The sequence below is a fragment of the Rhyacophila brunnea genome, unplaced genomic scaffold, assembly GCF_057557595.1.
Source record: "Rhyacophila brunnea isolate RB1 unplaced genomic scaffold, BYU_Rbru_1.0 scaffold_2, whole genome shotgun sequence".
Lineage (NCBI taxonomy): Eukaryota > Metazoa > Arthropoda > Insecta > Trichoptera > Rhyacophilidae > Rhyacophila > Rhyacophila brunnea.
Genome location: NW_028232859.1, coordinates 43,917,598 through 43,985,945, shown reverse-complemented (window position 1 = coordinate 43,985,945; position 68,348 = coordinate 43,917,598). Strand labels below are relative to the sequence as shown.

The following is a 68,348-nucleotide window of genomic DNA, read 5'->3' as shown; positions in this document are numbered from 1 at the left end:
ATATAAGTCTGTGTTTTAAATATAGAAGTATTTTAAAATGTCTAGTTTTACAGGTTAAATTATAAATCGTTATGGAACAGATACACAACAATGGATTTTTTCAAAGATGACAATATATTTTGAGCGTATCTTGCGTTTATAAATGTTTAGGAAAATGCATAATTCAAATTAAATTTTAAACCATCAGTGAGCTTTTAAAATTCCATTGATTTTTGTGTACCTATTCATCAGTAGTAATGTCGGATTATCATCTTATTTTCCGTAAATATATCTAACAAGTGTGCTTTCTCCACAGCCTACCTCTTCCCAAAAGTCATCCTTCGCCACTGATAAACCCATTAAAAATATGAAATCTCTTGTATGTCTTTTTATATAATGCAGTATAATTTTTTTATTAATTCTTTTTGTCAAAATGCAGGATCCTCGGATTGAAAAAATACTGATTCTGAAACTGTGATCCCTAATGGCTTGAAAGATTACATGAAAAGTTGTAGGTATATTGAAAAACAAATATGTAACTTAAATAAAATACGTAAATTAACTGACCTGAGTAAATTGAGGGGAGAGCAACGTTGTCTTGATGTCATCCTGGGGTTGATCAGGTGCAGGTGGGGGTAAATGTTCCATTAATCCCGCAGCATGTGGGTCGGCGGTAGCTATTACGTCTGCACTGGAAATAACGGAAGCTAAGTCCACCATCTCTCCTTGACTCGATCTGTCTGCGGATGACCCTTCTTCACCAGGCGGACTAGCCAATCCTGATAAGTACTTTTGCAGATCAGATAAGTGCACAGCTAAAAAAAAAATCAAAAACACTGTTATAATCATGCTTTTTTTGAATAAGTTGTTAATGGATGTAACACGTAAAATCAATGTATGTAAGTGTAAAGGCTGAAATTGTGTCACAACCACCAGAGACATTGATTATAACTAGCAAAGCCAGCTGGCGGTCACCAGTCTGTCTCGCTAAGTCTTGCAGACAGCTTGGCGTCCTAATGACATGTTGTTGGGTTTTAATATATTTGTGAAGTATGCATAGACGGCGCCATTTCCTTTCGGGGTGGATTTTCATTCACCTCAGACAGTTTGACATTTCGCTGATGTTTTACGATTTGCATGTCGACACTGCCAATATATTTCTTTTTTTTTTTGTTAACTGTCAATTCATGGTGGAACTGCATTGTATTGTTGTTTTTATTTAATAAAACGCAATTTTTATGTAGTACTTACTCCACTTTTAATTAAATAAAAATTGCGTTTTATTAAATACTGCCAATATAAATTTGGGGTCATATGCATAGTCTATCTGGAGTCTGGCCTTCAGAACATCGTCTGATGCCTTCTCAGGCTGCTAGGCCTAGCAGAACAGCTGGCAATCGTCGATTGCTACCACTGACATTTTAATACAGTATGACTGTAGGTATACAGTAAAACCTTGTTAGTAAGAAAAAAAAGTTCCTTGACCATTATTTTCATATAAAACCATATCTTTAATTCGAATTTCGTAATTCGAAATGATTTCAGAGTCCCTGGCATACAAAAATATTCAATAAATCGTAATAAAGTACACTACTTCATGAGCCAGTCATAGGAAATTGTGACAGACTTTTCTTAAAACATCATAAATTTAAACATATTTTAACCCTTTCAAAGCGTCAAGAATACCGCTTTAATACAATAGAGCGCGTCATGATTTCAAGTTGTGATAAATCACAATAAATGTCAGTCAAACATGTACAAATACAGTCATCAAAAATATTTTAAGTGTTCAACGGTGATTATGAATAGTCGTAATATTTTTAACGATCTTAAAAATAAACATTTGTGCCCTGATTATGATAAAGAATGACGAACAAGCCGCGTTATACAAAAAGCGTGTGACTTACGTTTCAGTCGCCATTTTGTTGACGTGTCGGCTCCGGACAAGTGCGTCGATGACAGAATTATGTTCAAAACTTCAGAGTTAATGCAACCGTAATCCAAGACCACTTAATAAATTATGAGAAATCCTTTTTTACACCCCACTTGATAATATTAATGGTTTATTTTGATAACATGACAATACACTATTCACTAAACAGAACACATAATCCACATAGTTTCAAATGTTATTAATTTATAAATTTCAACATCGTCTGATATGTAGGTAGGTCATTTTAGTATTTTTGAAACACTTAAATATTTTAATAGTTCACCTTTTCATGGTATTCTCTAAAGCACGGATACACGCATAATGGCACGTTACACTCGGAACACATGTATCTGGAATATTTTTTGGTTTTCGGCTTTTTTTTTGTATTCGCACAAAGATGACAAACTCTGCAAGGATTTATCCGTTTATTTGCGGGAGGAATTATGTCCGGCATATGCTTTGCCATCGCTCTAGCTGATAAGCGCAGTGGATGGTCGACGGGTTGCTGTGCGCGGGATGTGGCTGGAACTTGATATTTTTCAAATATTTGCCTGATTACTTTTAACTGAAAATTAGCTAGACCTGTTTTTTTGCCTGTGATAGTACTAAACAGAATATATGAATTTAATAAAAACAGATCTATGATATGGAAAGCCACCTTTTTGTACCATTTTATTGATTTTCGCATACAACTTAGTGTACTTAACATCATATCAGCTTTATCTACAGATCCCATACATTTATTATATTGGATAACACATGTAGGTTTCAGTATAGGCTCTCCGGTCTGCCTATTGAATTTTCCTGTGGGTGTAAATGAATCATTGTGCAATGTAGTCAACATATGGACTTCGCGCCGGTCGTGCCATTTTATAGCCAATAGCGAGCTACTATTTTTTGACTCCACTTCTCCTTTCTTGAGCTTCCTAAATGTTGGCATATTTCTTCGATTTTTTCGGACTGTTCCGCAAGCATTTGTTTTTTTTTCGTGAAGATGTTTAAATAAGTCTGGGCTTGAATACCAGTTGTCAGTCCACATAGTATGACCTTTACCGAAATATTCGTTCATTAATGTCGTTACCACAGCTCCCGAAATGCCAAGTCCCTGCTCATCGACAATATCTGTTCCTTCCCCGCAATATATTATGAAATCTAATATATAACCAGTCATCACATCGCAAAGAACGAACATTTTTATGCCGAAACGGTGGCGTTTTGAAGGAATGTACTGTTTAAACAGCAATCTACCTTTGAAAACAATTATGCTTTCGTCGATACATAAGTTCTCGTGCGGCATCATTGTTTTTTTGAATATTTCTCGGCAATGGTCGATCAGAATTTTAATTTTATGTAATTTATCTCCAGGAATTTGAGTATTGGGATCCGAAAAGTGCAACATCCTCAAAAGCAAAGTATATCTGTCTCTTGGCATTACTTTCCCGAACATTTGGCTGGATAAGAGTGGATCGGTTGACCAATGTTCCTCTATTGTGATGTGACGATTTCTAGTCATCAACATACTTACAGCAAAAAAAATGTACATTTCTGGGACGTCTGTGTTGACCCACTTATTCATTCGTGATTTCGGCGATGGTTCTTGTCTTCTAATGTCTTCTGTATAATAGTTATTTGTTTCGATTACGATTCTGTCCATTATATTTGAATTCAAAAAATGCTCAAAAAATTCTATTTCTTTAGAGCTATCTGATAAATTTGTGTGCGGGCTGACTCCAGAAAAGAAATCATCAAATTCGTGAACAACTGGTATGAAAGGTCCAGTAGTCCACGAAGACAGATCGTCAACATTACGATTTACATTTAAATTAGAGGCGGCGGCAGCAGCACTTTCTGATGGGGCACTGGAAGTATCTGAATCATCGTAGTACTCATTTTCACTCAATTCATAATCTGAATCAGGATCATGAATTGCTTCTCCCATTTCATCGCTCAAATTACCAGGGATATCCATTTTAAAATAATGACAAAATATCGACCACACACAATATGCTATCACAAAATGTTTTTAATTTTTCCGATACAGAAATTTTCAATTGTGTGAAAATGTTTATTTACTTAACATATCTTTTCTTTATAAATGACTGATAACTAAGGTAAATAAACAACTTTTGTCCGTTTTACCTATTAGTATAATCAGAAAATAGTATTTAAAAATGTTAATCAACAATAAACAAAGAGAAATATTGAATCGCGGACTCTTATATTTAAATTACACCTTGTTCAAATTATTTTCCGAAACTATTAACTCGCGGATAATATACTAGCAGGTAGACGAATGAATGCAATCTCAAAAAGCATTCCTTTTGTAAAATGTTTTGTAAATTCACTTTGATCAATGTAACTTTCTCATATTCTATATAACAGTTTATGCACCAAATAGTTTTTCAATCACTAAAAAACAATATAACATATTATATCGCGAATTCGTATCGCTACAAACGCGTCAGTCAAATATCTTCGGCGCACATGCACTAAGAAGCGATAAGACACTAATATACCCGGCAAGTTTGAATTGGCCCGATGACTGATATTTTTTTATCCAAGACACGCTCCCGAAAAATATTTATTTAAATTAGATAGAACAAAAGTTTAGGCTATTCATTGACAGATGTCAAGAGAAGGATGATTTCTGAATAAATTAAATCAATATTAGATTTTTTCGCGCCTGGCCGAAAGCAGTACTAGGCAAACGAAAATCGAAATGACTTTAGTCAGCTGACGCGCGGATGACTTGCGCGTATAGGCTGACTAAAGTCAGTTGCCGCGTTAGAAAGGTTAAGGTAATAAAAATAATCCTGACATTTTTGATCCATTAACACACACGGAACCGGAAATTTGGTAGGCACAGCTCTGATCGTAAACAATATTAATGAAAATGAAAATTTTTATTTTTTCAAAATTTTTATATTTTCCCCCACACATGTCATAATTCGTAGATTCGAATTTTTTTTCGATTTTCGGTCCCGTGAAATTTGTATTAAGGAGGTTTTACTGTAATTGGTGTTTTCGCCGACAAGATTGAAAAAGTATCTACGCGTACGGATGAAATTTCATGTAAAAAATCCAAGCTGAAGTCAGTAGGTACCTACCAGCGTTCATTACAATAAACAACTTCTACTGTAGTTTATAAATGCTAGGCTTGTTTCGGGGAAAAATTCTAATTGTGTATTTTTGTTTGAATTGCGACTTTTTGTGTTATGTGACCGCTCATTTAAAAATACCTATTCTCTGATTTAACGAATAATGGTTATAAAGATCAAATTCAGTCGGTCCCATCTTCCTCATAATAACCTAGTTCGACTGTATTATAATATTCTCTTTATAATGAAAGTAAAAGTGTTCACCAGCTCTAGTGGTGGATGGTTGCGTCTGAGCGGTAGGAGCAGAAGGGGTGGCGGCAGGGGCAGGGGCAGCAGGTGTGGTGGGCGTGGCGGTGGCAGTGTCGGTAGCGGCGCGTGGTGGGCGAGCTGGCGCCCGCGGAGCCTCTGACGGTGGCCGACTAGATGTTGGTGTCCCGCTGCTCGAGCGAGAACTTTGACTCGTTGATGATCGGCTGGAATTTAATGGATTACTGATTAACCTGGTAAAAAAATTAATCAGATGGTGGGAAGACAATGAGAGCTGTATTGGCAGTGACGGGAAACTTTCATGCGTGAGTTATAGACATTTTTGACACCAAAAATAACGCCGAATAGATCTCTTAGCTGGCTCTCACATCAAATCTCGTCTCGCATATGTCGATGTGACTATTTCGTTTGAAAAAAAACATCTGCTGCAGCAATCGACAAGTTGCACCCTTCTTAGGCTCCGAGTCGAAGTAGCATACAAACACCTACGAATTGTTCATTCCTATACCGGCTCGCCGATCACCGGATTCAAATATCTATAGGTTTCAAAGGCTACGCGCGACTTTCGCTGGGTAGTTGTGCGCGATCTTCACAAGCAACACTGGATCTCAGTTCTCGGAAGTTTGTTTTATGGCTGTGCGACACAGTGCGAGACGAGTTTTGATGTGAGAGCCGGCTTAACCACCGGCCGCCACTCAGTCTGGCATCATTAATTGTTCTATTTATTACTAGATTCGCATGTATATCACTACACATCTAATTTTGTCTGTTTTTGTGTCCAATGGTTACAATATATTATTATGAAAATTGATGTTCCAACAGTCAGAGAGTGTAATGTGAGCATATTCATTTCTGGGGTATATTTGCATAACCTGTGATATGACAATATTTTATAATAACAGACTATGATAATATTATGAATAATAATGGAAAAATATAGATTCAAATGAGGCGCTGAGTCGCTAAACTAGCTCCTGGTGATTTTTCGATAAACTTAGTTTTGAATGTACATAATATGTGCTCTATTGATAGATTTATTATTAATATATTATTTACTATAATTAATATCGATATCGATCTATAATAACGATATTTATTAACTTTTCCAGTTGAGTTTCAAATTCCTTCCAATTTCATCAAAAAATCAAAATGAATATTGAAGAGTCGCCAAGCGTGCTCTTTGAAAAAATAATGAGTCGCTAAATTGTCTATTCATAAACCGCCAATCAGACGCCGCCATTCAAATACTGATTTGAAACTTACTTTAAATTCTCTATACAATCGTGTCAAACTGGTCACGAGTGTGCAGTGAGAATGTCGTGATTTTGCTTTGTCTATTTGATTGTTTTTATCTATTAATAATGGATGTTTCATTAGTTAGTGTAAGGGAATCTCAACCAGGAGAATCAAGGAAGCGTTTGAGAAATCCAGCAGGCTGGAAATGTATTGGAAATATAAAAGCATTCCAAACATCAATTTTTGCTATAGTTGTTTGAATAATGCAGTGGTGTCCATATTAATTTTTAGTTTCGGACGTAAGTATGTTGTAAATATTGAATATGACTTTTAAGTACAAGTTTTTAAAATAATTTAGTTTGGTTAAAAAAATATTATTATTGGGACCCTTCTTAATTGAACATTATTTTTGAATCACTTGACGACTTTCTAAGCGAATCCATAATTCTGATAAATTAATCAACATAACTGCCTTAAAGTTCTTTATATATATTTACATATCTATATTAAATGCTGATAACCCATGCATTGGCGGCTTAATCCGGAATAAACTAGCAGGTCAATTTTGAATATATTATTTTAATTTGCCTTTTCGTTGTATACTGAAAAGACGTATTGCAAATTGACTTTTTATACATTATAGAATAAGTGCTAGAAATTGTTATAGGTAGGTACCTACTTACCCTTCAAAAAATGTCCGTTTTTCATAACGCCAACCCATCGTTAACCGAAATTGCACACAACGCGTTATAATTTTTTGTAAATTAGGTCCACTTTTCTTTCTTTGCTTTTTGAAAAATCATCAATCACACGATTATAAAAATTGTCTATTTTTCCCACATATTTTTTTTCAATACTGAGCATTGCAAGAGCGGTCAGTCTATCCTGGCCCTATTGCGTAGAAAGGTTTTTATTCTTTTGAGAGTGGAAAAACATCTTTCACTTTCAACTGTTGTCATTGGTATGACGCAAATAAATTGGAGAACTTTGATCGACTCGGAAAATGTTTCGTTGAAATTATTGCTGAGTAAAAAATGTAGAAGAGAAACTGCACTATTAGCGCCATGCAAATCATCTCGTTGATAAAACACCAATAATTCATTTTTTAACTTGATTATGTTTATTTCTTCTAACAGTTTTACCAAATTTACTTGACGTGTGGGAAAATTATTTTTAAAATCAGTGTAATTTTCTTTATTGAACAAATCGGATATAATGGAATGATCGTTGGATGCGAATCGTGCTTCCATTTCCATTATAATTGTATCACAGACTTCAATTGCTACTGCGTGCGTACTAACTGCTTCACAAAAATGTTATAAATCACTAAAAACCAAACGTTGTGTGTATATGCAATAACTGCACCAAAAACTCCTTACATATGATTAAAATAACCAAAGGCATTCATCAAAACCTGTCAACGAATCCGAACCGCATACACAGTTGCGTCTTGAGACCAATTATCTAGTCAGTGTTATCATTCTGTTTCATTTAATTAGGTGAAAAAATCTTTTGTCTCACACTCGGGCATTGCCGATATTACAGTAATTCACGCACCGTTACAAGCTTCAATCTCGTATTTTGTGTTATATCGATCTCTGTCTTATGTATGAGAAACGAGAGAGAAAATTTTATAAAAATATTCAATTTGGGTCAATTTTCAGACTGCCGGCGAACACAATATTTTTGTTCGGGGAATTATCGCCCAAACAAAAAAAAGCCCAATAGACTGGGTCGACACAATATCGCGCGCCCTATAATTTCAAATCCACCGATTATTATTAATATTATTATATATGACATTGCACATATTATTAATATTATTATGTCGATTGTAAGGTATTTATTTTGGCAGGTCAATGACCGAATGACCTAAGCAAGGAGCCGCCAGTGAACCCATGTATAGGTTTGATTGGGCACCCTAATATTGGTTTATGACATAGCATAGACTAACTCAGATAATTTCGATAAGTCATGGGAAATGACTTACATGTTGATATGATTACTCAAAGAAATGCGTTTGGTTTAAAAACATACTTTTGGGATGTATTTATTTAGTTAAAAGTAGACACATGTTTCGGCTTACAACATCATTAAATTCGTTTTTTGGCTTTACTCAATTAAACACCGATTAAAATTATTTTTAGTTACCTACTTAATACTAAATAGTCCCCATACAAGTTATGAAAATATTCTTTTTCGAAATATGACGATTATCGTTTATTCGAAATCAAATTTTTAGGACCCCTGTATAATGGTCTACTAATTTATTTAATCAACTAATTTCCAATCATGCCCAGAAATCACTTATTCTTTTATTTTGTATACTTCTGTAATTTCTTTCTCGCCGCTCAACGATTCATTATTCCGAAAAAATGCTTTTTTATGTGTGTATGTATACCACTTAAAAAGCTAAATAGATGCAATGTAAGAAAAGAAAAAGATCTACAAGCTAGTAGGTAAGTATGGCTACAAAATATTTGTTTGGCAAAATAAATTCTAAAATATCTATATTAATTGACATAAATACGGGCTGCTACTGAGGTGTCATTTCCGGCCGACCATATTCCCGCAAGTACCAAATTCGACTCTATTGACATGGAATGTCAAAATGTGAGTATGTAACAAACTTTGCTCTTTACGACAGCGAGCGCCTCAAGTCCGCTCTCCGGACAATTTAAATGTATTTATTTGGAATATTGCCCCATATAAATTGAATTTGAGGTTTTATTTTACTTTTAATATTAACCTGGAAGATACAAAATGACTTAACCTTTACCACTCAAATTTTTTTTATAGGTACATACCACCCACTCGAGACTTTTTTCCGTAAAAAGCATAATTTCAATATAAAACATTTAATAGGTGAAAAAAATGTAAATTTTTTTTTTTTTATTTCTATAAAATAGATTTATAATGAATATACTGTACTTATTTTTAGTTTATTTATAATTCTTCATTGTGTGGTATTTCACAAAGCAATCTCCAATATGTAATCCTGGTTTATCACAGAATCGTAATGAAATAGCGGTATGTAGAGAAGTGGCTATAAAGTGTAAATCGTCCACACATATAGATATGACTGTAAATATGATCCAAATGATTTGCCTTCAAATACACTTGTAATATAAGCAGCCGTCTCGTAAATTTTCTAAATTAATTTCGGGCTCATAACAACTTATTCCCAGTGCGGTACACATTATCAAAAGATTTCTCAAAAAATAATAAATCGATACGTAATAATTTTCATTTGACTCATTAGAGTATTTCACATTATATTTGTAAGGTTCTGAATCGGCATAATATAATAGTAAGTATTGTCATCAAAAACAGTCTATTCAAATATAAAACTGTAAACTATACGAGACGCCCCTGCGCAAGCGAGAACCAATAAAAATAAATAAACACACTTCAAAATCATGCGTGACAAACAACTTCAGTTCACTCTAGTCTGGGAACGTTCAATAAATAAAATTTATGTGACAAAAAAACATTGCTTGCAAGCAAGCGACCTACGAATAAAAAAAGAGAAGATTTAGATAAAAATACTATGTAGAAATTACGCACGCAGTATTCTTTTGCCGACTTCTTTCCCAGATAAATGTAATAACCTATTATTATTCATTCTAACTTGATTGAAATCGCATTATAAAAATTGCTGAAAATATTACAAAAAATTATTTTATTGGCGTGCCGCCGCTACGGCGGCACTCGAGTAATACGGGAAACTTCTAATGCCGCCGATATGGCGGCACTCGAGTGTTAAGGGTTAAATTACACATAAAGTTAAAACACTGCTCATAACAGTTTTTCGTGATTCACTCAAAACTCGAAAAACCCTCAGGAGCTACTTTAACGACTCAAATGATAAATTGTTACTCATGGGTACCTCATACTCCCAAGTAGCGACGAGAGACCACCGATCTGACCGACGCCCCCAAACAATTGCATCAGCTGTTGCTGAGACATGTTGTTTAAAATATTTTGAAGTTCACCATCCGGAGCTCCTCCACTGCCACTGCGGCCGCCACCCAGTGCTGGTGGATTGTTTAACACTTCATTTATACGTCTACACCACTCCTCGTCTTTGTCTAGTTTTGGCTCCTGAAATATAATAAGTATGTCACTGTTACATAATAGAATTTCATGTTTTTTGATTGACATTACAATAATAAATCTAATGCTCTGAAGATGTTAGCTAGTTGGAGCTGAAATCTAAGATTTATTTAACGTTTGGCTCATTTCTCACTTAAAATATCTTCTTCATGTTGGTAATGAAATGGGATGCTTTATGAAAAATTTCAAATTGTGTATATATTTGTGCTTTCTTCACAATAGGCTGTTTGAGACTTTCCCGGTTAGTTGTCGATTGTAACCAGAGATTCCGGATCGGATATTGAATTATGCTGAAAGGACAAGAAGCCATAACATTTTTAAATGCAACTCATCGTCCTTATTATTTTCAGGGTTCCAGTTTTTTTCGTTTTAGATAAAAACACGTTTCCCTATCTTTAAAATATCCAAAATGATGCCATTAAATCAAACATAAGTTTAAATATTTTATAGATTGAAGAATATTTATTCTATTATGCTAAGGCCACATAGGTAGGTGTTTCGCTAGTGCTGAGCTAAAAAACACTACTGCCACATTGCACGCTACGTGCTTAGGTACAAATTCATTTGACATTTGGGAGCGCTCAAGTCAACAATGATGTCACTCTCAAAACTAACCAGAAAGCTACTTCTCATAGAGAATGTAAGTTTAAAATTTCGAAAGTCTCAAATTCGAACTTGTTGGGTGCATAATATCAATTCATCCCATACGTCATTATTCATAACCTCAAAATATACGGTGTTTGACATTTGTCATATTGAAGAAACATCCGCCATCTTGCAAAATCACTAGGTGACACAATAAAAATAACCAACACATTTGTTCGCCGGGAGACTCACTAGATGACTAATAATCACGTAGCAAGGCGTAATGCGTGCAGTGTGGCCATTGTGATAGTATAGTGTGCGTCTGTTCGCTAGGATATGTCACCTAGCACATAGCCACCAAGCAAGGCACCTGCCTATGTGGCATTAGCCTTATGGTTTGGTTATGCAGGGTGTAATCGAATTTTAAAAACCATATGCAATTTGTATTCTTAGTTCAATGTAAACAAATGAGTATGATTGACAAAGTGTGCGTCGGATCTCCACAGTCTACCTCCACCCTTCGCCGATGACATTTCAATTACAGTGAATGTAATTTTGGCATAAGTATAGGATTTTATGAATCAATTACTTGATGTACATTTTGTGAAGGTCTGGTATGAATTTGTTTTTTTTATGCAATAAAACCAGTGGTTTACGAACTGTATGGCATGTGGTTAAGTTTCAAAAAACCACTACCACAAAAAAGATACTATCGTATTAATTATAATCCCCTTACCGCCATTGACCATTGCTTCTGTCATCGACTGGTTGAATCATGTTTTTTATTCATGAAATACAAATACAATTTTTAATTGCATTACATTGCATAAATTGGTCTGACATACGTTCATTCTGATTTCTACATTTAACAATGTGAATTCTGGGCCGTTTTTTAATTATGACAATGTCAAGTACCTACTTTATCTTTACCATTACGTCTTAAGCCGCGTTGACACGGTCTAAGTACGATCCAAGTACACTTGTATCGAGTGCCATCCAAGTGACAGCTTCATACTATTTATTCCTATCCAAGTTAACTTGGATGGCACTCGTATGAGACATCTTCATACTAATTATTCTTATCCAAGCTACTTGGACCGCGTCCTACTCATCCAAGTTAACTTGGATAGGAATAAATAGTATGAAGCTGTCACTTGGATGAGACATCTTCATACTAATTATTCTCATCCAAGTCTACTTGGATCGTACTTGGACCGTGTCAACGCGGCTTTAGTATAAGTTCTGATGTAATCGAATTAATGCAATTTAAATGCTACCAAGCTCTCTCGCAGATAAAAACGATTAAGTTATCCAATGACGCTGCTCGTTCATTAAATAATGGACCTTATCAGTACATACTCCAAAGATTTTAGCTTCACTTCTTTAACCTTTAAATATTTCGTTTGACGGGTGACGAACGAGTTACAGATTAATATGACAGACGAAAGGACAGTCAACTATTTGAATAGTGATGTCAGGCAACTGAGATAGATTCGTAGTAGGTAGATACTGAAGATGTTCACCTGCATCCAGAAGAAAAATTTCCTTGTAGATGATTTAAATTTGAGGACGAAAACTCTGCCCGTCGTGCATTGTGCGACTCTGAGAAATTCACAATCGTCGGGGAAAATGATTAAGTCGTCTTCAATAACACTAGTTGTGCGATCCTTCCAACAGAAATGCATAAGAGAGTCGTCACTTTGATACACGTAAATGAATCCTTTTCTCTTATCGGGGTTCATCATTCCATCTTTTAATATCATTCGGCCGGCACGGAACTCGACCAAGTGTTTGGATCCCCCTGATCCACCTCCGAGAGCACTACTGCTACCGAATAAAGCCCCAGAAGGCATATTTCCTAAAAAACGTACAAGGGAAGACATGGTTACAGTCATGCATGATAAGTAATTTTTACGCATAATTTATGACATTTCAGAAAACATTTTTGTATTCAAATTAAGTAGGATATTTATACAATGACTAAAAGCTCGCTTTATATTCCTAAATAATTGTATTACCTGAGTAATTGTAAATCCAAAACAATCTAAAACTCGCGAGCCGCAAACGATGATTTTGCCAAAGTGAAAACTACAAGTTCATGGCAATACAGTGTTGCTAGTAAAATCAATGTAAAGTCATTCAAAGTTTATTTAAAGTGTTTATCTGACAGCTGGCTGTACTTCATATATATTTTAAACTATTACTCAAATGTCAAATTCAAGTTAAATAATATAAATCCCAAGTCATTTGGTATCATAAAATAAAATTGTGGAATTATTAATAAAATGGTATTGTCTATGGAAGCATAGCGTGTCGCAGATCACAGAATATTGCCATATTGGCCCCGATCATGTATAAATTTGCCAATGTCATAAATCGGGATTTCGATTTCATCATCTGGCAACTCTGCGCATAGATATCGAAACGATTGAATATTTTTTGTGAGACGAAACACGTCACAATATTTTGTGTATTTATATCAAAAAGGCTAGACTCCAGCTAGACTGTGATTTTGAGAAAATACTGTACCCATTTAATAGATTATTGTTAATGTGCTGTAATTCACATAGTTAATTAAAAACAACAAAATTATAACATGAGTTCTCCCACCACTTGGTCTCCTGGAAGTAAGTGACATCCTCTATTATTAAATTTCATGGTATTGCATCCCTTTGCACTTTAATGCAATTAGGTACTTACACTTTTTCAAAGAGCCTCGGACTTTCAAGACATCCTCTTAAGCGTTTACAACTGAAAATCATTATTCGGTATAATTGATTTAAATACTTTTTATTTACTTAATACATTTATTATAATATATTGGTAAGTACTGTACTTTTATTCTGCAGTCTTCTGTATTTTATTTACCCACATAATTGTAGGATAGTTTATAATTTGTTTGTTATGATACGCCTTTATATAACATTCTGTATTGACACAATTGTTTAGTATGACCAAAGTCCTCTTATTTGAGAATAATAATTGATGGCAATTTATGTATGTCGTTGACTGACTATTGAGAGAGATTTTTAGTAAATGACATTAGTACTTACCAGAGAAAATCCTCTTCTATTTAACTACCCACTTGGATTAGAGTGATTAGACAATGACTCATATTATTTATGTAGAGTATACCTACATCTTCAAAAATCATATTTATTTGGGTAGATTACTAAACTTATTTCTTCAATAAATCCACCTGCTGAAACAAAGATGGTTTCATTGGTACGACCACTCAACAAATGAATCAGTCATGAATCATGATATACCTCTATGTTTGATTCAAATTTGTGATCAATACTTAATATGAATGACCAGCAGCCTAGCTACTTAATCGCAAGAGTACACAAATCATTGGGACCCAACTGCAGAGGGGGCCATTACTCTCAGTCCGACATTTGTTTTAATTTATAAAATTCTTATTAAGTACATAATATTATATCTTCCACAACGGATTAAGCAGGTAAAAAAGCACAAATCTCTGAAACTGTTTAATCGTGCCATACAAAATAATTCTACATGACGTAAACATTGTATTATCATATTATGCAATCAATTTTTATTGTCTATTACTTTATAGTTTATTATTGTAGTCATAAGTATTCAAGCATGCATCTATACCGATGATACTCAACCTTTTTTTTCTTCGGGCCAAATACATATATTTGTAGAGTAACGCGGGCCGTATCACTACTGGTGTGATGAAAAAAATCATGAAACCCCCCCTTTTTTACAAAACATTTTTGAGATTTTAAAAATTATGCGTGTTTTTTAAATTAATTGTGTTAATTAATCTCAAGATATATGAAATTCCTGATAATAAATGTGTTTTGGGCCGCAGGTTGAGTATCGCTGATCTATACTAACATGAATGAATACATTCTGTTTATTAAAATAATTATATAAAAACTATCAGTGACATCTTATGGAGGCAGGCAAGTCATGTGTTGCTTAGGGTCGTCAAATTAAGTATGTATATGAGTAGCACGTACAACTACTATTTAGAGTAGACTCTGTGAGAAATTTTGCTTGCCGCGTTGGAAACTACTACTCACTCTAATCTTTAGCCTAGATTAGATTTTCATCGGATTTTTGAATCTTAGATATCGAAGAAAACCTTCTTATATAAATATGCAGCCTAAATACAATAAGGCAAACAGAAAAGGACCTCCGAGACCACCGATTTTCATAGAAACTCTTAGATATCTATATTTCTATATTATGTTTACTTACAAATTTGAAACTGGAACATGCTTCAGAGTGTTTATAGGGACACGACTAAGGTTTCCATAAGGAAGCAGATTCAAGATCATTCATTCAAATCGAATTTGTTACTTTAAATCAGAATAAGTTTACCAGAGACGGATTTACTGGTTTTGTATAGTGCCATGACGTAGGCCTCCCCAATATTTTGTTTTATTTAATAATAAATTCTATCAAGTAATCAGTCAACATTGTATTTATTTTGTAAATATGTTTTAAATAAAAATATTCGTTTTGTGAATTTTTCATTTCATATTACTGATAACATGATGTTTACATGGGGGACCAGTATTTCTAACTGTGCCACTCTGTAACAGGTTCGGTATTTTTCCATGTATTACAAGAGCTATTAGTGATTGTTGTGATATCGAAACTGTAGAATCAGTGAACTTAATATGGGGAACTAACCAAATCATTGATCGGTACAGTCGCTTACATTTGAGAAATTGAGAAAAATAGATACACAATTGTCGATTTTGGGAATCTGCTTAGTTTGTTTGGTAAGAGATTCAGTGTTATTTATATACCATCTGTTTATTTGACTAAATTTTAGGTCATAATGCTAAAGCAACACAATGTAAATGTACTTACTAAATAATTTGATTTCTTGAGGACTTATTCTAGCAGGTGTGCCTAATAAGGATGCTAAAAGTACAGTTTACTACTAAAAGCATACACACAACATTGGGATAGCATTATAGAATGGCCATACACTTAATCAGTGCACGTAGTAAATACTGTTTATTTATCAGAAGGGTTAGTTCAGTACCATAGTCAATATTATCTATATGTATATACTTTATATTTATAGTCTATTCTCTAGATCAGTGGTCGGCAACCTTTTGGGATTCGTGGAAAATTTTATGTGGGCAGTTTCTATACAATATATTTGGCATATATTATGTAGTTGACTCAAGTCATCCACACGAATCAAGGTTGGCTGTGGTTAGTCTATTTCGTAGATTATTCTGGACGCATTTCAATTAAGCTTCTATTTTCACAAGAATACGCTGATCCGAATGCCGATAACAGAGCAAATCCATTTTTTAATCCATCATATAATGCTAAAATTATATATTATGGATAACTCTGTCATTCATATCAAATTTATATATTTAATTCCCAACCTTTTTTATATTGTCGAAAATCTCGCAGAACCCCCTACCTAGCTGACACATACTAACAACGGAGTAGACGTTTAAAACAGTAGACACGTCATGCATAAGCAGATTGCCTAATGTTAAAAGTTGTATTATTCGTAATCCTTTCTTAACTTTTTGCCCCTTAGAATGTTGCACCCCTAAGTAACATTTATGACTTGGGTACCCGCAGGGGGTTTCACTGCCGGTAAGTTAAATAAATACATGGACAATACTAACAGTTTTGAAAAATAATATTAAGATGTTTTTATTGCTTAGTCTGGTCGTTCGCACACACAAACTCATCTCGACTGCAACACGCCACTTAACAATAAGTACTTAGCATACTAATATAGTATATAGCAATAAATCATACATAAATATTATGCTGTAATTATAACATCAGTAAATTTTAAACGTTTTCACAAAAACAAAATACCTACACAGTGCGTAGTAGGAGGCGACGTTTACCTTGGGGCCCTATGTTAGAACTTGCGAGTGCCAGCTGCCCGGTCGACATGACGTCATATGACATCATTGTGACGTACTACCGGAGTGGTAATAATATCTACGGTGAGCACTGCGCGCTGCACCGCGATTTCCTAACTATCAACTCGTGTGTCAGCCGACGACATAACGTAATTGTGACGTCAGCCAATACAGGCCTGAGGCATGCCGCCCAGCACACAGTGCTCACCATAGATATTATTATGATGAAACACCTATATGTGTATGGTGACAATGAATAACGCCACTGTCTGACCAGCGTTATTTTCTCGAGTGCTATTATCACTCCGGTAGTACGTCACAATGATGTCATATGACGCCATGTCGACCGGGCGGCTTGCACTCGCAAGTTCTAACATAGGGCCCGGCGGCATGCCTCGAGCGTGTATTGGCTGACATCACAATTACGTCATGTCGTCTGGTGCCACACGAGTCGATAGTTAGGAAATCGCGGTGCTGGCAGCTAAATACCTTCATTTGTATTCATTCGTTCTTTCCTACTACTAAAATTCCCCTCCCAACAGGGCTTAAATATACCAATATAATGGATCTCAAAGAGTCCAGCGATGGCAAACCTTTTTATACTGACTTGCCAAAATATTGGTAATAATGATTTGTCGACTTTGATCGTATTTATGTCGGATCTTAACAGACTTCTTCCACCCTTCTTCACTGCTACGTATAGACTTATTTATGTTGCTACGAAGAGGTTTTTTTAGGATAAACTTTGTTTTGCTAGCTTGGTTTGAATAATAAATGTTTCAGCAAGACATTATAAAATTGTTGTCCAAATAAATCTAAAGCCGCGTTGACACGGTCCAAGTACACTTGGACGGAGTGCCATCCAAGTGACAGCTTCATACGAATTATTCCTATCCAAGCTAACTTGGATGAGTAGGACGCGGTCCAAGTAGCTTGGATAGGAATAATTGGGTCTAGGACGATTTGGCACAGCAAACTGGCCTCCGCCGATTGGTCTCCGGTAATTGGCCGCCGGTACAATCGGACGCCGGCCCAATTGGACGCCGACCCAATTTGACACCGACCCAATTGGCCTCCGGGAGGATTGGACGCCGCACAGTTAAATTAAATGCGCAAAGGAATAGACGTACGTTACGATTTGTTGGAGGAAGTAAGCAAGTCAGTTTAATATGCTTCTATCTTCTCAGTTGTTGTACCTTATACATTTCGCACTTGACACATTTTTAATATAGATTGAGAATAATTATTATGCTTTATGATGTTAATTAAAAGAAAATAAGTCTTCCCTCGCTAAAACTTAAAGATGTGCATAATCAATTAATTTATTGTCGATACACGGGTACTTATTTATATTTACAACAAATATTAAAAATAATGTTAGATGTTAGAATGAAAATTAACCTATATTTCAGCGTTTTATCGACTTAATATTATAATAAAGCTTAAACATGTATATTATTATGCATAAATGCGTATTTTAAGATAGTATGAAATTAAAAACAAAATATTAAGTAAGTTATCTGCTAAGTATAAATGTTTCAGTAGTTTGATTGATAAGCTACTTAGGTATTGGGAAGGTACTGGGACGAAATCCCGAAGGCCGAAATCCCGAAAAAAAAATAATACAAACATCAATAATTGCGCAATTTTTGCAAGAGATACAAAAACCCATTTTTTGTGGAAATATAAAAAAAATGTAAAATACAAACATCAATAATTGCGCAATCGCAAATTGCGCAATTTTTACAAGAGACACAAAACAAAATCCATTCGTTCTATAAAATGGTCTCTCCTGAAAAAAATTGCGCAATCGGAAAACCTATTTTCTGCAAAAATGAGATTTGTCTCTTACAAAAATTGCGCGCACGATTGCGCAATTATTGATGTGTGTATTTTACATTTTTTTTATATTTCCACAAAAAATGGGTTTTTGTCTCTCTTGCAAAAATTGCGCAATTATTGATGTTTGTATTATTTTTTTTTTCGGGATTTTGGCCTTCGGGATTTCGTCCCAGTACCTTCCCAATACCTAAGTAGCTTATCAATCAAACTACTGAAACATTTATACTTAGCAGATAACTTACTTAATATTTTGTTTTTAATTTCATACTATCTTAAAATACGCATTTATTCATAATAATATACATGTTTAAGCTTTATTATAATATTAAGTCGATAAAACGCTGAAATATAAGTTAATTTTCATTCTAACATTATTTTTAATATTTGTTGTAAATATAAATAAGTACCCGTGTATAGAAAATTAATTAATTGATTATGCACATCTTTAAGTTTTAGCGAGGGAAGACTTATTTTCTTTTAATAAACATTATAAGGCATAATAATTATTCTCAATCTATATTAAAAATGTGTCAAGCGCGAAATGTATAAGGTACAACTACTGAGAAGATAGAAGCATATTAAACTGACTTGCTTACTTACTCCAACAAATCGTAACGTACGTCTATTCCTTTGCGCATTTAATTCAACTATGCGGCGTCCAATCCTCCCGGAGGCCAATTGGGTCGGCGTCGAATTGGGTCGGCGTCCAATTGGGCCGGCGTCCGATTGTACCGGCGGCCAATTACCGGAGGCCAATCGGCGGAGGCCAGTTCGCGGTGTCAAATCGTCCCATTCCCGAATAATTAGTATGAAGATATCTCATATGAGTGCACTTGGATGGCACTCGTTCCAAGTGTACTTGGATCGTACTTAGACCGTGTCAACGCGCTTTTATTAATAGCAAAGTCATTATTTCGATTCTAGATTTAAGCCGCGTTGACACGGTCCAAGTACGATCCAAGTAGACTTGGATAGGAATAATTAGTATGAAGATGTCTCATCCAAGTGACAGCTTCATACTATTTATTCCTATCCAAGTGACAGCTCCATACTATTTATTCCTATCCAAGTGACAGCTCCATACTATTTATTCCTATCCAAGTTAACTTGGATGAGTAGGACGCGGCCCAAGTAGCTTGGATAGGAATAATTAGTATGAAGATGTCACATACAAGTGCACTTGGATAGGAATAAATAGTATGAAGCTGTCACTTGGATGACACATCTTCATACTAATTATTCCTATCCAAGTAGACTTGGATCGTACTTGGACCGTGTCAACGCGGCTTTAATTAATAATTTCAGTTATACTTTTATTCACTCCCACGCCAATAATAATATAATTCTTATCAATTTTATTTGTATTATATAGGTAGGTTCCACTTTGATACTGATAATATTTTTTTTTATATTTGTTTTGTGAAACACGCTCAAAATAAGTAGCCAGATTATTTTAATTATTGTTTCCGCTATATTTCGAAAGATTTCAATTTCATATTTGAGTTTGCAATAATGTAACAAACGTATTGATAGATACTCTCCTGCTCAATGAAGACTGTATTATTATATGAGGGTGTACATTTTATTACTTACCATGAAAGCGCTTTTTATTTTGTAATAATTATCGTCCCCCGCGCATCTATTATAAACACACGACAGCTATCGAGGGTAGTTTTTCATATGTTTGTATCGAAGTATTATAATTATTGTTACAATAAGTTAGCCGTCTAAACAGTCAAAACTGTCTTATCTCGCTCGAAAATTCAGCACACACAGGAGAGGTGCTGTTAAAACATAGCACTTATTGTAACAAGTACAATAAGTTAGTTTAATTGTTACAATAAGTGCTAATACTTCGATACAACATTCCCTTAGATAGCTGCCGATAGCAGTCTTGTGTATAGAATAAATGCGCTGATAATTAAATGCACTTCGTTCATTACTCGACGATGTAACCGTTTAAAAAAATTAAATCTATTGCTCCGAAAATAGGCCCTCACGGAAATCACTGTCCGCAAAGTTCTCTTTTCAAAACCAGGAACATAAATAATTTTGGGGAGCCAGGGTAGAACTGAACTGTGGGTCGTTTAGCTGCTGCACGCCACATCCTCAGATGGCAGCTTGTATCTTCGTGGACATGTGCACCGGCGCTTTGTCGAAGTAGGAGCAGCACACTTGATGTGAGCTATTCATGATTTTTCTCCCTGATAATACTTCCGCATTGGGGTTGGTCATTCTACTAACTTAACTATCTCCAGTGTCACATGAACTCGATGAGCAAGAGTCCTGCCTTATCGCAGAAGATAGTTGTCACAACCTTAGATCTTGTTCAGATGGCGCTTTACGCTCGTGTACCAAAAATGTGCTCCGCCCATATAGCGCGTTTCATTTGGCGGTCAACAACCTAGGTGACGTAATTAATTTTTGAATCGGCATAAAAAACAAACGCGAGTGCAAGAAGACAGTCCGATAACTCAATTGTGATACTCAGTTTCTATGAGATTTTATATTTCGCGATAACTTGCAATTTCTCGGTAGTTTACAAACTAGATGACGTAATTAATTTGGAGTAGTCATAAAAACTCTCGCGCGTAATTCATTCTGGAATGGCTATAAACGTTGCGTTCTAGAGTTCTCTTGCGTTTGTCGCGCGATAGACGTCACGCCGTGAGTGCGTGTGGACGGGTCAATGAGGTCACGTGTATCTGGAGAACGCGCTGGTCAAATCGCGCCATCTGGACAAGGCCTTATCGTAAAATTTTCCACCTTAAACTATTATGGGATGGGGGAGTCTTATGTTACACCCAAAAAATGGGTTCTCACCCAGCAGCTCCAAGTTTTCCTGAAAGCATTGGCGCCCAGTGCCATTCTGAAATTGTTTGGCATTCACAAGACGCATATCCACTAACCCTGGACATGTGCAATATTTCACGAATTATTATACAAACTATACCTTCCACATGCACATTTCTTCATCTAGACGAAAAACCGTCTGTCGCCAATCTGCTAAAATTAAACCTTCAACTTTCTTGCGCATCTTTCCAAATGTTCCTTCCACGGGGCACGCAGTGTGAGAGCCGTATTTACTGAACTCTCCACTCCTATTATACCGCTTGCTATAAATTCATTCATAGTTTGAAGGAGGAGACTTCCATAAACTACCAACATGCATCCATTGATTTCCTTCGGCTTCTTGTCTCCTTTGGTAAGACATTTTATCACTGAACGCTATTATGTACAAATCGAGCAGTTTCTAGTAGGCTCACATGAGGACCCAATTTCCATGTTATTTTAAATGTCATGAACGCCCTGAACTGAAACTATGCATGCATTACCTCAAAATATGCAACAATGCGGAATTGTTTCGTTGTGTCTTAATTCTCTTTCATACTGGAGTAGATAATATAACTAACGCCCTACGTAGCTATCATCATTTGCAAAAGCGAGCAAAAATTATCGTTAGATTAAAAAATACAAATTAGTAAATAATACCAAATAACCGGCACTAATTTGCAGGCGCAAACAGTGTCAATTATTCAATACGCTGATACACATTCAATGGAGTTTATTTCTCTCACGCTATTAAAATTGCTTTTGAAAAGTACATATGTACTTTAACTCCTAGATTAGCAACCGGTTTAAAAATACTTTCAACCTGGTAACTTTGTCTCGGGATGCTAACTTTACCTGGGAAGGCGCAAGAAACTGGCGAGCGACAGGGGTTCTAGGAGGCGCCTTGTGGTATCCATATTCTCCAACTCACGGTCGAACATAGTCAAAGAAGAAGAAGAACTGTATCCAGTTTGATTTCAAAAATTTGAGAAACTGTGGTGTACTCCCTCTTTGTTAGTCCAGATTCTTAGGTTACTGTAGTAGATTAGGTGGATACATAAATATTTGTTCATGAAAAAAATCATAACATAATTCTGAGAATAGAGAGATTATGTATTAACGATTAGGTACTTAAATCTCATACACATTTGAATTTGGTAAATGTCAAAATATGTAATAAGATACTGTCAAATAATATCGGTTAATGTGAAGTTAATCAGTAAAGTTAAAGTCGTACTTTTCTACGAACTACAAACGAAACGAAACACCAGGCTTGTCCATCTCATTAACAGTTGTGAAAAATCTTTATACACAAGGAAGCGTGAGCGGAAAATGTTTGAAAACCACCGATTGTGTTTAAGATATCAGCCCTTTCGGCGGAGTGGTGACCGTAGTGAAGTTAAGCTGTCGAATTCCGAACAGGTTCGGTTCCAATGAAAAAATCGCAAGGAACTCCGGTTCATGGCTCCGGTGGACGAACCAGTGACGTCCCTAGATAAAATGCCGCCCCTAAGCAGCGTCAATATGCCGCCCCATTTTTATACAGTATTTTTTACCATCATTTCATGACTCCAATATCTAAGAAATGTGTTGTATGTATACATTAGTAACAAAATATATGCATACAGCTAAATTTAATTTATGCCATCTCTACTTCAGTAGATAATATTGTCGGTCCACGGTTTCAGATACATTTAAAAATACATCTGACAACTTTCAAAACTCGCTAGTGATTGGCAAAAATATTTGGATAAATTTATTAGGTTATTATGTACCTATAATTAAAATATAATTCGCAAATCTGCACGTATCATTGCTGGTCATGAAGGACGTGACGTCCAAGAACAACGGAAGTAAACTAGACATCGCAAACTCGATAAAAAAAATACATTCATGTTAAACCTTTCATGTTAATTAATAAATTTTGTTTCCAACCAGTGAGCTCATTTTTTTAATGAAAAGATATTCCCGTTATTACTAAGTTTAGGTACCTATTTCTATATATACTTAATGATTTTCCTCGATTTGCTGCCCTTCGAGCAACTGCCGCCCCCAAGCGACGGTCAATCTGCCTACCCCCACGGGACGAACCGATTAGGGGTGAATTGTAATTGAATCAATTGCGTAAATTTTAAAACAAACTTTGTTAATTCTACGATATCCGAGTTAGGTACCTACTATATTTTGTTTCAAAACAATTATAATGGAGTTCTACCACGTAAACATCAATTCAATTAATTTATATTATTATGCTCGATCATATGAAAGATTAACTATACAAAATGGTGAAAGTAATGGAGGTCTTTAATAAGAACATATGAACCATTTTAACCCCGAACGGGTTCCGGTTCGGGTTTTCAAAATGATGAGGGCTCCAGTTCTAAAATAATTACGTGGTTCTCTGGTTTTCGGAGTTTAGTTCCGGTTACAGTTAGTGAGGTTAAGACACCTAGAAATGTTATTGTATTTTTATACCTGTATGCATACCATTTCAACGAGTTCAATTTTAATACATATAAGGACGACCCCATGATGGGCGAGCGGCTTAAGCGTCAGCTTATAATGTAGTGGATCGAGCGTCCCGTGTTCGAATTCTGGGTCTGGAAAATACATATATTGTTTTTCAATTTGTGTATTTGGAGTCGTATGGAGTTAGAACCAATAGATTGAGCAAGTGGCTAACATCAATTTCTCGTAAAAACAAAAGTCTCTTAATACAAACCTCCACTCTGTGGAGACGGTGGAGACCCATATGATCCTATTAGGATCGGACATGATCAAAAGAAAGGAAGAAAAAATTTTAACCAACCTTTCCAGCAAGGTTCAATCTCTTCAGACGGTTCGATTGGTTTTGACATTCGGCCCAAGCCCCAATTTGATTGATATCTGGTCGTTTGTAAGTGTGTCGGGTATTATTCTATTAGGTGGTGTTCTTTTATTTGCAACCCAACCGTCAGACAACCCAATTAAATCGGATCCCTGTAGCGTCGTTGGATGGTACGTCGGTACGCGTGGATACTTACGTTTTTAGTTCTATTAGTTGTTTGTGATTTGATATTTTCCTACGTTAATAGGCTAACGCCGCCGCTTGCGCGATCCCAACGTTTGGGTTTTTGATAAAAATAGCTGGCATGGTTTGGAAGCAAGAATCCGCCGATAAAATCGCCGTCTAGAAGCAACATCCCATTTCGACGGGCGAGCATAATCATGGCTCCTACAAGGGTGAGGCTGACAGGGCTCTAGCCTAGGGACCCGGGCTTAGAGGGCGCCCGCCGTGGCAGGTCGACCAGTTAAGTGAGATAAACCCACGAAATCTGATCTGATAGTTTAAAAAAGTCGCCTGCGCACTATTTTACATAAATGTGTGGCTATGTGTTGCAATTCGATGTGATATGATGATTGATATAATTGAATGATAAACCACGTGTAGAAATTTATTTTAATCGAAGGGTGCATGTTACTTGACTACCACAAAAGGGGGTCCGGATCAGTGCTTCATAATTGAATACGGATCTATATAAAAATACGAAAAATCGCTAAAAATACACAGAAAGCCCTTAATTTTACTTTGAACCCTGGGGTTACCATTTAGGGAACACTGAAGTGTAGAACATCACACTGCCAATTAACTGCCGGGGGTCCGGATCAGTGCTTCATAATTGAATACGGATTTATATAAAAATACGAAAAATCGCTAAAAATATACAGAAAGCCCTTAATTTTACTTTGAACCCATTGGGGATACCATTTAGGGAACACTGAAGTGCAGAACATCACACTGCCTTAGTGATATATATGTGGTGGCCATGACCATAATATACTCAAGTCTAAAATATTCCATAATTGGGCCAACCGATTCAGACCAGCTGGAGGAGTTTATTCCAAATTTATATTCTCACAATATTATAATTTTGCCATATTTTTAGTACGTACGATAATTATACAATTTTTCAAAGAAGCCCTTCAATTTTGTTTAAGTATTTATTTCATTATCTGTCTGGCGGTGGCATTTAATTTCAAATTAGCCATCAACTTTTCCCGGTTGTGGTTTTACTCAGAGATTTTGCCAGTCAGCCACTCACCATTGCATTATTTTCTTTTTCACGACCTGCTACAGCTACCTACATATTTGCGCGTGCAAGCCATGACACAGCTGTTGCAAATATGCTTTGTCATGTTTTTAATAAATTTTATCTTCAGCTCAGTAACAATTTACCGGATTATGGTTTATATTATAATATTCGAGATCCCCTGGCATAATATAAGTCAGTTCCAAGATCACTTGAATCGTATATGATCGTGTTAACATCAAAACTGGTTTCCACAAACTGTCGTGTTTATAAATATTTGCTCACATTAATGTGTTAGTATGTCCACAAATGAATTTGGTTAATGTTGACATTTGACTAGGTCTATTTATTTGGTAGATGAAGGTTTGCCGAAGCCAACACGAATAACAATTATCATACCGAACCATTACCGAACAGTGAAAAATAGTACCAATGAAACTGACCGATTCAGGCAGTGTGTAGCTACTAGCTACAATAAGTAGGTAGGTACCACAGAAAAGAAAATAAATTATTTCTCAGTTCCCTGGTAGGTACCTATAGCATAATTTTCTTATATGTTACAGTCGAACTTGGTTATTACGAGGAAGATGGGACCTACTGAATTTGCTCGTTATAAGCGTTACTCGTTATATCAGAGAATAGGTATTTTTAAATGAGCGGTCACATACAAAAATTCGAATTCAAACATGGTATTCATAAACTACAAAATAAGTTGTTTATTGTAATGAACGCTGGTAGGTACCTACTGACTTCACAAACCTTGGATTTTTTACATGAAGTTTATGCATAATATACATATGCGTGGATACTTTTTCAATCTTGTCGGCGAAAACACCAATTAGGTAGGTTTCTTAGACACTTAACTAGTGTCATAAACGTAATCCGACCCCGGCGGCATCCTGTCCTGTCGGATTTTATTGCTTCGAGGGTCGAAATGTTTGACAATTGACAATTAACAGCTTTAAGAAAAATTTTGTAGATATTTTTTCTCGTTATATCCGTTAAGTAGCTCGTTATAAAAGTGAATAAATGTATCGAAAAAATCATAAACTAAAATGTCAACGAATGTTTCCTTATTACATCCGAGATCTCGCTATGTCCGGGATCGTAATAACCGAGTTCGACTGTACCTATACTGAAATTATTTTCTTTGCGTTTGGGACGAAATTTTAGTAATCTCTTATCTTTTGAGTCTGTAAATCAGGTTTTCCGCCATACATAGAATACAATATCTCCGTTGGTAGGTGGCGAAGTAGGGGCCAGTTCATTAACCTGTGGTGGGCGAAACAATAGTTTGAACGTCCAATGAAATAAGACAATAAAAATTAGAATTTGGAAATCAACAGTCGGCTTATGAAACTGTTCATAAAATGAACCTGTGGGTCTATTCTATACTTATCGAACACTAAATTGATAAATAGTATCAAACTTAGGGTAGGTTTGTATCAAAATATTAGCACTTATTGTAACAATTACACGAAGCTGGTTTTTATTGTTGCAATAAGTGCAATATTTTAACAGCAGCAAGATAGGTGCTGTTAAAATATAGCACTTATTGCAACAATAAAAATCAACTTCGTGTAATTGTTACAATAAGTGCTAATATTTTGATACAAACCTACCCTAAGTTTGATAATATTTATCACTTTATCACTTTAGCGGTCGATAAGCATAGAATAGACCCACTGGTAGATTTAAAAATTAAACCTCGTGACAATATAATTATAAATCTACTTGTTAAATGAAGGCATGTAGGTTTATTATGATATTATGAAGCTAGCGTTCGGTTAATTAGCTGGGTATGTCTAAACACTACTGCCATTTAAATTATTACTTTTACGCGGTTATAATGATTGCATTTTGACATCGTGAAGTTTCGACTGTTCTCTTGGTTACTATGTTGCATCACTTCACCTAGGTCCTCGCCCCTTTTGAAATCCGGGTGATATTGCTGACCCCAGTGGGGTAGTAGGTAGCGTTGGAGAGCAATTGGGCAGTACGATTATGTTTTAATCGAATTTATCCTTAAAATGAAGATTCCCGATTAGGTTTTAGATTTTAGACGTATTTTCAAGTGCTGATTGCAGTTATAAGAATAATAAATTACAGTATTACTACAGTAGGGTAATTCAAATTCAATAATGTCAAGTTGGTGTCATAACCATAACGAAGCCACGGCTGACTATATTCAGGCTGGGGCACGAAGGTGTGAATTTCGATCATAGTGCTAGTTGTTGCGTATTATTCGAGTGAAATATGGTAAACTGTTCGTAGAAAATGATGATTATTGTAAAATGGTAATACTTTATTTATTTTGAACGAAATATTCAATCGAAAGTCTCGGTTTACTACGAACAGGTTGTTGCATTATATTAAAAAATAATCAATAACTAGCACTACTATCATAATTCGCAATTCAGTGCGAATATAGTTGGCCTTGCACTAAGCTCATCTTTCTCACAATCTCTCATCATTTCGAATGCGTGTTGTATGTTCAATTTTATCTTTTCTTTGTTATTTAATTTTTTTAATAGTTAGTTTTGTAAGTTCAGTTCCAAGTTGTTTTTGTATTCAAACCAGCTTTTTGAAATACAAAAATTATACTCACATATAACTTACCTATCTCTATATATATATAAATCTCGTGTCACGATGTTTGTGGTCGAACTCCTCCGAAATGGCTCAATCGATTTTTATGAATTTTTTTATGTATATTTTTTAGGTATGAGAATAGGTCAACAAGTATATTTCATACCGCTAGATGATTAGGGTATCTCTATCCAGAAAAAATTTCTTTTATTTTTTTGACAATTTTTTTTTTTGTATTTTTTTTATTATTTGGCATAAAAAATACCTATAACCCCAAATTTTAACCCTCCTACCCCCACCCTCCCATTTTTTAATCGCGATTTTATTATTTTTGTATGAACAAATTTAACCGTCATTCGTATTTCAAACAGAACGAAATTATTTATGTTGTTGAATGACAGATGGCGCTACGTCCGAGAAGAATTCAAGAGAAGCGTCGCGTCATTTTGACATTTCATTCGGCATATCACAACGCAGTGCGTGCAAAATTTTGTACGATTTATTTTAATTTATCTATTTTTATGTGCGTGTATTACAGTGCACAATGCCAGCAAGACGCAAGGGGGCCATTTGGGTCGTCAAACGAATAAAGCAACAAACATGCGAAATAGTAGAGCAGAAAGAACAGACGAACAAATCCAACAAGTTAGCAAAAACGTGCGTGTAAGCATGTCACAATTGCGTGCATCCCAATCACAAGAGGCACGAGCTGAACGAAATCAACAACGACAATTGGAACTGAGCCAAGCGCGCCGGTTCGTAGTTAACACACGCAGAGCAAATGACCGACAACGCCAACAAGTACATCGAAAATTTACATCCGCTTCGTTCCTTCGTCTCGCATTCGAGTACGAGCCAGATATTGAATATTCCGCTCATTCGAAAGTGCTGATTGGTGCTATGGACAATGGTCAGCCGGGATGTGTTGCGAATCAGGAAAAGTGCAACTACCAGAAATTGAGATACCACCAGAACCATTGAACGCTTGCTCATCGGCACGGTTCCAGATTCAAACCTGTTCCTGAAGTCCATTCGCACATTCAATTCATGCTTCCAAATGACTTCGTTCGGAGCAACAGAAATAGTTCACAATACTGCGGCAAATGATCAACAAATCCATTCTACGTTCAAAATCAAAGGCCAAGTATACCACAAAGTAGGCTCATTGCTGCCAATGCCAAACGAACCACATAAATTTTTACAAATCTACTTCATGGGCGGTGAGGACATCAATCATGTGGATGCACGTTGCGGCTACAATAACCTCAATTCGCCTAATGCCAGGCGCATCGTTGGCGAACTGGACGCCCTGTTGAATGAGCACAATGAATTATTGAAATTCTTCAAAGCACACATGCACGAATTGCAAAGTGACAATCACGCTATTGTCATCAATCCTGATAAAACACCAGCTGAAAAGCACGTACGTCGATTCAATGCGCCTGTTGTTGACGACATTGCTGGAATCATGGTTGGCGACCGCACATCGACGCGAGAAATCGTGATTTGAAGAAGAAACCATAATCTGGAGTTCATCGCTGACACACACCGTTCATACGACGCTCTCCAATATCCGCTAATTTTCTGGAAGGGACAAGACGGATATTGCATAAACATTAAACAACGAGATCCTGTCACAGGTAATTCATTCATTATGAACATCATTACTCATTTTGAATTGAGAAAATGAATGGTTGATGTTTTTTTGTTTTTATCGGCGGTCATCGTCTACACAGCGCTCTATTCCTCTTTCTGTCATAGATCCCATCCCCACAATCTTACGATACATTCGTTATTTTTTATTTAACAACCAAAATATTCACTAGAAATAATTTATATGGCAGAACAACGTTTGCCGGGTCAGCTAGTAATATTATAAAAGTCTTAAAATTACACTTACAATTTTATTATGAAAAAAGGGTTTCTTTGAAAAGTGTATGGTGAGCCAAAAAAAATGCGAAACTATGATGTAGAGCAGGGATTCCCAAGACCGTGTCCGTGGGCGGCATGGCGCCCGCTGATTGATTTATCAGCGCCCGCCACTATTCGACCGTTTTTTTAAATTTCATAAATACTTATTTAATAAATATGTACTTACTGAATTCAAACCTATTTGTCTGCGTAATTCGATATGTTATACTTAGTGAGGCAGCAATTTTAACTAGGGCTTCGAACCGGAACTAAACCGAAAAACCGTTATATTTGTCGAAACGAAAACCGGAACCAAACCGAAAAAATATCGGTTTTAACATAATCTTACTCCTCATTTCAGTTGTCGTAGGCGCAACACTTATTACGTCTTGGGTCTTGGCCGTTGGACTCTTAGACTCTTGAACCATTGGTTTCGGAGCGGGGCGCCGTGTACCATTTTATGGTACCAAGTACCATAAAATGTTTTAAATTATGGTAGAAAATATTTTTGTAATACCGGAAAAACCGTATTTTTTTTAGAAAGGAAAAAAATAACAATTCGAATACCTGATTTAACTTTGACCTCTCATTTTTTACTTCTCTGTCTCTTCGTTTGCCATTGTGATTGCGATCGCCGAGCCAATCGAATCGGAACCGCAATCTATTCCTTAATAATTATTCTTCTGATTTTCTTTGTTTCCATCACCATCACTATCTCACCGATGAGCATATTTATGGTTGTAACTAACATGCATAGATATCATCATACTCTCCTAATTATAAGGTACTGGCCAATGAAAAGTAATGGCAAAGATCACACTGACTTTGAGATTAATATTATAATATTTTTTATAGGTATAACGTTTACTTTGTATGTATGAGGGAACCATGGCATGTATTCATTTTATCACGTTTTTATTAGCTCGTATTCTTGTTTGTCCGGCACTTTCCACACACTTTGCACACTCCAAATTTTTAGAATATATCGGAACACGACGACAACGCATTCTTTTAATACTTTTAGCCATTTTTAAGCAGAATTGAATTCATTTTCAGTTAATTCTGTTTTGTATGGAAAGTTATTATTGTTCGTTGCTAAGGGGGTCCTAGCAACTAAATTATTAATATATACATTCGTTACTATGGAAATCAATATGAAATGTCAAAATGACATTTCTGTATTCTATATTTATTCAGTATTTCTATCAAGTACAATAAAAAGTATTTATTAATACATAGAATTGTCAAGTTTATATGATTCAACAGAAAATATAAAAACGTGGTACTTATATAAAAAGTTCTTTTTATCTTGTAATTATTTCAGAATAGAAACAATAATTTTTATATTACAATTATTTTATTGTGTATAAATTTGTGTTTAACTATAAATTTGCTTTGAAAATATAGGTGGTGTCCGCCGCCCTACCGATATTTTTAAAAGTGCTCAGTTTACAAAATGGTTGGGACCCCTGCGAAAGTCTTTATAATGCAATGTGCGATCATTTTGGCGGTTTGCATTGATTTTCAAAATAAAAATAACATGACGATATTTAAAAAAAACTTAAAAGTGTTCGTTTAGCGTACTGTAGTAATATTACAACAATATTGTATTTGACCAGTCATTCGTGAAGGTGTTTGCCCGAAAACAATATTATTTTCAACCAAATAAGAAAACATTATTCAAAACTTCACGCGACAAACTTTCAAATAACATAATATTTGGCTAGGTTTATTCTACGATAGAAGTTTACAGGTATTATAATATGTACCTAATGTTTGTGTGACATTTTTAAAGGGAAAAAAACTTAATTTGTTTCGACGTTGTTTCTCCAATGAAGGAAGTCAACGATCGTGTTTGTGTTGTACAGTTCAATCCAATTAGTTGTAGGTAGTCTAAGTTAAAAAAAACATACGTCGAAAATCTCATTATGAACGAGCAGACAAAAATGGTTTGGTAAATGTTGTGGTACAGGTAATCAGTGCAACTTCGCTTGCTAGAGCTAGACGAATTGAAATTGATACAAGAATATTTTACTCACAAAGAAGCTAATTTACTGGACGGGCAATTTTTTTTAAATATAGAAAACCGAACATATTCTGAATCATGGCAGAAGTGCGCAATGACATTAATATGGACGAAGCATCTGGAAAATAAAATGACACTCACTTTGTGTCGGGTCTGCCGGATGGCGAAATTCATATTTTAATATCGGTATCCTACGCTCAAATGAACATTCTGCTTGCAAGCGGTCTGGCGACACCGCTGGGTCTGCCCATACAATTTACAACGTCTAATCTCCGAGAAGTCGTAAGTAACCTAGAATCTGTTTCTAACGCAATGAGTAATGACACTAATACGCCATTACAATAAAGGTTATATTACTATAAATTCTCAAAGCTTGTATCGCATAATGGAAATTGATACGTCATATGGTCACGTGACGTCTACCTATACATCTGTGAATGACTTTCATGCACAATTTTTCGTGCGCGCCGATATGAAGTGAGTTGTCCATTTAATATGTCATTGGAAGTGCGCCAGTTCCGCCGTTCAATATCATACTTATCACCCGCTCAGTGTTGCCATCCTTTACAAAGTGGAATTATAGTACAAAGCCTCCAAAATTATAGTATTTGGGGAAAAAATATAGTACGCGTTGACACCTGTTGAAAATGTATAGTTTTTTTGTTTCACAGAAAAAAAATAACGGAGAATTTGAGAAACTCCGAGACCCCTTTATATTTAGGTACCTCTCCAGACCAAAAATGCTTACCGAATAAATAAGAAATTACATTTTAAACCAAAGTCAAGGGATGTTTTATACGTTTTTCGAGCATTTTTTCCAAATTCTCCAAATCTATATGTTGTGAAATTATAGTATTTTGCACCGATTTATCGAACGGAAATATCGAAATTTTAGTACTTATTACATATTTTTCCCGATATTCAAAGTTATAGAATTTTGGGCGTACTATACCTGTTTTATATCGTACATAGTACACGGATCAAAATTATAGTACAAATAATATAATTATAGTACGGTTGGCAACACTGCACCCGCTCTAAGTTGGCAGTACAAATAAATTATCATTGACTGAAATCGACTGTAAACCCAAAACTCCCGATAATTGGTTTAATTTTACTGTATGTATCTACCAGTGACGAAGGGTGGAGGTACGCCGTTAAGATCCGCCATAGATAGTGCACACTAAACTGTGTCAGTCATTCATATTTGTTTTCATTGAAATAAGACTACAGATGGTGTTGGTTAGTTTTTAAAATTCAATTTAAACCCTGCGAAACCAAGCCATAATAGATAATAGTCAAAAAATACTCGTATATCTATAAAATAGGTATCTAAAAGTATGCAAATACATCATACATAACTTGTACACCTGGTAATACTTTTTTTCAATTATAGTTTGATTTAGGCAGGAATTAATAAATTTAAAAAAAATAACGAACTATATGTGTAATATATATTATGTTTCTTAATCCAACGAAAACAAATAAGACGTATGAATGAAAAAGTGTGCACAGTTTTGTCGTATCGCCCAAAGTATACCAAAACTATTATGGTTTGGTTCGGATTAGGCAGGGTTTAAATGATTTTTAAAAACTAACCAACACCATCTGTAAATTGTAGTATTAGTTCGATAAAAACAAATACGTATGACTAACAAAGTTTAATGTGCACTATTTATGGCGAATCTTAACAGCCTACCTACACATATTATAACTACGCTATATTCATATATATATGTCTTATCCCCTGCACATTTTCTGAATACTTTCACTTGCGCATCAATATTATTTATTTTTCTCCTTCGTCAGGATTTCATGATTGAAGATCATGACTAAGATTTTTTGGTTGTCGAACAGCCTTTTCGACGGCCACGCGCAGTCCATGAACACTTGTGGATACAACACATCACTACAACTCGTAGGTGAGCACCGGTAGTTATAGCTGCAGGCCAGGTGTTCATAGCTAAAATAAAAAAGCGGAGTGTCAGGGTATGAAGAATGCACCGGAAAAGTGCGAGGGGGTCCACGGTGGAAACTAGTAGCGTTAAATTCGGAAGTCAGTGACTGCATTAAAAATAAAAATAAATATATTTGGATATTTAGACGAAATGGACCCCCCCCGAAGCCATTTTTCTGTGTGCGTGCCAGGTTACACATATTGCTGAGTTAGGTAACTGAGCCAGTGACGTCCCTAGACAAATTGCCGCCCCTAGGCAGCGCCAAAATGCCGCCCCATTTTTTTATCATCCTTTCATGACTCCAATATCTAAGAAATGTGTTGTATGGATACATTACTAACAAAATATATACCACTAAATCTAATTTAAATGACATCTCTGCTTTAATAGACAATATTGCGAGTCCACGGTTTCAGATACATTTTAAATACACCCGATAACTTCCAAAACTCGCGAGTGATAGGTATAGTGCAAAAATATTTGGATGCATTTTAAATTATATAAGTACCTACCTATAATTTAAATGAAGTTTTAAAATTTGCACGTGTTATTACTACTCATCAAAGACGTGACGTCCAATGACAACGGAAGTAAACTAAATATCGCGAACCCGACAAAAAAATTACAGAAAGATATTTCCGTCATTACTAAGTTTAGGTAGGTAGCTTTTTTCCATATATTATACCTAATGATCCTCCTCGATTTGCCGCCCTTCGAATAACTGCCGCCCCTAAGCGACGCTCAATCTGCCTACCCCCACGGGACGTCACTGAACTGAGCACTCATTTAGGAACAATATTGATACCATTGGAAAACTCGACATAACCTTTGAAAAAGATGGTAATAGGTACATATTTATATTTGGAAAGTCAGTGTCAAAATAAAAATGATTCCTATTGTTTTATCCCAAATTTGTTGTTAACGGCCCACGTGCTCGTCGTAGGTCAAAATTGAGTTTTTATCGTATTTTCAAACCATGATCCTGGACACTCCTTAAACGTTGTAGATAATCTATTTATATAATTTTGAAGCCTTATTATCCTTTAGCGATGGTGCCCACAGAACGCGTCGAGCGGGCGAAGTCGGCGTATTAAGTGTATATTCATAACCATAATCACACGTCTCTCGCCGCGCGCATTACCCTTCACCTATGTAATAAGCAGCCCAAGCAGCACAAAACAATTATTTTTACAGCGTCTCTCATAACAAAGCAATAAAAATATTATATTATTTCGGGGCTTGTAATAAATATTTACGACGACATTATTCAACCAGCGAAATAAAGGACATGCAATAAAATTAAACAATGCGTTCTCTGTTATTAAATAATGCCTTTTCGCCCGTCGATCGACGACGCCGTCCAGAGCGTGATTTTGCTCGCTGTGTTCAATGAATGGACTCCATTGTATTTTCTTTCATTCGTATCGCCGAGAAGCGGTGATTCGCGAAAAAACGATGATTCATGCGGCGGGCGCGTATAATGCGTCGCCAAATCCAGTGGGCGCTGGCGTATTTGATTACGTTGTATTTTCGATGATTTACGCGCCACTTGTAGAAATTTTGCGCGAGCGCCGCACTCGCTGCGTCAATGGGCTTTATGCCTTATAGTTATTTTAAACATTTGATGACTGCATAAAGTATTTTTGTTACATAAAATAGTATTCTTTTAAACCTCTCGCTCTAATGTTTTAGAATATAGTCATATTTCGGTACATAACTGTGCAGTGGTGTTAAGATTTTTTACATTTATTAATTTTTAAACGCAATAATAAAACCATTAGTATAATTTATTACGAGATAATTTTTGTAAAATATTCACGATAAAAAATTATATTGATAATCTCTGTGATCCCAAATTTGACAAGAATTAGGCATTTTATTATTCAAAAAATCGGCAAGATTAACACTCTAAAGATACTCATTATAAGCTATGTCTTTGACCATTTAAGTGTGATGAACATCTTATGAATAATGATTGCTTTATAATAATTATTGACCTAAGAATAAGGTAGTGTTTTTTTGAAATACGCCATTTATTTTGTCATTCCCCAGTGGTTAAGCTAAAACATACGGCCGTAGCCATAAATTGACAAACTATAATTGAAGTAGGGAGTAAAATGATATTAACGCGCGTGTTTGAACAATTTTGACCTTCGACGAGCATGTCCCCCCTTATTACGAACACGGGAAAAGAAAAAAGATTCTGCTACGTAGATGTAAAAATCTTAAAAATGGAACTACTATGAAGCCCATAGTCTGAAATAAAAGTACATAACATTATTCGTTGTGTATTATTCGATGTTCATAAAAATGATACACTTTATTCAACAGGCACGGGATCAATACAATTGATCTGTCTTTATCTAGTTGTGGAGGTTTGTCCAATTTAGTTGAATCTATTGGCGTGACATACTATATATACCGTTTAATAATATTATTCCAGCTGCTATCGGTCGTCACCAATTGATTATAAATATTGTAATATTTTTTATGGATTGGTCATAACAACTCATCAAATAAAAGCGAAACTGTAGAAACATTGTTTTCATTTTCTATGCATAAATTATTACTGATAATTAGATTACATGGTTCAGTTCATAGTGGAGATAAAATGGAGACGAATTTCGACGTCTTTATAACAATACGCTGGCTCAGTGGCGCACCCAGGATTTAATATTGGGGGGGGGGGCAAGGAAGAGAATGTAAATTAGTCCCATAGGCTCTTTTTCTTCTTCATATACTTAATTACTTTTATATATTTTCACAATACACGGCGGTATATTTGTACAGTTTATCCTGGTCGAAGTCGTTCTTTTCGCCGAATGTTTATCGTCGATTTTTGGTTTTTAATAATTAGGTTCCAAAATATTAATTATTGGAAACGGACAAAAAAAGTATTATTGCTTTTAATTTATACGCAAACCTACTCAACACAACACAGCCTAATTTCTCGTTTTGTCTATTGCACTCAGTGTACCTACACCATGGCCCCCACATCCTGAAACGGGCTCTCAGACTAGGATATTTGGCGGGGCCCCTACCTATCGCTAAGATTAAAGGCAGTGTGAAACACTACATAAACGTTTTTAAAATTGTGTTTTAGTTCAAATTAAGGGTACTTATAAGTACAATGAATTATTGGTGATTTTTAATACATCTACTTTAATAATGGATCAATGGAGTATCGACACAATAATCAGAAAATATATTGCACAATTATATAATTTAAACTGTTCATGGTCACGAAGTATAATAGCGCCGCAGGCGATTTTTTTTTACTATTAAAGCTAATTTATGATGTGTGTTTATCTTACTTATCTGGTCAACCCCAAAGGTATAGTTTATTGGCTTTCAATTTCAATGTTTAAAATCATTCTGATAATTTTCATTTTTGGGGGGTGCCAGGGCCCCTTGCCCCCCCCCCCCTGGGTGCGCCACTGCGCTGGCTGCAATTGTTTCATCATCATCATCTCTGCCACTGTAGATCCATTGCTTGCTGTCTTCACAGTTATATTCTTATTATATATATTATAAAAGTCTTTCGTTTCCACGTATTTTCTCTAAACTTGATTATCTCATAAAACCAGCGGACTTTTGCTCGCCATATAGTTTTTTTAATACGATCTCTTGGGTATAAATTGAACAATGCGCTTTTCTCATTTCCACCGCAAGGCGTTACTCCCACCTCCTGAAACGGGCCTCCTTGCCACGGTGCCCCTCTCCCCCCCCCACCAACCTATCGCTAAGGTTAAGGGCAGCGTGGTATTCTGTGGAATTCCAGGGTTCCGTGTAAAATAAACAGTACTCCGTGTATTTTTAAATAAATCGAATTGTCGGCACTCATCATTTATTATGAAACACCGATCGTGACCCCCCCCCCCTTTTTATGATAGATGCGACATTTCGCCACATTGGATAAAATAGTCATGTTTATTAGTCAGTAAACACACTAAATATAAAATAAAATTCTACTGATCTAATTTGGTGTGTGTTTATCTCACTTAACTGGTCGACCTGCCACGCCGGGCCCCCAGGCTAGAGCTCTGTCATCCCCCCATTGTGGGGGCCATTCCTCAATGTATTCACACTTTGTATGATACTCAATATTTTTGTTTACTCCTAGTTTTTGAGTCTCTTGAATTTAAGGTCCATGTTTCGCACCTACCTATACTTGACTTACTAAACTTGGCGTTTCAGAGATTGTGGTAAGTCACCCTTCAGACGACTTCAGGGGTTTTAAAATATTCTTTACAACACCATAATTATTTATGTATGTATTATATCAATAGTTTGAACATTTTTTCACTATACTGAATGACAATATTTTTTTGGTTCCAATTAAAAAAAAAAAAAAACGTTTTAGGGATGACGTACTGACGCATTAAATTTTACAATACCTCAGACATTAAAAACACCTTTCAGGGTACCGTGCTTACCATAATTTAATATTATAATGTACTTACTCCTTCGGTTCCGTTATAATAAATCGTTGGTATACATAAAGACATGGTACAAATAATATTATTATCTATTACATTTCGATTTAACTGTCTTTAATTTACGAACCTTTCACATAAGTAGATATTTTAAAACTTATATTGATTATATTATATACGTAGGTACCTACTCCTTCGTTATTAATAATACAATTATTACCAGTGTCATTCTTTTTTGTTTAGTAATAAAATTGTGCTTTAATAAATAATTATTGTTACTAAATTCAGGTTTCAAAAAATATTATAAATAAGATACCCATTTATAACCTTTATTGTATTGTACCCCCCCCCATATGCTTATTCACCATTCCTCATATTCTTAATTCATTTCGTTTTGGTTTGCCAGGTAGAATAGAAATCCATTTCCAAATATTACTGAAACACCTTTGGTTTAAAGGAAATTTAGGATTCGATGTCAATTGATAAAAATCGACAGTAGCCACCTACCTACATAATTATAATGTAGAGCGGCATGCACAATCTAAGATTTCGATGCTAAGGATAAGTCGCCGAAAAGCATGACTTAACTATAGACAATCCTGAGTATAGAGTTAAGGAATCCTTAACCATAGACTACAGCTGCTGTCAAAATAAATTCGCATGTCTATGAAACAGTCCATACACTCAAATTCATTTAACAATGTATCTCATTATGAATATTGATAGTGTTATAATTCGTTTGGTATGTACTTGCAGAATATTATTTTACTTTTATACGCCAGCCCGCAGAAATAGAATGATAGAATGACACTTGACGCTAATGTTACCATGTTAAAAAATATCTTGCGGTGCCTGTGGAATCACGTATAATGACTTATAACGGAAACATAAGAGTATTATAATTAAATATTAATATGTATTTATAGTTATTGCATTTATAAAATGCAGTTGTCATATTTGTCATCGTTTAACAATTATAAAATAATTTACCTAAACTATAGGAAAGAGAATTTTTAAATATGGTATTATTTTCAATAGAAACTAAGGACAATGTTTCTGCATAGTGTTTTGTGCTGAGGAAATTTTAGTTATGACAAATGTTTCTGCATCCCGCTCTAAGTTGAGCTGCTTAGAAAGTCGTGTAGATAAATTTTATTGTAATAGTACTTAACATACAAAGCATTTTTTTTTATCGTAGTGCAGTTCAGTTTGTCTCTTTCCTCTGCTCATACTACGTGACGCGATGATATTAATTAATCATAATAATAATATCACCTGTAGCGTTTTCTCTCTCTCTCTCTTTCTCTCTCTTACCTGTTATTATTTAGCTGGGCATGACCATATTATGACTCATATCGTATCGGTTATCGCAGGGTAACCATTCATGTTGTATTCTGGGAAACTTATTCTTTATAGGTTTATTTACAGTGAATTGTGGATATGTTATTTACCTTTACTGCTTATCGATTATAGTGATAGGTACTGATAACATCATTTTTGGTTAATTGAATAATATATTGATAAATAATTATTTTACACAATCAATAGCACTCGCAGTCTTAATCCACTGCTGGATTAAGTTATCTTCAATCTCTCACGAAATCTCGTGCTTGCTTACACATTCTTTATATTGTAGAATAATGTTACAGTTTTTAGAAACTATTATGAAGCATAAATTTGCCTACAAGATGGTTCTCTATTTTAATATAGATTAGATTACAAAATCAACAAGGAACGTCAGATCAATTTCGATGAAAATATTTTTAGTAGGTATTGATTTAACTTTGCATTATCAACAACTTGACGGCTTATTTCATTACTTATAATATAACGAATACAAATGATGTCCCGGTAGAATGCGACCACTATTTTGGCAACCCTATCTTTTACATTATGTACTTTCCAACATTGAACCTGCGTTATTGGAATGCTTTTAAAGTATTTGATACGTAGTTCATAGCTATATTTATTTGAATAGTTTGATATACCATGTGTTACATTTTTCTTCGGTTTTATAATATTTTGCAGTAGGTACCTAGTTTAGTAATCATGTGCTAAGGAATAAACAATTTTGATTAGGGCCGCGTAGCAAATTATTATGACGACGATTTTTTTTAGAACCGTTTGGAAACCACTGGTGGGCCACAGAGGTGTGTAAATTTAATATACATAGGTATGCGGGCAATTATTATTGTCAATATTTTTACTATTTTACATGTAGCCACAACGAATGTAACCATGTTATATTGATTCTAATAGGAATCTTATTCGAAGCACGCAATGAGCGATGAATGAATCGGTTGTGAAAATTAGTGATCCAAATAGGAATAAATGCTTTTATCATGGCGATTTTTATACTTACGCGCGTATGTATGTACCTATAATGGATTGGTAAGTCCGTATGGATGGACAATGGACGCTGAGGTCGCCGAGATGACGGCGTAAAAGAGTTATGGCGGATGAAACTAATCCGGCCTCGGACCAGACTAGACACAGTCCGGTGAACGTTGTTCGCTGGCGGACGTGGCACACCGTGGCAGTACCGCCGACTTTCCAAACACAACACCTCAGTTTACCGTTGGCATTTCGCTCGCTTTGTAAAAATTTCGACGCCTGTCGAAATATCGCGTTATGCCGCTGTCAAAGCGATCTGCTCGGACCATGCTGACGAACGACAGCCGTGGCAAAGTTTTTTCGCGTACCGTTTCGGCCGTGTAAATGTAAAACATATTCTCGTGCACTATCCAAAGCAAAACCGATCGCGGGCACACGCTTCTATTATGCCAAAAGATAATGGAGACGGAACCAGAAGAAACGGTAGAAAGTGACGACAAGCGCGCCTTCAAAGTCAGCGTGCCAGATATCGAAAATAACACCGTCTATTCGCTGACTGACAATGATTGCGAGCCGCAGAGTTTGGAGTATATGGAGGACCCATACTTCATCCACCTGGATCCAGATGCCACCCCCAGTTTCGATGAAGTGGAGGCCGGATTCGACGGGAGACCCGACGACTGGGACGCTGAACACCGCACCGATCTCGAAAGGGATCTGCAAGGGCTGAACCTTGACCTGGATGACAGTATGCTGTGCGTCGAGACTGAATTCATAATGGACAACAAGAAAAGAAGACTTCGCATTTTTAGAAAGAAAATGCGAGACGTCAGAGTGACTTTCCAAGACCTGTCCAAGCCGTACCTTGCCAAGATATCCACTCAAAATAACTACAAAAAGTTTCTAAAATTTGGAAACGAAGGTGATTAACTACTGGTCAAACAGAACGCATAAATAATTATTTACTAATTTACCGTGCCACGATTTTTTAAATGTCAATTTACGAATCATTGTTATTACCAGGATTTTGTATTTTTGTGGTATCATTGGAGAGGTATTTTCATCCTATTAGGTAGGTACCGTATGGCGTAAGTAATTGAAAATACCTATTATCCGTTTTGCAGTCAGGAAATATTCAAAGTGCTAATCAAACATTTTAGTACTTAATTAATTTTTAATAATCCAGGAATCCAATTTTTCTTTTGTAGAAATCATACAGGTGTTAGTTACTATACATTTGATAAGGTAATCCGAATTATCACTATGGAATAAAAAAAAAATTACTGGTTATGTTTTTAACCTGTTTTTTGATGCAATACTCTGTAATTCTTCCAATAAAATATGTTATTGAAGCTGCAAAAATGTGTTATTCAAATGTTTATAGAAAAAAATGTGAGTTTTATTTGTGAAAGTGAAAAACCCTATCTAACATAGGTTTTTACAATTCAGTATGACATTTTTTTCCGACCATGTCCGATCCTAATATGATTATATCAATTTTTACTTAGGTATTGTCGCAATATTGATGCTCGATTTGATATAAATAAAAAGGATTTCAAGTTATACACATTTATATTTTTATAAAAATCGATGTTTTTTAAAATACATAGGTATAAAAAATATTAATAATATGAATTAGTCAAAAATCTCTTAGGCGATGCTTAGAAAACTTATTAAACTAAATTTTAATAATAAATATGACCATAAAATATATGTAATAATAAGATGGGTCCAATTCAACAAATTCACATTTTATTAGTTTTTTTACAATTGTAAGTTTATCTTTGACTTAAATAAAAAATATTTTTCTTTAAAATCTTTTCAGTAAGTACATATTTCTTAATTAACAGTTGAAATTGTAAATTATCAAAAAAAATGTCTTAAATTGCAAGCTTCGTATTTTTCCGCTAGGTGCCTCTGATAGGTAAAGACATCGCCTTAAGCCACAAGAAATCTAATGATGTAGCAGCTCGTAGTATAGTCGATAAATACAGCTGTTTTGGGTACAAGGAGGTGAAGCCCGAAGCGCTGACAGGTTTGACCGCCATAAACCACCATTGAGTGTTACAGATACAGCAATAGTTATTTTTGTCAAGATTTTTTATACTTTCACTGATTTACTGTTTCACAAAAACTGCCACTGGATCAACAATATTAAAATTTAAACAATGATTTCCTATTATTTATTAAATATCAATCGCAATCGGAAAGCTTTTATCATTATTTTTTTATATAAGTGTTCCGAAAATGTAGGTCACATATTTTTAATTGAAATTTATTTTTTTATATTTCAAGTGGATGAGAGTACTCCGGCGTCTCCGGGTGTGGAAGCCGTTCCGGAATTAGCCGGTCTCACAGCGGAGGAGGCCGAGCGGCAAAAGGCCGAATGGAGCCAGGAGCTGGCTCAAGTGGAAGAAGAGATTGCCACTTTGAGGATGGTACTCGCCAGCAAAGTCAGGCTTAGCTCAGAACTAAAGCGTAAACTTGGAATATCCGTTTGGAAAGAACTCACCGATGATATGAACCAAGGACTCAAAAACGTGAAGGAGAGCCAAGCGTATGTACTTTTCACTGCTTTTCTAATGTTTAAAATTAACTTTAAAATATCTGTAACTCTTTTATGGTTTATTTCTGTAATTAAAATTATCTTATTACAATTATTGCAAATCATATATTTTCGTAAATCTTATGGAGTAGTAAATTATTTTTGATTTATTACTTATCTTTTGTTAACACACTGCTAATAGATATAAAATAATAATACACTAATTCAAAATAATAAAATTTTGGCACTCGACAAAATTTTGGTGTAAACTGACCATTGTAGCAACGGATGTTAGCACGCACGCACGTTGGGTTTGCGTTTTTAGAGTCATAATCCGTTGGATAAAATTCATATATAGATTTTATTTGGAACCAGAATGTGGATCCAAATGACCAATGACTTTTTTTCAAAAAAAAAAACTAATGATATCTCCATATGCCGGAGCGGAAATAGTGATATATTTACTAGCGTGTCCGGAAATTTGTACATATGCAGTTCGCCGTATCACACTTCACCGTGAAATGTTGTATCGGAAATATATGGTCGTATATTAAAGACCTCTTTGGGTCATAAGAGTACTGAGATAAAATTCATGTCTAAATAAAACACCGTTCTTTTCGGTTTATAGGAAGCCAGCGGCAAAATTTTTTTGACATTAGCCGATATACCAAATTATTTGTTAGGTTAGGTTTTCATTCTTGAAATTCATGAATTTTGCCAAAATCAGCTATGAAAATAGAGACAACCGTATAGTATACGGTCATCTCTTTCCAATAAGAAAGCTCACGGCGAACTGTGCTATGGTGTAATTACATGTAACCATTTACTAGTATTGAAAGTAAATTAAAATGAATTAGAATATTTTATTAAAATCTAATATGAAGTTTTTTTTAATAGATTTACAGTTACGAATCATTATACTAAATTAGAGTTATTGTGTTTTATTTGTACCTGTTATAATTTTTTTCCTTACAAAATTTTAACTCCGGATTGAGTCACAAAAGATGACAGGAATAATATTCTGCTTTAGCATTAAAATTATTGATCTGTTATGCGGCTATATAAGTAGACCATCCAATTTTAAAATGCTACTTTCCATTAAATAATATACATTTTTTTTAATCTGAAGCTTATTTTAAAAATGTCTGCTTTTTTATTTTATATCTTATTGTTGGATGAGGGAATTGCTCGATGGCACAACAGTTATCATAATGTTGAAAGTTGTGTCGGACAAATTACTAAAGCTGTCACTGACGCCCCAGTGTAAGTAAAAAAGCAAAACCTGATTTATGATGAACTAGGTTGTCTATTATCTCATTGGGTGATATTGAATGCTTGAACAACTTATTGTATTTATAATATTATTGGTGACACTTGAATGACTAATTAACAAATCCATAAACAAAGAATCACTATGATAATACGTGTAAATAAATAAAATAATATATTAGTAAAATATCATTTTGTATGTTGCCATAATTAATAATATTATATTATCTGATATCTAAAAAACTTTATAATAATATACTTCCTCCTCAGTCCTCGACTTATGACAGATATTTTCCCAAGAATTGGGATCAACAATGTGAAGTTAATAAGTAATATGCAAATGATTGTAAAAAGAGATTCATGAAACTTTATTGTCAGTGTAATTGCAATTCTGCAAATGAACCATTTTTGAAGATGTTCTGTGTTCAGGAGGGGCAAAAAAACCTTGTCATACTACCTGTTCTTACGTTCACTTAATTCCATATACCATAATATTATGGAATTACCTCAAAGTAAGCCAGTGTAGTAGGTAACAAGGTTTTATTATCTCTCCATAGTATGGTTCATCCGCTATGGTTTGTAGTATGCACAGTTTTTACACGATATTGATTTAATTTGATATGTAAATCTTATTAAATTTTAATACACCAATAAGAATGCGGTAAAAAACCTATTTTTTTCAAATTTGGCTCATTTGCAGTTTGCTGTCGGTTACGCTGACAATAAGTGTTCTGTTAAAAACAATGTTAACCTATTTTACATGGTCATACGTTAAGGACTGCAATCTACTTGTAATAATTTTGTAAATAATAAGATTATTTTAATAAATAAAATGCTTTTTCCATGACAATTTATTATAATTATTAATTAACACCGCTCTTGAGGATCTAATGAAGAATAATTCAACATTTTTTGCTTATCTATTATATATACCTCTATACTATAATATTAATGCTCTATTACAGTGTTTCCCAAACATTTGACATCTATGTACCCCTTCTATAATTTTCGCAACACCTCGTCAAAAAAAAATTGCATGTACTTTAATAACAATCAAAATATTTTTTTTCTTTTTTAGCACAACTAAATAATTATAAACGAAAAATAAAATTCATTTATAATAAAATATGAATAAAATAAATAAAAGTTATATTATAAATAACATTCATTATAATTAATGAGAAGGATGAAATTGTTTATGTTGATATTATCATCATAATTTGGTTCCCTGGTTGTTAATTTTAATCTGAGATGCTGTTCCACGTACAAAAGCCTGTTCCATTTTTTGCTGAAAAAGTAACTTCACATAGATATGAAGTCGGAAAAGGCATAATGTATTTCAGGACTTTCTCTATTTAAACTGGATACACATGTTGCTTTTGCGACCAGAATGATATTAAAGTACACTCCGTATATTTATTTTTCAAGAATCCGTCGGAAGCTTATTCCAACAATAATTGCTCTTCTTCCTCATGCGATAAACCTTCTAGCATGGATGTCGTATTAACGCTTTTTGCACCAGGTGCAGCCAAAGCCTGGTGCTGCGCGTACCCCCACCAAACTCTTCACGTACCCCAGGGCGTACGCATACCACACTTTGGGAAACACTGCTCTATTAGATTGGTAGAGGGTCTAACTAACAAAATAATATTTTAATACTACTCAAAATAATGTGTTGTGTTGGGATATTCTGTCATCAGCAAATATCTTCATTTTAATTGATTTGTGTTTTGTGCTAGTTCATTTGAATAATTTTGAAGGTTTTCTCCTTTTGACATTTTCACCATGCACTCACCAGTAGCAAATGTATACTCATACGCAATACAGTAAATTCCCGCTTATAGAACAAATTAATACAATTACAAGTATGAGTTGAATGCGCTTAGTGAATGTATTTAGGAATTGTCCATATATGACATCGGGAGGGGTTTTGATATTATTAGACAAAGGGGGGAGGTCAGAGAAAATGTGACGTTACAAAGTAATAAACGGATCTGAAACCATTGGGGATTTAAGGATAAATATTTTTTAAAAGAAATCTGTTTTTAAGGGGGGGGAGGGGTTAAAAATAGCCAAAATCGTGTGACGTCATATGTGGACGGCTCCTTAGTAGTTAGTATCTAATGTGTCTTGAATGCGACAAGTTGCACTTGAGGCTCGGCAGTGACGCCCGTGTTGTTATCGAAATATTGTAGTATTGCCAGGATTAGAAGATATTATACCCCACTTATAAAAAAACAGAATTATCAAATACAACGATATAGAGCAATTTTCCCCATTGAGTTGAGATATTTTTAGTTATACTATGTCAAATGATTTGTCCCGTCATCGATGCGATTCTTTTGTCAACATTGTTTATGGGCCGAATAAGCTCTTTTTGTCATATTTCTTCTTCGCAGTACGACTTATAATCTTCTTACCATCACTTTTGCATTTATTAACACATCTAAATGACACAGGACACCCAAATAAAGAAACGTCAAATGCTTTCATTGTATGGGGAACGAATAGGGAAGCGAGACATGAGATTTTAGTATACCAAGCTGCCGATACATTCTACTACAGTTTTTCTAAACACTTTTTCAATACTTGTTTTTATACTTACTTCTTTACTTAGTAATAAGGTTTCTTTGCCGTCAGTGAGTGTGCATAGTGCCTGAAGATGCCGAATAGCGAAACCAGGGTCTCAATAAATTACTCAAATGTAATAATGCAAAACTTAAATCAATTAGAATTTAAATTCAAATTCCTTTAAGATATTATTAATTTTCTAAATATCTTTATTGTCTATGTCCTATGATAATATCTACTATAAATGTGTCGCTGAGTTTCAAAACCCGCTATAACACTTTTTTCAAATAATTAAGATATATATATCGTTTGATTCATTATTAAAATCTCTACATGAAAATTTTATCGCCTCTTTCAAAAGCCGCTACGATTAACTGTCATTTATGAAACAAAACCAATGTGTCTATCAAATCCCGCTATAACACTACTGAAACATTCAAAAACCTTTTTAGTTCAAAAAGTTTTTGTTGATTTTCTCAACATAATGAAAAAGTGTTATAGCGGGTTTTGAAACTCAGCGACACAAATAATATACTTGTTGTGATTTAATATCTCAAACCTAACTAACTAAAAATAAAAGTGTGCGTGAAATAGGACTTGACATCAACCATATTATAATATGTAAAAACTTTGCATGCTATTAGGATTACTTGATCTTACATATTATGACGCAAAATAATTGGGTAAAACAATCAAGTAATTCAATATTTTTTGTCAATTCTCAATTGTCAATCTGTATTTTATTATCTTCAATATGTAACGTAATTAATATTCTTTACAAATGATTCTCATGTTTAATTTGGGCTATAAAATTTAATTATCTGGATTCTATACCTATTCTGTTCATTTTCATTATTGTTTTTTTTTCAATACTATGTCAGTTTTGAAAACCACAACATAATATGTTGGCGACTAATCTTTTGTGGAGTCATCAAAATTTAATTACTGTTGAGATTTTAACGTGATACGATTTATTATGTTATTTTAGGTATCAAAAAACGGAGTCAGTCATAAAATCAACGGCTGAGAAGACATCTTCAATATTCGGTGGAATTACTGTCGGCATTAGCTCAAAATTAGGACAAATGAGAAATTCTGAATCATTTCGTTCCATTGAAGAAAAAATGGGCAGTGCTTATGAGAATGTAAAGGTGAGGTTACACAATTTATTGTCTTTTCTCTCTGCAACGAATTTTCTAATAATCTACCGATCATCATATGAGTCGTATAGTTTCTATATACGATAAGTCCACTTCGATAAAATGTTGGCAAACTAAATATTTTCATTTAATACTACTTCTTTTTATGCAAACCTATGATTGAATTTATTTTATGGTGTTTGTTGTTTTTATACAAATATTCACAATAAAATTAATCATTTTCGTAGCAGTAAAGGAGAAATTGCCAAACAGTAATGGACTTATCGGCATTTGAAACTAACTGGCAAATTTATCGTATTTAGGAACCCAGTAGGTGTAACTTATCGGTCTTTGTTTCTCAACACTAGCGATAAGTGGTTGACAAGTATAGGGTAAATAAAAAACAATCAAATACAAAAATAATTTGTTAGAATGATTTCAATCATTGGTGATGTGAGATTTATTGTCAGTAAAATAAAAATCGTATTTTTTTAAATTTATTTATTATCATAAAACGTAATACATTAGAACGAATCGAACATAAGTTTTGTCTTCTCTTCATCTAATAAACAAGTGATTATTAAAATTAAATCAAATAAATATTAACATGGTTAGGTAACTTTAAAAGGTTTTTTAGGTAAGTGATAGTAGAATAAGATACACAAATGTAAAAAAGAAGTAAATTACCGTCTTCGCTCCTAAGCAGAGCATATGAACCTCCACAGAGTGAAGGTTATATTAAGAGACCCTTTTTTCGAGGAATGGTTGTTAGCCATTCGCCCAACCCATTGGGACCTTGCACTGCATCAAGCATACATTGAAAAAACAACATGCACTTTTACACAAATGCACCTATTATGTATAATAATGACATTTATTTACGATCAATAATGTAATCACAATATTTTTTTTAAATAAACGTAGGCCGAGTAATTTTTAACAGAAATTTTTTTTATAAAAAAATCTTATTAAAAAACTATTATTTAAAACGAGGGAAGTTCAATCACACAGATTTTATTTTGTTCAGGTAGAACAATCACAAAAAAGTACGGGAATAACTAAAATGAAAACAATTGTTTAATTCGAGAGAAATTCTCAATCACCCAGTATTTGCCAACATTTCATGCAAAATAGTCGTATTTCAAATACCTTTCCCGATGATCCACGTTCTTTTTCCATAATTCCTAATTGATGACTCTTTCCTTGATGTATTTCCTTCCACTTTAGCAATATTCTGAGTAAGATCAGACATTATTTTGTTGTATTTCTACTAAAAACTTAAGACACTTGATAACGCAACTGCTAGAGCGGCCATGTTGATTTTTACAAATGCTCGATGCTAATTGGCTGTCTACAAGGTCGCATGGGCTCATCGGTCTTTGGAACAAACCACACCGTAGACTTATCGCCGATAGGAATTCATCAATATTTTGAAACTCTCTTTTCACATGAATTTATCGCCGTTAAGAACTGATCAACATTTTATTATTGTGGAACGCTGCCGGTAGAAAAAAATGTCATCATTATCTCAATTTTGACTAAAAGTGGAATTATCGTATATAGGAACTATACGACTCATATATAAGTGACTTTGACAAATCCTGGTATATGTATAATATAAAATCATTAAGTAAAGTCGGTTTATTTTGTATTTTGCAATATTCATTTTACATAATTTGTTCCTCATTATAGCCTCTCTGTTTTTATACTATGAAAATATATTTTTCTTTAAATTTAATTAAGTACTTACCATATCGTGGAAATCAAAAAAAAAAGAAATTCAAAAAATTCATGACATTTCGATACTGTACATTCTATATGGTAACATATCAAAATTTCAAGGTTTGAGACAATGTGCTATTCAATGTAGAGGTGTCTTTATAATTTGTAAAAAAACAATGTAGAAGCAAAAAGAAAGGGAATGTCTGCGTTGATACCTACCTTATTGCATTGTGAAATTTCATTGAACAATGCTAAACTCTGATTTTTAATTAATCGAATCGGTGTTTATATGGTAGACTCCATTGTGAGTTTTAAATTGAAATGAGAACTAATGCAAAAGTTTGAATCTTATTCTCAGATAAGAATAAGGTTTTTGGATTGTTTCTGTATTGACCTGGGCCAGTTGGAGGTCATAGAAGTAAATAAGAATACTAGAACAATACATTTGAGTGGTGATAACAGTGAGGTGTCTACTGAATAGTTAAACAGGTCTTATTTTAAGAAATTAAAATGTCCATTTAAAAGGCAATATAAATTTTCTTTCCGAAGCAATATGATTATCCTCTCAATCGGTATTGCCAATGGCATGTTAATTTGACACTACTGGAGAACAAATCGATCAACATTTCAAAAAGCAAAGTTTTCATTTACACTGCATAAAAAATATTTAGTAAATTCTAGATCTCTTCTAATTTTCAAACTACAGTATATTCACATGCATGAGTGGAAAGCCACTAAAAGCCTCAACTGAAGAAGGCTCAAAAATGTTCTTCTGAATTGTCTCCAACATATTATAATATTGGTATACAGTCAAATCAACACGGCCGATTTGCACTCCTGAAGTCCACTGTACATATTTAGTTTTGCTTGGTGTCTAATGTGATTTGTTTTTTTTCCAGGGAAAGGTGGCATCCCGTTCCAACTCTGTCCAGAGTTTTGATGAATGTTTGCGAGAGTCAAATAGAGCTACCCCCGTCACTTCTCCCACTATTCCTGAAAATAAACTGCTGCAATAATAAATCCATCACATCAACTAGATATCTAAACCGACGAGCTTTTCTAGTTATTTTCACTCGAGCACTAAAGAGAAACGGCCACGGGAACTTGTTGCATTATTGAATAACAAAAGACCTTAATAACATGAAACATAACAGAATATATATTTTTGAGAACAATTCTCATTGTATGTTACGACCGTTTTATTTCGCTTAATTATTCTTTATAAATTAATACATACTAAAATCTTTTATTCATATTTCCAGTAAATGCTTTTGTTTAACAGATATTTTTTTAGTTGATTTACATTCCTTTCGGTAGCCAACCTTATCGTTAGTATTTCAGTAAGGTAAAGTATATTTCAATACCATCAGATGCCTTCCTGTTGAAAATAATCAATTATGTACTTTATTCAGAATAATTCTTGAAAGAAATATTATATTATATAGGGAAAGAAATGTTCTGCGACATTACACTATTTTGTAATATTCATCGATATACTGTCGCATTCAATATACAAGATAATACAAAACTGTATGTATGGTTATTATTGTATTTGGCTTTATTATGCATGTACTATACACATAAATGTGATTTAAATTTATATATTATGTATGTATGTGATTTTTATATCTTAAGATTTAAAGTAAGTTATCTAAGAAACATAATTTCAAGTGGTAAAGTTGTTGTTTTATTAGTTAGCATGTTGTATTGCCTTTATTTCAAAAATGTTGAAATACGTATTTACAAACTTGTCCAAACAATAATATCCAATACAAATAATATAATTTAACTATTGCCAAGAATCCAAAGTTGCAGTTATTAATTTATCCTTTTCCACACCTACAACAGTCGAGTGAAACTACTCCAATGCGTTTCATGCAAACCTTTTCACTCGATTCCCTCAAAACCCAACAAAACACAATCATGATCCAAATGTATCATCTTCATTGAATGATCAATACAATATAATCTAGCAATCAACAAGTATGTTTTTCTTTAGGGAAGATAATATCTTATTTTATTTATATTATTATCTATAATATAAAAATCAATATTTGTTTGTTTGTTTGTTTGTTCGTATTTTATACGCTGCCAAACCGTTCATCCGATTGCGATAAAACTTTGTCAACTTATTTTTTGCACTTCCGCGAAGAGTATAGGCTATATATTATCTTATATATAAAAATGAATGTCTGTCTGTATGGCTGTAATTTTGGTAAGTGGTTATATGCACACCCGTGAAGGTTTCTGAATTAGAAAAATCACCATCTTCTTCTTCTTCTTCATTCTATCTTCTTTTATTCGTATGGTCCCTATACCATTCATCCGATTGCGATGAAACTTTTGTTAGTGGTTGTGCCAACACCCGCAAAGGTTTCTGAATTAGTACAACTATCTTCTTCATTATATCTTCTTTTATTCGTATGGTTTCTATACCATTCATCCGATTGCGATGAAACCTTCGTCAGTTGTTGGCGGTGGCGGCCGGTGATTTTCTGGATTGTAATTTTTGAGGGTGCGCTGGAAACCTACCTTATTGAAAAATGAAATCAATTCGGCGTTATTTTTGATTTGACAAAACGTTATTGACATTTGGGAAATTACCTGTATATTTTATATTTTTCATAAAACATGTTGCGAGTTACTTAAATCTTTATTGGATTTGTTTTAAGAAACGATTGCATCTCTTATAGTAGATAGATACCTCTTTCAACGTAAGCCATCTTATTCTATATAAGTACATTAGCAATTTGTACACTGTATGAATAATGATTATTATGAAACTGCACTTTGTGAAATAGTATTAAGATTTATTAGCTTATCACTAGAATTCATGAATTAATAATTTTCTATACCTATTATAAATAACCGACATCATTTCGCCTTCAGTCAACACACATGATAATGTAATATTAATTTTCCAGAAATGCGGTAGGTACCAAAATTATTTTTATCTTCACTGACTTAATTTGCAGTACACAAATCAAAATATCTTACCGACATTCTATTATATTTCTTACCCATTTTAAATTTAGAAAATAATGAATTCTATTGTATTTAGTTTAACAGGCATTTTACATACGAGATTGCTAAATATGATATTAAACATAATTTGAGCGTCGCAGAAGTCGCAGCGCAGCGGCTATAATAACAAACCATAATTCAAATATGTAATTGCTCTCTACTCAGAACAATATGATTTTCATTTTACCCGGTCGTCGCACGATATTCTGGAACTTACGCATGGTATAAACGATTAGCACGGTTTAAGTTGTTTGATAATGGCTTTAGTTAATACTAAGCTTTGGGTTCATTTTAAGTAAACGAAATATATTGCCGGGGCGCAAACGATTTCAGTGAGGATGACGTATACGGTGCATAGTGCCTGTATTATCGCCGATTGGGAATATGGGCGCATCGGTTTATGGTTTGCGTTACAATAAGTGAGCGATAATATTAAAAATTTATGAAGAAAAAATATGATTTACGATGTTGAACGATGTTTCATAGAATGCAAGCAGTGCAGTGCACTTGTATGATGTTAGACCAGCCGCCGCTGGTGGTAACACCCGCAAAGGTTTCTGAATTAGTACAATCATCTTCTTCTTCTATTCTATATTCTTCTATTCGTATGCGTTCCTATTCCATTCATTCGATTGCAATAAAACTTTCGTCAGAAATTGTACCAACACCCGCGAAGGTTTCTGAATTAGTACAACCATATTTTTTTTTCTTCTTCTATTCGCGATGAAACTTTGGTGAGTTGTCGTGCGCATGCCCACGAAGATTTCTGAATTAGAAAATCATCTTCTTCTATTCGTATGCGTTCCTATACCATTCATCCGATTGCGATGAAACTTTTGACTAGTTGTTGTGCGCACGCCCGCGAAGGTTTCTGAATTAGTACAACCATCTTCTTCTATTCGTATGCGTTCCTATACCATTCATCGGATTACAATGAAATTTTGATCAAGTGTTGTGCTTACGCCCGCAAAGGTTTCTGAATTGATACAACCATTTTCTTCTATTCGTATGCGTTCTTATACCATTCATCCGATCGCGATGAAATTTTGACCAGTTGTGCGCACGCCTCCGAAGGTTTCTGAATTAGTACAACCATCTTCTTCTTCTTCTATTCGTATGCGTTCCTATACCATTCATCCGATTGCAATGAAACTTTAGTGAGTTGTCGTGCGCATGCCCACGAAGATTTCTGAATTAGAAAATCATCTTCTATTCGTATGCGTTCCTATACCATTCATCCGATCGCGATGAAACTTTTGTCAGTTGTGCGTACACCTGTGAAGGTTTCTAAATTAGTATTATATAAAACACAAAGTTTGTTGTTTGTTTGTTCCATCCAATTTAGATTTTTTTTTACTACATATTAATAACATTTGCATATTTTGGATTCGATTTTAATTTAGTGGTCTTTTGTTTGACCTTTACTCCTATTAGAATTATTTTCATATTGCCATATTGTATTACACAGATATTTTAATATTAAAAAAATAATTACCTCTTATTATTTTTTTAAATACCTAAGATAAATATAACCACGAAGCGACCCTGTGCGAAGCCGGGTACTTCAGCTAGTATTATATAAAATGAGTTATTTGCAAATAAATATAAGGCAAAAGCAAACACTGACACAATTAAATTATGCAATCTGACAATACAACTAAGATTGTGTATGGGCGGCAGATGTGTACTAGGCCAGTGTTAATGTAGGGTTTTTGTGTTGCCTAATTGCCATTTTCTGAGGCTGCACTTTTTGTATATTCGGCACTTTTTAATTATTCCAAATAACTGGGACAAAATGGCCAGGACTCGCTTGCCATACACTACTTACCAGAAAGCAAGTCAACTTACGCACCTACATCATTGTAGCTTTTGGCGACCACATTTCATCATCATCCATATGGACTACAGTTTGTCGAAGGAGCCGATATTCTAAAGAAAGTGATAAGTACACTTTTCATATAAATTTGTTTCATGCACGGCAAAGGTGTGCTCGTGATACTGCGTAGTGTGAAAAAGTTTGATGACATTAATTTTTTCACTGTTACCAGAAGGACAATATGATAATATTAAAAACAAACACTTTAATGTGTAAGTTATATAGTGAGATCCTGATTTTACATTTTTGAAGGAACTAACATAAATACCGGGAAAATGTAAATGGGGGCCTTGTGAACACCCTATCATTTACCTTACTTTCAGCACCCTTCAATGAATTTGATAGCCTGTAGCCCAACTACTTACTCTACCAGTTGTGTTTACTGCTAACCGTAACAATTCAGGGGTATCATATATCGTCGCTGTAGGATTGGTTTGTCGAATAGACCAAATGTCAAATGTTCAGGAGACGAAAAACAAATTTGATTATCCTATATTTAAATACATGAAGATATTTAAATTGTTGTTTTTACAGCATATGAATGCTGTTTTCATTACAAAGCAATTTAAAGAAAAGGATGGTTCTGGTCCATTTAGATACAAAAAAATCATTCTGCATTCAAAGGTCGATTTCGACAAAAACGGATATTCGATAAACCAATCCTATAGCGACGATATGCCAACAGAGAACCTAGTGGAAAAATACGAAGTTTGCAATTTGAGAATTCTTTTTGATAATTTACAATTTCAACTGGATTAATTAAATAAATATGTATCTGAATGCCAGAAGAATCTGTACTTCCTCTGTACTTGATATCGTCACCGTTCAGGCAAAAGTCACCAACCCTGAAAATGGCAGTTTTGAGTTGAGTATGTCACCCGAAGCGTAAAATTATGTTTTTTAAGATGCAAAACTCACCACGGTACATTAGTTAGTAAAATTTTGCTTAAATCCGAATTATTTGTTTTTCACTAAATGACTTTCGATAAAATCTTAACAAGCAAAAGTCATTATAGGTGAATAGACATTATTGACTATATAAAAAAAAAAATCCTTCGTTATAAATATACAAGCAAAAGTCACTATACTATGGATGGTGAGTTTTACTGATCCTTCTTTTGGCTAACATTGTTCAGATTATTAACAAGCAAAAGTCACCAAACCATAATTGAGCTACCTTGTCTCCTTCAAAACCTTCCAGATGTTTTAATTAGCATCAAAAAGTAAAATTACCTTAAAGAAATTATTAAGAAGACATGAGAAAATAATTTAATGTAGATAAAACCTTAAAAACATTAAAATCTGATTTTTCCTGCATTTTCAAACTTTCAAATTGCGATATCTCAAAACTATGTTTTTAGGGTTGGTGACTTTTGCCTGAACGGTGACGATATCATCTTTATTGAATTTTACTTCCACCAAAGCCTTAAGGGGGAGAGGCATGCCAGCAGAGGCACCTAGTGGAAAAATACGAAGCTTTCAATTTGAGACATTTTGATAATTTACAATTTCAAATGTATTAATAACTAGCTGACCCGGCAAACTTCGTACCGCCTCTGAATCAGGAAATCTTGTGTTAACTTATTAGCTGAATTTAATTCAATTTTTATGAATACTCAAAATTAAGTTCAATAAATGTGCAAAAATCAAATCAAAATGAAAAGTATTTTAATTACATTAAATGAATGTAATTCACGTGGCAGCAAGGCATTTGCTTTATTGAAGCGAATAGATATGATTCGCATAGCATTGTTGCACTACTTTTTGTTAAACTATTTGGTGGATGGGTTGCAGTCGGGTCAATTTCCTTCATTGAAGTAACTTGTGCTATACGACATTTTTCGTTTTGTTGTCAGGTGCGAGAACGAACAAAGTGGGTGGTTTGCCGAAACGTGATCATGCTACGTACAATTGACCGTGAGAGAAACATTCATTTTCTAGATTCAAGCCACAAACACTCAAGGATTGGCCTTGTGATTTGTTGATCGTGGTTAGCAATGATGTTCGGGAATACTTTGTTGATGAGGTCGTCCTTCGTTGAGACGAAATTGCAAAAATTCAGCGGAAACGAATTCAATCCATTCGATTCGACAGGAAGACGGCTATTACCGATAGTCAGCAATTGCTTGGAGAAATCTTTGGCAGATGGATCGTTTAGCAATGCATTGCATGTTTGTCGTCAGCTGAAGTTTATTTACATAGCGCCACAGAGTCGATGATTTGAGGCAAGCATTTATTTCATCGGCAGCGGTCGATCTTGGAATGACTGGTAGTGTTTGGCGGAAATCGCCAGATAGTAGAATCATTGCGCCTCCAAAACATCTTGATCGCAGATCTTTCATAGTTCGATTGAGTGCTTCCAATGCGCGTTTGTGCGCCATTGTGCATTCATGCCAAGTGATGATTTTACTTGCTTCCAAACCTTTGGCCATTGCTGAGTGTTTCGCAATGTTGCATGTCGGTTTTTGAGTCGTTTGAAGGCTTAACGGCAATTTCAAGGCTGAATGAGCCGTTCAGCAGCCTTCTAGCAACGTGGCCGCTATCCCGGAAGAAGCTACTGCTACATCAATTTCGGATCTTGCACGTGCACGAACAGTGGCGAAATCATGAACATGAGGAATGTCTTCCCAGTTATAACGGACACATCGAGGAAAAATAAGCCACCATTTTCATGGTCAATTGCCTTCATTAACGTATTGTACACTCCTTCTGTTGGGGGTTCAACAGTGGTACATTCGTTCGAACTGATTGGTTCAATGCATCTCAATCATATTCACGTTCACGTTTGAAAGAGTCGTTTATTCCACGATGTGGCGTTGGCATTCCATACTTGACTAACAAACTGCCGCACATGAGGTAACACATTTCTTCGATCAAAAGCAAAGCCTGGTTATGTATCTACTCATTCACTCCGAGATCGGGATTCCATGAACTGACACGAATTCAATGTAAAATGTCTCCTGACATGTCATCCTTGTACTTGTTTCACAGTTCAGGTGGATTCGATGGGAAGCATGTCGAAATAATGATAGCAAATAATGTGGGTGTCTGACTTGGAGATGCAGAAACAATAATTACTTCAGCGATTGTCATGTCCCAATGAGTATCGTTTTCAAGTAAATTAAGCCATTGACATGCAGCACGAAATATTGGGCACACTACACCATTGACCGTTCGAAGTGATTCAAATGTTGTCGGCCCACGAACATTCACCGGCAACAACCGCAAGTAGCATTCGTCATTCTTCAGATGAACTGTGAAAATGTGACCAAGTGCATCAGGAAAACGCATATCCGTATGATCAGGAACTGCATCGCCTTGCTTCCGACATTGAAATTTCTTCGATGAAGCATTCCAAGTGTAATAATGTGGCATCTGAGAGTAGTGCAACGTTTGTGCAAACGGATTGCTTTGGAAAATCGAAAAGAAACTGGTCAATGTTGTCGCTGGAGGTGTTTCAGCACGTTCAACAACATTCTATGCATTGAAATAAATTCGTTGACCATTCTCCAGATGCACCGCCAAATGTACAACGGTGTGATGACGTTCATGAATGGGGAATGAGAAAATACGCCAAATCGCTGCATTGCAGCTCACATATCGACTAACTTGATAGTGCGTGATTTTATCATTGGTATTGGGAGTTTGAACACCAAAAACCGCCATATCGCTGCCTTTGGTGACATATTTGCAGATGTATTTGATGGACTTCACTGAATTGCAATACTCCACGTTACAATGCGCCTTGAATGTTTTGGAAAGAAGTGGCAAATACGGAACAATCCAAGTGTTGTCGACTACGATATCGTTTCACGATATAGTGGATAACCATCGTTCGCAGTGATATTCTCCGCCGTTAAATTTTGTGGATAATGCTTGTAACACTTGCCGTCGACCATGCACGGTGATTGGGGGTTGATGGTGCCACACGGTCCGTGAATCATGTTAGTAATTACAACATCATGCAGGTCTGGCTCGGTTTCGGGATCAGGAATCTCGTCACATATGATGTCATCTATTTGGTCTGGTCAAATTCTTTCAACTAACCAAATAAGAATGTGTGCATGCGGTAAGCCTCGTTTTTGCCATTCAATCGAATACATCCAGCATTGAGTATCCCCAAAGACGCGATGATTAACAATGTAGTTCATCAGCGACAGGATTTTTTGTTTGAAGACACGTGCGGTGATGTCGTGCGGATCATTTGATGTTTGTCCGGGGGCAGCAATTGAACAATTTCTATCCATTTCGGATTGCACGTAAAGGTGATGAATAGATCTGGATGACCGTAATGACGAACATAATATTATGTCATTGCATATTGTGTATATTCATGCCAATGTACGTCGCCAGTAGAATAGTCAATCGACCAACATTAGCTGCATCTCCTTCGGTGCTGATTGCATCGCGTAAATGAATATACTCCTCCGAACGCAGTTTGGCTTGGTTCAACTAAATGAAAGTGAAGCGCTCCGTCTCGATTTTGACGTACAAAACGAACAACAAACGACGAATAAATGACGAACAAAAAAAATCATCGAAATCAGCAAATTGAGCTGTTGACATGAAGCACGAAATGTTGGGCACACTACACCATTGACAGTTAGATATTTCGACTATCTTTCTTTCTTTCTTTTGTTTGTTTGTTTCTTGTTTATTGTTTCTGTCATGTATCAGAGATGGCGTTGTATACGGATTTAATTTTGTGATTTTCTTTTATTATCGAATGCGCGAATGGTTCATTGTTCAAAATGTCAAAATGTATGAGAAAATTAATTTTATTCATAATTTTCTTTTCCGTGAATTTTTCCGATGTTTTAATAGTTATTCTGCTATTCGGGGCTGAGACAAATAAATCAAAGATCAAAAGAGAGAAAGAGAAAAACGCATTTTAAGTGTTTTTGGAGTGAAAAAAAATCGTGGAGGTTATTACTTAATATTTTGAAATGAAATTTGGAACACGTGACCTAATTACTAAAGATTGAAATGCAATTTTTATTTTTTTTATAATTTGTCAATTTTTGATTTTTAAATCACATGTTACCTTTTTCCTATATGCATTTATGAATAGCTTTATCGTCATCTTTTGATTTGCGAGCGTCCACTTTACGCTTATTGTGATCTTCCAAAATATTTATTTGGGCCTCTTTGTCCTGCCAACATGTTTTTAAATTTTTCACAAGTGCCCTTTTTCTGCAACAAAATTATTTTTTTTGTACAGAGGCCCTTACTCACTTTTAAATAATTACACTTGTTACCTTTTTCCTACATTATTTATGTAAACATTGCACATAGTTCCTAAACTCGTGTACATGTTACCTTTTTCCTATACATTAAAAGAAGTCAGTTTACAAATACACAAGTAACCTTTATTTTCTTATTCATGGGTTTTGCTTTGCTTTCGGCCATAATGTAGAGAAAAAAAATTACGAAGAAAACTGCATTCATAACTCAAAACCGTCAAAATTGCACATGTGCCCTTTTGCTTTTGGGGCGACAATATGATCCCCCTTAATGGGCATAGATGCTAAATTTTACGCCTTGTAACTGTCGCAACTGCAAAAATATTGGATTCAAACCAAATAATTTAACTAAATGAGTAGGAATTTTATCCACTATTTCTTATGACACTTGAACCCAGTAGGCAGATTGAGCGTCGCTTGGGGTCGGCAGTTACCCGAAGGGGGGCAAACCGAGGATAATCATTATATATATATTGAAATAGCTACCTAAAGTTAGTAATAACGGAAATATATTTCCATTAAAAAATTCAGCTCACTGGTTGGAAACAAAATGTATTAATTACTATAAAAGTTTTAACATGACTTTATTTTTTTTGTCGGGTTCGCGATGTTTTCTTTACTTCCGTTGTCCTTGGTGAAGAGCAATGACACGTGCAGATTTTCAAATAATATTTGAATTATAGGTAGGTACATACTTACATAATTTAAAATGTATCCAAATATGTTTATTAGTTACTCGCGAGTTTTAGAAGTTGTTAGGCGTATTTTTAAATTTACCTATCTGAAATCGTAGACTCGCAATATTGTCTATTGAAGTAGATATGGCATTTAAATTAGATTTATTGGTATAATATACCTATTGATAGTAATGTATCCATACAACAAATTTCTTAGATATCGAAGTCATGAAAGGATGGTAAAAAGTACTGTAAGTATAAAACATGTGGCGGTATTTTGGTACTGCCTAGGGGCGGCACTTTGTCTAGGGACGTCACTGCGTGCCATCACTGATGTATTTTGTTTTTAATCTCAACAATGGCGCGTGAGCATAATTGATTATTTACCTGATCACTGCCAGAGCCGAGTTAATTCGTCAAAGCATGTATGTCGCGTCAGGCCATGGACGAGTTATCTCGTGCGTTCTTGCAAACGTCATCTGAATAAACTGTTTTGTGTATAATATTTACATTTTAGTGAAAATGTTCACGATAAGCTCGAGAAACATGTTGATTTGGTAAGTTTTCACAAATATATATCATTCTATCCATATTTCATATTTTTAAAGGATTTATTTTATTCAAAAAATAGCAGGCCTACTAAAGTGTCCACCTGGTAAAAAAATGCTGGCAGTGAAAGTGACTGCTTAATACAACGGAAAATATGCGAAAGCCTGTCGTCATGAACCAAGGCTAGGAAACCAAAACTTTAATCAATTAGAAGTTCATTTCAAATACCTTCAGTCGATAGAATAAATAAAAACTGGGTACATTATTCTCTAGTTTTGTCTGTATTATTCGGATAGTAGAAAACAAAACTTGATGTGGTCTGAGAATGTATTGATAAAAGCTGATGTACAATTTAATATAATGATAGCAAGCAGTTAGTTAATGGTAAACTCTGAACTAACTGGCATATAACATTAGTCATTCATTTCACGTAAGTGGCGGTTAAAGCTGACATTTTAGTGGCAATCTTGAATGGTGGTTATTTATCATGCCACGGTCGCAATAAAATAAACTCTTGCATAAGAAATTGCTCACTTTCTTATACTTATTACTTAGTATGATAAGTACTTCGTGGAAATGTTATGTTTTAATATGCAATTGAAACGATTTAAGAAGCTGTTTATTACTCATAATTCTGTCATATTGTAGGTATTTAGTATTCATATTCTGTTACTTGGGTACACTGATATACTTTTGTAGTTGATACGAGCTGCAAGTGTGGTTGCCATATGGTCAAGTATCTTCCTACACATATATTCTCAATTCGAGTTCGACCTGAGCATCCACATCACATCGGATTTGGCTTTTGCATCACAACCATTACGAAATTATAAGTAAAAACCTACATAAGTGAAATAAATTAGATATTCGAGAATCGAAATTCAGTGGCTTACTGTTTTTGCACAAGATTTGCAATGATTTTTTTGATATATTATACTTAGGTAATATCAGAAGCGAAGGGTGGTGGTAGGCTGTTAAGATCCGACACAAATATTGCACACTAAACTTTGTCAATCAAACGAATTTGTTTTCATTAAACTAATACTACAAGAAGTATAGGAACTTTGTTAGTTTTTAAAATTCAATTAAACTCTGCCTAATACAAGCCATAGTAGATACTAGTAAAAAAAATATAAATACTATAAGGGTAAAAGTAGGTACTTCCTTAATAAATATTATAAGGGGTTTGTTGTGTTGTTGAAGGCGAAACTATGGCGAAACCTGAGCTCGTACCTGGCTCACCACAATAGCTCACTGTACACTGATAGGGTTACGGGAAGCCGTGTATACCATTTTCAGTGCAAGCAAGACTACTGTGTTGAACAGGGTTTAGCAAGAATAGCTCACTGTGGTTTGATAGGGTTACGGGAAGCCGTGTATACCATTTTCAAACCAAGCAAGACTAGTATGCTGAGTCAAGGCCAAGCTGGCCCAAGGTTAACTGATTTGTTTGAGGCCGCGTAGCGCCTTATATTCCCAATCAGGCGACCCTCTCCTCGCCGCCCAGCTGAGACGCCGGTGCACTCCGGTAGGGAACGCCTCGATAGCGGGGACGCGCTGTGGTAGGGGGCGCCCGCGTTGACTGTGGGCGACGGCCGCGGTGCGAGTGAGAAAGTATTCGGTGCGAGTGAGAGGTCCCGCGCTACAATCTCCCTCTCTGGATCTGATAAGCGTTTCGCTGAAGATCCAGAATCTGTCTCTTGATGTTTGTTCTAAGCTGATCCTTTCTTCGGTCTTCCCCGTTTTCGTAGAGGAATTACTGGTCCTGGTAATGGGGTTGCCATCCCGTCGTGGAGCAAGCTTGGACCTGAAGCCTTTTGATGCGTTGCTGAGTACATGCGACGCAATTCGTACGGCATCTCCCGGGTCTGGGTCAGGGTCTGGCCTACGTTTGTGGTCGGCATATTGCTTCCTGATATCATGCTGATTGTCATGCACTGCCCTAGTGCGTCCGAGACTTCCGGTGAGTTGGAGTAGATTCGGCGTTATCTTGGGTATAACATTCTCTGACTCCATTATCGAGTAGTTTATCTCTGTGTGTGTGAGTAGACAACCAGCATATTCTACCGGTTGCTCTTCCTTACCCTCCTCCTGGAGTGAAACAGCCCCTGATGCATTACTGCTTGCATCAGTTTGGAGCAGATATGAGGTTGTTTCGTCCACTTGGCGTTGTGGAGTACCGGTTATCGAGCTCAGGAGAATGTCCGGTCCGTATACTCCAAACTCTTCACTCGGTATTGGTTTCTCTGTTGAGAGGTCGGTGAGTTGAAGTAGATTCAACGCTATCTCGGGTATAGCATTCTCTGACTCCGTTATCGAGTAGTTTCTCTCTGCGTGTGTGAGTAGACGACCAGCATGTTCTACTGGTTGCTCTTCTTTTCCCTCCCCCTGGAGTGAAACAGCCCCTGATGCATTACTGCTTGCATCAGTTTTGAGCAGAGCAGAGTTGTTTCGTCCACTTGGCGTTGTGGAGTACCAGTTATCGGGCTCAGGAGAATGTCCGGTCCGTATACTCCAAACTCTTCACTCGGTATTGGTTTCTCTGTTGAGAGGTCGGCCATCATCACCTTAGTGTCCTCGGTTGTTTCCCACTTGCTTATTGTTCTTTCACTCTCCAGGTCGTATTTCCGCGTTGGTTGGTCTAAAAAGTGCCAGGTCTGCTGCGGTAAGTTGAGCACCATTGCAGCATTTTCAATGAAATCAACACCCAGTAGAGTCCTGTTATCTTTGCATTTTAACAATATAATGAATGTTATTGGTATTGTTCGTCCTCGGAGCTTTATTATGGTATTTGTTTTGAGGATTTTTTGTAGATTTTTTATTCCATCCGCGAGTACTATATTAGGGTGTTCCTCATAAAATGTATGGCCCTGTTTTTTCAGTTGCTTATATAGTGAGTCCGATGCGACGCTCATCTTAGCACCTGTGTCTAAAAAGGCTGTACCAGTTTCAGTACCGATCGAAATTTTGACAATTGGTCGGTAGCGGGCCTTGGTGTCACATGGTCCTTGTGCATTAACTGCACAGAAACTTAGTTTTGTCGGTGATGATGGTTGCTTTTTTTGGCAACTCGGGCAGTTGGATCTCATTACGCCAGGCTTGCCGCATCCGTAACATGCAAACTTGTCGGCTATGCGTCTCGATGTTCTGTTCGGTTGGGTTACTGTTATGCTGTACCTTTTTCCGGCATGTATCAGCTTGATGTCCCTTCCTGTAGCACAACGAACAGAATGGAGCTGGCGTGTGGTGATTCTCATCCGGTTGCATTTTGTATGATTTTTCTCTCAGCCTGTCCTCGATCTCTCGAGCCCTTTTGATGAGATCGTCGAAACTTTTGATAGTGTTTCGCGGCATTCCATCGCGAATTTTTATGTGCAGTTGAACCAATAATTATGTCGATCTGCACTGATTCCGCTTGTGCCGGGGCCGGGAGTTCTGCTAACAGAGCTCTTTTCTGGTTGATGAATAGATCAGTCAGTTCGTTTGCTTTCTGACTGATCGTGCATAACTCTGTGTATACCTTGTACGCGTGCCTTTTGGGTGCAAAAGCGTGCCTAAGCCCCGCCATTGCATCCTCCCAGGAAGTGATGGTATCTTTCACTCCCATCCACCATGTAGCAGCATGTTTCTCCAATAGAAGCTAATCCAATCAGTGAATTATACTCGTTGATGTGTTCGATCGTCCTGAACACAGTCGCAGTTGCGATGAATGCTTCCACTTGGCTGCTATTGTTGGTCCCATCGTATCTTGCTGTGCACTGCGCAAAACTTCCATGCTTTGCGTCTTTTGTCAGCTCTTTTATCAAATCCTTCAACTGTTCGTTTGTCAGATTTACGGTCGCCATTTTCACTTTCAGCCACTAGTTGGGGCTAGTGAGAGGTCCCGCGCTACAAATACCATTAAACTATGCATAATTTTAGATATTTTATAGATAGAACAATACTTTTTATCGACTATGGTTTGGTACAGGGCTTAATGCATTTAAAAAACTAACTAACACCATCTGTAATTTAACGAAAACAAATAAGTACGTATGACTGAAAAAGTGTGCACTATTTTTACATGCTATATAGCAGGGGAGGGCAAACTGCGGCCCGCCGGGTATTTTTTTGCGGCCCGCCATCATTAATTGTACTTCTGATTACGAATACCTTTTTTTATAATTTTTTAAAAAATATTGACAATAGATTAAAATTTGAAGAATTTGTTGTTTCGTAAATGTATTATCTCAGTACGTCTTCCTTGCATCTCGTCTCACACTAAGTAACCACTATTTTCTACGTTGAACATCGACTCCAATAGATATTGATAGTGTACCGACAGAGCTACAACTTGAGATTATTGATCTGCAGTGTGACACTGATTTAAGAGAATTGCATCGTCGTGAAGAAATCTCCAAATTTTACAATGCCCTTAATTCAGACAAATTCGACCAACTTAAAGATTATACAATAAAAATGTTCGTTTTTTGGATCAATTTATATATGTGAACAACTATTTTCGGTCATGAACCTCAATAAAAATTCTTTACGATCAAATATCTCCGTTGCCCATTTACAAGCAGTTTTGAGAATATCAACTACAAAATTAACACCTGAATTTAAAAAAATGTACAACAGTTTCATTCTTCTCATTAATTTTTTTGAAATGTTTATTTTTCGTGATAATAAATAGTGTATATCTAAAAATGGTATTTTACTTGCGGCCCGCCGCTCATTTTGAATTCTTGAATTTGGCCCTCCATCCAAAAAGTTTGCCACCCCCTGCTATATAGCATACGTAAACTATTATGATTTGATTTTGGCAGGGTTTAATAGAATTTTAAAAACTAACTAGCACCATCTACTTATTATAGTCTTTGTTCAATGAAAACAAATAGGTTTGACTGACAAAATTAATTTAGTGTTTACTATTTATGTCGGATTTTAACATCCACCCTTCGTTACTGGGTAATAATATTATACTTACACAATGTTTATACAAGTGGCGAAGGGTGACTCTTGGAAAGAGGTAGGCTGCGGAGAAATCACACTAGTCAGATTGTCAGATATAGGTACTTAAGGGAAATAAGAAGATAATCCGATATTACTAATAATGGAATAGGTACACATTAATGACAACGACATAGGTACTAAATAAATGAAATTTCAAAAGCTCACTGACGATATAAAATTAAACAATAAGTTTTAATTACCTAAGTATATATTTTCCTATTATTGTAACATACACTCAAAATATATTGTCATCTTTGAAAAAATCCGTTATGTAAGTATGTGTTACATAACAATTAATAATTTAACCCGTAAAGTAGATATTTTAAAATACCTACTTATTTCTATATTATTTTCAACACAGACTGACTGAATTCCATAGAAATTATTTTTTTTAAATTATTGTATTATTAATAATTATTTTAGAGAAATGTGCAGCCATCGATAATAATATTATGGGAAAATGTATTCGGCGCTGCTTCAACAGCCTACTAATTTGTATAGACTGCTTCAGATATCTTGAGATCACATGACATAAAATCAATACAAAAAAGGTCGGATTCACCAGAAAATAATCCATAGAAAACAATGTTGAAGAGACGCGATATAGCGTATTTTTTAAAACTTTCGTCAGATGCCATAGATGGTGCTTATTGAAATGTCATGTCCCTAAACCTGTCACTGCCTCCGATCAGAAAGAGAATCGGGGAGGGGATCCGAATAGGTGTTATTGTAATAAAGTACTGCAAGAGGCCATTCATAGGCTGAAACCGTATGCGGTTTAGATCCGTGTGGCATTGTTATAGTAAACATATGATTTCAGTTTATGGAAATATATTTTTACAAAGTGTATTATAAGATCGTATCCGTTTACACCACACACTTACACTTGCAAACTTAGTGAAAATATATTATGGTCATGAATTATATGTTTAGTATGTCACACGGTTCTAAACCGCATACGGTTTCAGTCTATATGATCTCTAAGTAACTAAAGAATAAATTTGTATTAGTTTTTTCGGACAGACAAAATAAACATGATACCTAGCTTGTTACTATGTATTGACACACTTCGTCAAGGTATCAAAAAATAGCCAAAGTTCATAAGTGGACTTCGGGCCACCGTTTTCGCACCACTGTAATAAGTAATAACTAACATTGGTCCGACGATGCAAATGCCAGTGGAAATCCAAAGAACTGATTACGGGCAATAAAGCCTTCGACCAACGTCCGCTGCATCGCTCCAAATGGTACAACAATGGCCGCAGAATGGCACCGTCAATGAAATGTTTTATTTTCTAATTTGAAATTCCGCGGGCGGCACTGGGCGGGCAGTTTGTCACCGTCAAGGATCGATGCTACTCCACTGACGCCGATAGCGTTTCGGCCGCCCTTTGTCGTGTCTCGACGGCGGTTTTTGGGTTTGCTAACGGATTCCGAAAATTCGGTATTCGAGTGTTAACCCGTTGCGGTATGCCGCTCATTTGTATGGGACACCAGAGTTAACACTGCGAGTCCGGATACCAACGTATTATTTCATCACAAAAATAAGTAGGTGCCTAATAGTCTACTTCACGAATTAATAATTTTCAACCTCTTCTTGTACCATGTCCAATCGGAAGTTGTCCACCATCATTA

The 68,348-nt window shown here is 35.3% G+C and overlaps 2 protein-coding genes across 3 annotated transcripts in view; one reads left to right on the top strand and one right to left on the bottom strand.

Moving 5' to 3' along the window:
* The window catches only part of Rpn13 (regulatory particle non-ATPase 13), a 14,578-nt gene extending 1,274 nt beyond the window's left edge, over positions 1–13,304 (bottom strand). The window contains exons 1-5 of the mRNA XM_085947681.1: positions 13,233–13,304; positions 12,738–13,072; positions 10,403–10,617; positions 5,275–5,483; positions 547–794 (exon numbers count right to left, since the gene is read on the bottom strand). Of these exons, the coding sequence (XP_085803807.1) occupies positions 547–794; positions 5,275–5,483; positions 10,403–10,617; positions 12,738–13,067 (1,002 nt within the window). The 5' untranslated portion in view covers positions 13,068–13,072; positions 13,233–13,304. The remainder of the gene's footprint in view (positions 1–546; positions 795–5,274; positions 5,484–10,402; positions 10,618–12,737; positions 13,073–13,232) is intronic.
* Positions 13,305–41,261: 27,957 nt separating this feature from the next.
* On the top strand, positions 41,262–52,155 carry LOC147072366 (tumor protein D52). Of its 2 annotated transcripts, XM_085947374.1 has the most exons (5): positions 41,262–42,025; positions 43,399–43,660; positions 44,852–44,911; positions 48,477–48,639; positions 51,249–52,155. In XM_085947374.1, exons 1-5 carry the CDS (start codon positions 41,563–41,565, stop codon positions 51,363–51,365), a joined length of 1,065 nt encoding a protein of 354 aa, XP_085803500.1. In that variant the 5' UTR covers positions 41,262–41,562; the 3' UTR covers positions 51,366–52,155. The 2 variants fall into 2 exon arrangements, with proteins under 2 accessions (XP_085803500.1, XP_085803501.1); XM_085947375.1 differs by lacking the exon at positions 44,852–44,911.
* Positions 52,156–68,348: the final 16,193 nt, after the last annotated feature.

Bases quoted from the DNA above. Each gene is read 5' to 3' on its own strand.
- LOC147072366 (XM_085947374.1), top strand. From the start codon at position 41,563: ATGGAGACGGAACCAGAAGAAACGGTAGAAAGTGACGACAAGCGCGCC. The intron at 43,661-44,851 runs GTATGTACTTTT...ATGGCACAACAG, and splicing joins AACGTGAAGGAGAGCCAAGC to TTATCATAATGTTGAAAGTT. The intron at 44,912-48,476 runs GTAAGTAAAAAA...ATGTTATTTTAG, and splicing joins GCTGTCACTGACGCCCCAGT to GTATCAAAAAACGGAGTCAG.